A 72,089-nucleotide genomic window follows, 5' to 3' on the forward strand; every position below is an offset into this window, starting at 1 on the left:
TGCGCGGGCTCTTTGTTGTGGTGTGGGGGCTTCTCTCTAGTTGTGGCGTGCGGGTTTTTTCTCTTCTCTAGTTGTGGTGCATGGGCTCTTTAGTTGTGGCGCACGGTTCCAGAGTGCGTGGGCTCTGTAGTTTGCGGCACGCAGCCTCTATAGTTGAGGCACATGGGATCTTGGTTCCCTGATCGAACTGATGTACCCTGCATTGTAAAGCAGATTCTTTACCACTGGACCACCAGGGAAGTCCCGACACATTGATTTTGATGACTCCCACGTAGGAGACACAAGTTCATGGCTCTGGGGTACCCATGGCCCACTGCCAACCCTTGGGCTGCCACGTGTTGGGTTCATTTGTCAGCTCTCACCCCTCCATGTTCCGATATATGGCAGTCTCTGGTCTATGTCCCCCCGCCCCGGCCCCCCACCGTCCCCCCAGGGCAGCAATGGTGGAATCGTACTTCCTTTACTTTCTGCACCTCCGATCACTGGCACCAGGATGGCCAAACCCCCTCCCTGCCCAGTCCTCCAGAGGTCTTTGACATTCTCTGCAGAGAGCTTTCGAGCTGTTGGCCTGCAATTCCTGTAGACCCTTCTGACTGATGCCCTCACTAGGCTTCAAGTATTTGTCAACATTTGAACTCCATGGTTAAGCCATGTTGGTGAAAGATGGACATTCCTTGCACAAATAGGACCACTCATCTTTGTCTACTCCCAGCGTCTTCCCCTCTCTTCCCACTGATCGTGGTCTGTGGAAGGCAGAGGTGCTGTCAACATTGGAAGAAATCACATTCTAGGAATTCAGTGATTCCCCAAAGGAGTTCAAGAGAAGATATGGTCCAAAAATATGCTCTTCTACGTTTATTCTAGAAAATTTCAAACAGTGAATTTAACATGATCAGAAAGCAAATTAACATTCACATTTTCCTTTATATTCTGGGTAAGGCTTGCCTTTGTGGTCACCATCCACAAAGCAAGTAACAACCCTTGAGAGAGTCATTGGAAGCTGGGATACATGGGTGGCAGGATAGGTGACATAATCAGCATTAAATACGTAAATAGTATCAGGGAAATGCAGAGGCAAGCAGATCTATGTTGTTTGAGTCCAAACATGTTCTGAAGAGCCATGCTGTTGTGGGTAATAACAGCACTGTTAGCCTCTTCTCCCGGGGGAAAGGTGAAATTAGCACCTCTAACAATAAAGAACACAAAGAGATAGTTCTGGCACTTGCACAGGAAGCAATGGTGCCTAGACACCATGAATAATCTTCACTCACACTACTTGCACAGTAAGCAAATGTGAAAATACCTCTTCTCCACCCAATGTTCTGTATTTCCATAAATAAATCATTATGCCCATGCAGGATCATGAATTTTGTAAAACATTTAAAAAATCAAATCGCAGGGACCCTGCAAAAAATACTTGCTAGGGGACACACACTCTAGGGATAGTCTGCCTTGGGGTCACCTTATTTTCATTCCTATTAAGGCACTCTTGCTTTTATTTGTAATTTCTCCTATCTCTTTTTTTTTTTTAACATCTTTATTGGAGTATAATTGCTTTACAATGGTGTGTTAGTTTCTGCCGCATAACAAAGTGAATCAGCTATACATACACATACATCCCCATATCTCCACCCTCTTGCGTCTCCCTCCCACCCTCCCTATCCCACCCCTCTAGGTGAACACAAAGCACCGAGCTGATCTCCCTGTGCTATACGGCTGCTTCCCACTACTTATCTATTTTACATTTGGTAGTGTATATATGTCCATGCCACTCTCTCACTTCATCCCAGCTTACCCTTCCCCCTCCCCATGTCCTCGAACCATTCTCTATGTCCCATGTCCTCAAGTCCATTCTCTATGTCTGCGTCTTTATTCCTGTCCTGCCCCTAGGTTCTTCAGAACGTTTTTTTTTTTTAGGTTCCCTATATATGTTAGCATACGGTATTTGTTTTTCTCTTTCTGACTTACCTCACTCTGTATGATAGTCTCTAGGTCCATCCACCTCGCTACAAATAACTCAATTTCATTTCTTTTTATGGCTGAGTAATATTCCATTGTATATATGTGCCACATCTTCTTTATCCATTCATCTGTTAATGGACACCTAAGTTGCTTCCATGTCCTGGCTATTGTAAGTAGAGCTGCAATGAATATTGTGGTACGTGACTCTTTTATTTATTTATTTATGGCTGTGTTGGGTCTTCGTTTCTGTGCGAGGGCTTTCTCTAGTTGTGGCAAGCGGGGGCCACTCTTCATCGTGGTGTGTGGGCCTCTCACTATCGCGGCCTCTCTTGTTGTGGAGCACAGGCTCCAAACGCGCAGGCTCAGTAATTGTGGCTCACGGGCCCAGATGCTCTGCGGCATGTGGGATCTTCCCAGACCAGGGCTCTAACCTGTGCCCCCTGCATTGGCAGGCAGATTCTCAACCACTGCACCACCAGGGAAGCCCACATGACTCTTTTTGAATTATGGTTTTCTCAGGGTATATGCCCAGTAGTGGGATTGCTGGGTCATATGGTAGTTCTAGTTTTAGTTTTTTAAGGAACCTCCATACTGTTCTCCATAGTGGCTGTATCAATTTACATTCCCACCAACAGTGCAAGAGGGTTCCCTTTTCTCCACATCCTCTCCAGCATTTATTGTTTGTAGATTTTTTTTTTTTTTGAGTTGTAATTTTTTTTTAATATCTTTATTGGAGTATAATTGCTTTACAATGGTGTGTTAGTTTCTGCTTTATTATTGTTTGTAGATTTTTTGATGATGGCCATTCTGACCGGTGTGAGGTGATACCTCATTGTAGTTTGATTTGCATTTCTCTAATGATTAGTGATGTTGAGCATCCTTTCATGTGTTTGTTGGCAATCTGTACATCATCTTTGGAGAAATGTCTATTTAGGTCTTCTGACCATTTTTGGATTGGGTTGTTTGTTTTTTTGATATTGAGCTGCATGAGCTGCTTGTATATTTTGGAGATTAATCCTTTGTCAGTTGCTTCATTTGCACAAATTTTCTCCCATTCTGAGCGTTGTCTTTTCGTCTTGTTTATGGTTTCCTCTGCTGTGCAAAAGCTTTTAAGTTTCATTAGGTCCCATTTGTTTATTTTTGTTTTTATTTCCATTTCTCTAAGAGGTGGGTCATAAGGATCTTGCTGTGATTTATGTCATAAAGTGTTCTGCCTATGTTTTCCTCTTAAGAGTTTTATAGTGTCTGGTCTTACATTAAGGTCTCGAATCCATTTTGAGTTTATTTTTGTGTATGGTGTTAGGAAGTGTTCTAATTTCATTCTTTTACATGTGGCTGTCCAGTTTTCCCAGCACCACTTACTGAAGAGGCTGTCTTTTCTCCATTGTATATTCTTGCCTCCTTTATCAAAGATAAGGTGACCATATGTGCGTGGGTTTATCTCTGGGCTTTCTATCCTGTTCCATTGATCTATATTTCTGTTTTTGTGCCAGTACCATACTGTCTTGATTACTGTAGCTTTGTAGTATAATCTGAAGTCCGGGAGCCTGATTCCTCCAGCTCCGTTTCTCTTTCTCAAGATTGCTTTGGCAATTCAGGGTCTTTTGTGTTTCCATACAAATTGTGAAATTTTTTGTTCTAGTTCTGTAAAAAATGCCATTGCTAGTTTGAAAGGGATTGCATTGAATTTGTAGATTGCTTTGGGTAGTAGAGTCATTTTCACAATGCTGATTCTTCCAATCCAAGAACATGGTATATCTCTCCATCTGTTTGTATCCTCTTTAATTTCTTTCATCAGTGTCTTATAGTTTTCTGCATACAGGTCTTTTGTCTCCTTAGTTAGGTTTATTCCTAGGTATTTTATTCTTTTTGTTGCAGTGGTAAATGGGAGTGTTTCCTTAATTTCTCTTTCGGATTTTTCATCATTAGTGTATAAGAATGCAAGAGATTTCTGTGCATTAATTTTGTATCCTGCTACTTTACCAAATTCATTGATTAGCTCTAGTAGTTTTCTGGTAGTGTCTTTAGGATTATCTCTATATAGTATCATGTCATCTGCACACAGTGACAGCTTTACTTCTTCTTTTCCAATTTGGATTCCTTTTATTTCTTTTTCTTCTCTGATTGCTGTGGCTAAAACTTCCACAACTATGTTGAATAATAGTGGTGAGAGTGGGCAACCATGTCTTGTTCCTGATCTTAGTGGAAGTGGTTTCAGTTTTTCACCATTGAGGACGATGTTGGCCGTGAGTTTGTCATATATGGTCTTTATTATGTTGAGATAAGTTCCCTCTATGACTACTTTCTGGAGGGTTTTTATCATAAATGGGTGTTGAATTTTGTCAAAAGCTTTTTCTACATCATATTGAGATGATCATATGGTTTTTCTCCTTCTCTTTGTTAATACGGTTTATCACATTGATTGATTTGTGTATACTGAAGAATCCTTGCATTCCTGGGATAAACCCCACTTGGTCATGGTGTATGATCCTTTTGATGTGCTATTGAATTCTGTTTGCTAGTATTTTGTTGAGGATTTTTGCATTTATGTTCATCGGTGATACTGGCCTGTAGTTTTCTTTTTTTGTGGCATCTTTGTCTGGTTTTGGTATCAGGGTGATGTTGGCCTTGTAGAATGAGTTTGGGAGTGTTCCTCCCTCTGCTGTATTTTGGAAAAATTTGAGAAGGATATGTGTTCACTCTTCTCTAAATGTTTGATAGAATTCCCCTGTGAAGCCATCTGGTTGGTCCTGGGCTTTTGTTTGTTGGAAGATTTTTTTTTTTTTAATTTATTTTTGGCTATGTTGGGTCTTTGTTTCTGTGCGAGGGCTTTCTCTAGTCGCAGCGAGTGGGGGCCACTCTTCATCGCGGTGCGCAGACCTCTCACTGTCGAGGCCTCTCTTGTTGCGGAGCACAGTCTCCAGATGCACAGGCTCTGTAGTTGTGGCTCACGGGCCTAGTTGCTCCGCGGCATGTGGGATCTTCCCAGACCAGGGCTCGAACCCGTGTCCCATGCATTGGCAGGCAGATTCTCAACCACTGCACCACCAGGGAAGCCCTGTTGGAAGATTTTTAATCACAGTTTCAATTTCAGTGCTTGTGATTGGTCTGTTTATATGTTCTATTTCTTCCTGGTTCAGTCTCAGAAGGTTGTGCTTTTCTAACAATTTGTCCATTTCTTCCAGGTTGTCCATTTTATTGGCATATAGTTGCTTGTAGTAATCTCTCATGAGCCTTTGTATTTCTGCAGTGGCAGTTGTTACTTCTCCTTTTTCATTTCTAATCCTGTTGATTTGAGTCTTCTCCCTTTTTTTCTTGTTGAGTCTGGCTAATGGTTTATCAATTTTGTTTACCTTCTCAAAGAACCAGCTTTTAGTTTTATTGATCTTTGCTATTGTTTCCTTCATTTCTTTTTCATTTATTTCTGATCTGATCTTTATGATTTCTTTCCTTCTGCTAACTTTGGGGTTTTTTGTTCTTCTTTCTCTAATTGCTTTAGGTGTAAGGTTAGGTTGTTTATTTGAGATGTTTCTTGTTTCTTGAGGTAGGATTGTATTGCTATATACTTCCCTCTTAGAACTGCTTTTGCTGCATCCCATAGGTTTTGGGTCATCGTGTCTTCATTGTCATTTGTTTCTAGGTATTTTTTGATTTCCTCCTTGATTTCTTTAGTGATCTCTTGGTTATTTAGTAGTGTATTGTTTAGCCTCCATGTGTTTGTGTTTTTTACGTTTTTTTCCCTGTAATTGATTTCTAATCTCATAGCATTGTGGTCGGAAACGATGCTTGATATGATTTCAATTTTCTTAAATTTACCAAGGCTTGATTTGTGACCCAAGATATGATCTATCCTGGAGAATATTCCATGAGCCCTTGAGAAGAAAGTGTGTTCTGTTGTTTTTGGATGGAACGTCCTATAAATATCAGTTAAGTCCATCTTGTTTAATGTATCATTTAAAGCTTGTGTTTCCTTATTTATTTTCATTTTGGATGGTCTGTCCATTGGTGAAAGTGGGGTGCTAAAGTCCCTTACTATGATTGTGTTACTGTCGATTTCCCCTTTTATGGCTGTTAACATTTGCCTTATGTATTGAGGTGCTCCTATGTTGGGTGCATAAATATTTACAATTGTTATATCTTCTTCTTGGATTGATCTCTTGATCATTATGTAGTGTGCTTCTTTGTCTCTTGTAATGGTCTTTATTTTAAAGTCTATTTTGTCTGATATGAGAATTGCTACTCCAGCTTTCTTTTGATTTCCCTTTGCATGGAATATCTTTTTCCATCCCCTCACTTTCAGTCTGTATGTGTCCCTAGGTCTGAAGTGGGTCTCTTGTAGACAGCATAAGTATGGCTCTTGTTTCTGTATCCATTCAGCCAGTCTTTGTCTTTTGTTTGGAGCATTTAATCCATTTATGTTTAAGGTAGTTATCGATATGCATGTTCCTATTACCATTTTCTTAATTGTTTTGGGTTTGTTATTGTAGGTCTTTTCCTTCTCTTGTGTTTCCTGCCTAGAGAAGTTCCTTTAGCATTTGTTGTAGAGCTGGTTTGGTGGTGCTGAATTCTCTTAGCTTTTGTTTATCTGTAAAGGTTTTGATTTCTCTGTCTAATCTGAATGAGGTTCTTGCTGGGTAGAGTAATCTTGGTTGTAGGTTTTTCCCTTTCATCATCTTAAATATGTCCTGCCACCCCCTTGTGGCTTGCAGAGTTTCTGCTGAAAGATCAGCTGTTAACCTTATGGGGATTCCCTTGTATGTTATTTGTTGCTTTTCTGTTGCTGCTTTTAATATTTTTTCTTTGTATTTAATTTTTGATAGTTTGATTAATATGTGTCTTGGCGTGTTTTTCCTTGGATTTATCCTGTCTGGGACTCTCTGTGCTTCCTGGACTTGATTAACTATTTCCTTTCCCATGTTAGGGAAGTTTTCAACTATAATCTCTTCAAATATTTTCTCAGTCCCTTTCTTTTTCTCTTCTTCTTCTGGGACCCCTATAATTTGAATGTTGGTGCATTTAATGTTGTCCCCGAAGTCTCTAAGACTGTTCTCAATTCTTTTCATTCTTTTTTCTTTATTCTGCTCTGTGGTAGTTATTTCCACTATTTTATCTTCCAGGTCACTTATCTGTTCTTCTGCCTCAGTTATTCTGCTACTGATTCCTTCTAGAGAATTTTTAATTTCATTTATTGTGTTGTTCATCATTGCTTTTTGTTCTTTAATTCTTCTAGTTCCTCTTTAAGCGTTCCTTGTATTTCCTCCATTCTATTTCCAAGATTTTGGATCATCTTTATTATCATTACTCTGAATTCCTTTTCAGGTAGACTGCCTATTTCCTCTTCATTTGTTTGGTCTGGTGGGTTTTCACCTTGCTTCTTCATCTGCCGTGTATTTCTCTGTCTTCTCATTTTGGTTGACTTACTGTGTTTGGGGTCTCTGTTTCACAGGCTGCAAGTTCATAGTTCCCGTTCTTTTTGGTCTCTGCCCCCAGTGGCTACGATTGTTTCAGTGGGTTGTGTAGGCTTCTTGGTGGAGGGGACTGGTGCCTGTGTTCTGGTGGTTGAGGATGGATCTTGTCTTTCTGGTGGGCAGGACCACATCCGGTGGTGTGTTTTTGGGTGTCTGTGAACTTATTATGATTTTAGGCAGCCTCTCTGCTAATGGGTGGGTTTGTGTTCCTCTCTTGCTAGTTGTTTGGCGTCGGGTGTCCAGCACTGTAGCTTGCTGGTGGTTGAGTGGTGGAGCTGTGTCTTAGTGTTGAGGTGGAGATCTTTGGGAGAGCTTTCACTGTTTGATATTACATGGGGCCGGGAGGTCTCTGGTGGACCAATGTCCTGAACTCTGGTTTCCCACCTCAGAGGCTCAGGCCTGACACCTGGCCAGAGCACCAAGATCCTGTCAGCCACACGGCTCTGAAGAAAAGGGAGAGAAAGAAAGAAAGAGAGCGAAGGAGGGAGGGGGAGAGAGAGAGAGAGAGAGAGAGGAAGGAAGGAAGAAAGAATAAAATTAAGTTATTAAAATAGAAAAATATTATTAAAAATAAAAAAAATAAAAAAGTAATAAAAAAAAAGAGAGAATGAAAGAAGAGAGCAACCAAACCAAGAAACAAATTCTCCAGTGATAACAAGTGCTAAAAACTGTACTAAAAAAAACCCAAAAAACAAAAAACGGACAGTCAGAACCCTAGGACAAATGGCAAAAGCAAAGCTATACAGACAAACTCACACAAAGAAGCGTACACGTACACACTCACAAAAAGAGAAAAAGGGAAAAAAAAAAATATATATATAAATTAAAAAAGGAAGAGAGCAACCAAATCAATTAACAAATCTACCGATGATAATAAGCTCTAAATACTAAGCGAAGATAAACATAAAACCAAAAACAAATTAGATGCAGAAAGCAAACCCCAAGTCTACAGTTGCTACCAAAGTCCACTGCCTCAATTTTGGGATGATTCGTTGTCTGTTCAGGTCTTCCACCGATGCAGGGTGCATCAAGTTGATTGTGGCAATTTAATCCGCTGCTCCTGAGGCTGCACAGAGTTATTTCCCTTTCTCTTCTTTGTTCGCGCAGCTCCTGGGGTTCAGCTTTGGATTTGGCCCCACCTCTGCCTGTAGGTCACCTGAGGGCGTCTGTTCCCCACCCAGACAAGGCAGGGTGAAAGGAGTGGCTTGTTAGGGAGCTCTGGCTCACTCAGGCCAGGAGGAGGGATGGGTATGGAATGTGGGGCGAGCCTGTGGCGGCAGAGTCCAGCGTGACGTTGCAACAGCCTGAGGTGCTCCGTGTATTCTCCCGGGGAAGTTGTCCCTGGATCACGGGACCCTGGCAGTGGCGGGCTGCACAGGCTCCCAGGAGGGGAGGTGTGGATAGTGACCTGTGCTTGCACACAGGCTTCTTGGTGGCTGTAGCTGCAGCCTTAGTGTTTCATGCCCATGTCTGGGGTCCGTGTTGATAGCCACGGCTCACGCCTGTCTGTGGAGCTCGTTTAGGGGGTGCTCTGCATCCCCTCTCCTCGCACACCCTGAAACAATGGTCTTTTGCCTCTTAGGCAGGTCCAGAGTTTTTCCCGGACTCCCTCCCGGCTAGCTGTGGCACATTAGCCCCCGTCAGGCTGTGTTCACGCAGCCAAGCCCAGTCCTCTCCCTGGGATCTGACCTCCGAAGCCGGAGCCTCAGCTCCCAGCCCCCACCTACCCCAGCAGGTGAGCAGACAAACCTCTCGGGCTGGTGAGTGCTGGTCGGCACCAATCCTCTGTGCGGGAATCTCTCCGCTTTGCACTCTATGCCCCTATTGCTGTGCTCTCCTCTGTGGCTCCAAAGCTTCCCCCCTCCGCCACGCCCAGTCTCCGCCAGTGAAGGGGCTTCCTAGTGTGTGGAGACCTTTCCTCCTTCACAGCTCCCTCCCAGTGGTGCAGGTCCCATCCCTATTCTTTTGTCTCTGTTTTTCCTTTTTTCTTTTGCCCTACCCAGGTACGTGGGGAGTTTCTTGCCTTTTGGGAAGTCTGAGGTCTTCTGCCAGCATTCAGTAGGTGTTCTGTAGGAGTTGTTCCACATGTAGATGAAGTTTTGATGTATTTGTGGGGAGGAAGGTGATCTCCACGTCTTACTCCTCCACCATCTTGAAGGCACCCCTCTCCTATCTCTTTTAAGGGTTGTGCTTTCCTGTATGTTTTCTGCTTATTTAGGTTGCTCTTTCTTTCTTGTCTCCTTTTCAAAAATCAACTTATGCTTCATAGTATTGTGTACCCCTCAACTTCTTTTCAAGCAGATAAATATTACCACCCTTTCTCTTTGTCTCTTTGATCATCTGCCTGTCTTAGTCTGTCATTCTCTTTCTTTCTGTGTCACACACACACTCTCTCTTTCTCTCTTTTTCTCCACATATATACCACACGACAAATAACGCACACACAACTGATGAACATATTGTTTTAATGTATAGGCAGTATGTTTACATAGAATTTGTCCCTTGCTTTAGGAACTTTGAAACTCACGAAACAAAGAGCCCCATATTTGATACAGGAAAGAGAGTCCAGGATTACTTACCCTCATTCTCAGATCTGGCATCCGGACAATCAGGTCATCATATGCTGAGAATGCCAAGATGCCCAGGATGGCACAAGTGGGAATTCTTTTAGATGCCCTGTTGTGTATTCCTGTCTGTGGTTAGAACTTAGCTCTTTCAATCATAACTTGCCTGTGGATCAAGTGTCCTGTGACTTGTGACAGCTGTGGTGTTGGATGAGATAATGGGGTGTTATGTGTAATAATTCAATGGCTGTGGGTCTACATTTTCAGTATAGAAAGCTACTAAACTAAAATCACCTTTTCTATCATTTAAAAATATTTGGATAGCCTAAGATTCAGTTTTTGCTTTCTACCAGGAGACAGTACAGTCAATTTTTACATGTTGTTCTTCTTGGTTATTATGAATAATTTATGTCTTTATTCCTGACATTATTTGGCTGTTCTAGAAATAGCCAGTGCCACCAATTAGGACACAAAATCAGTTACTGCTGACTCCCAATTCTTCCTGTGTTCCTGTCCTGCATGTGTTCATGCAGCAGCAGGGTAGGGCATTTGAAATGCATTTGCTTGAGCACATTTAGATAATGTATGGTAAAGGTGACAGGATTTTTTTGGTGTGTGTGTGCCAACTTATACATTAGCGTCTCTTAAGTGTCAGCTTAAAAATTTCATAAAGCAGTAACACTGATTAAAAATGTTTGTTTAGGCTTGTTCAGGACTCTGATTGCTTACAGCCCCAAATCACATTCTTGTCCTTCTTTAAACCGACAACATTTAAAAGTTTGCTGTAATGGCTCTATTTTATTGTAGCAAACAATAATAAATTTCTTTAGGGCTATATTCTTCTATAAGGTAAATAATGAAAATGTGTAAATATGTAAAAGAAACCAGATCCATGGAAACATTTGCAAGTATACATATTTTTTAAATGTTTCAATCCTATTAGTTTCTACAGCCTTTGAATACGTTGGAGACATGCATTGTACCTTGTTTTCTTTTCCTCCAAAATGCTTTTTCAGAATTTATGGCATTTTTCTCATCCAGCTGAGGCTCCTGAGAAGTCTTAATTTCTTGTGGAATTTATATCTTACGGACTAATAAAAAGAATTCTTCTGGTGAGGTTTAATTTTACTGTCTACTTTTAATGCATTTATTCATTCTTTCATCTAATAGGATTGAAGCCTTTTAAAAAATCCACCACCAACAAAATGAAACAAAATACATTGGCAGTGGTCATACTGAAGACAGGGAAATCGTTAGGAATCTGTTTCTGTAATAGAAGTGAGGAATGACGAGGATCTGAAAGTTAGTGGCAGTAGGAATAGAGAAAAGAGGTTGGATATGAGGAATATTAAGGGGGTAGAAGCAAAGGGTTGTGGGGTCGGGGAGCAGAGTCAATTCCCAGGTTTTCATCTCAGGCAGCTGGCTGTGGTGTCATTCACTAGGAGAGGAGAAGGAGGATGGAAGCGTATTTATTGGTGATGGTGAGCTCTGTTTGGAATATGGCGAATTGGAGGTTCCTGCAGGACAAACAGGTAGAGAGGTGCAGTCCTTGGTTACACATTCAGGTATGAAGCCCAGGAGTTGAGTTTGGGCAGGAAACACAGATCTGGGAGTCATCAGTAAGTAGCTGGTAGTTAAAGCTATGCAACCAAACTGAGGGACAAAGAGAAGGACAGGGATGACCCCGGGTGCTCAGTAGTGACGGGGCACATAGAAGAAGAGAAACCAGGAATGATCCAGAGTGGGGTGGTCAGAGGGGGAGGAGGGTGTGAGAGAACAAGCAGTGTCCAGTGGAGTCAAAGCCTGCAGAGAAGGAAGGGAGGTGGGATAGGAGATGTCTGTGACTTTAGGAACAGAGTTCATTGGTGACTCTGTTGAGGGCAGCTTCGGTGGCATGGTGGTGGTGGAAGCCAGCGGCTCAGTGAAGGTGAGGTGGGGGTCTGGGGACCCGGCTGCCAACTAACCTCTGAAGCTCGTGAGATGGGTCAACAGGTTTGAGATGGGCTGTTTGGTTTCCCATGGGAGAGACTTGAGTACATTCTCTGCCCCATGTTCTCCAGGCGTCTATGATGCTGGTAGACCGTTTTGGCCACGGTTGTTCAGAAGCAGTCTCAGTTCTGCTCCTCTTGTCGCATGGAAGGCTTTGCTGTTTAGGTCCCTTTCCCAGCTCACCAGATGGCTCCCGGCCCTCCCAGCCTCCCTGTCCACCGTCACAGGCGAGGGGCTCACTGTGCCCCTGCTGCTGTTGCCCCTGCCACCTGGCGGTCAGGCCTCACCTGTGCCATGTTCAGTATCCCCTCTAGAACCATATGTTTTCCTCACCCACTTGTGCCCACGTGGGTCTCAGGACTCTGAGTCCCAGGAAGAGCCCAGCATGGCCCCATAAGTAGCCAGGTGGCCAGTATGACGACAGGTACTCTGGGGTGGGACTTCCCACAACCCAACTGCTGGGCATCAGGTGCATTACAAGGGCGCTGAGGCATTGACTGTGTAGCAGCTGGGGCAGGTGTGGGAAGGCGCTGCCTCAGCCTAGCAGCCCTCTCATTTCCCCAGGGTGTCCTTCTAACCTCTCCATTTCCTTTGTGAGCTGGGTTGTGGGAAGCACTGCCCTGCAGGGCTCCACCTCCAGCACACTGGCTGTCTTTTTGCCAGTCGGCTCCCTGAAGGGTATCTACAACACCTGTCACATCGCTCCTGGGTCTCAGTGATGCCTCTGGCTTCTTTGATTTGCCCTCGTATACTGGGAAGGCCTATTTAACCTTGCCTGGCTTTTGTGTGGGAAGGAACCCTTCTGAGGCAAAGAGCTACTGAAGAATATCTTCCTAGCAATAACTCAGAGCCCCTCTGCTGTCTTCTCTGCTTCCCTTTCGTTGTTATCTGGATGACAGGGATAATCTGGCCCCTGCCCACATCAAATGCTATCTGGGGCTGGGAACAAGCCTCAAAACATGTTTTAAATCCTTTCTTTCCCTCCATCTCCCCCAAGTCTGCCCACCGTGCACACACTTGACTTGTGTTACACCAGCAGCAATCAATTGTGAGTGACAGTGACCCTCCTGAAGGCAGCTGACTCCGCCCCCATGGGCCAAGACATCACACCTGTGTCTGATTAGACTTCGCATTACCCCGTGTAAACATGTGGTGCGTGAAAGCAGCTTTCCCTCGTGCACTTGTAGGGGAAGCTTTCCAGAACTCTTAATGCGGGCCTCGACTTTGCTCCTGCTGGTCTCCTGCCTGGAATGTTTCCCCCTTCCTTGCCACCACTGACTCAGTATAAATCTTGTCTTACAGGGGAGACTGACATCCAGGGAGGTGGGGTCATCCTGGCTTTATTTCCTTGAAGAACCTAACTCTTAAAGGGAGTCTTCTTTGTTAACTGCTTGAGCTGCCATAACAAAGGACCACACACTGTATGGCTTAAACCACAGAGATTTGTTTTCTCACAGTTCTGAGGGTGCCAGTGAGGCTGGGTTTTCCTGAGGCCTCTCTCCTTGGCTTGCAGATGCCACCTTCTTGCTGTGTCCCCACATGGCCTTTTCTGTGCATGGAGTGAGAGAGGTAGGGGGAGGGAGGGAGAGAGTTTTCTTTCCCCTCTTCTTATTAGTCCACAAATCCTACTGGATTAGGGTCTACTTTACGACCTCATTTAACCTTAATTACCTCTTTAAATGTTGCCATCTCCAAATACAGTCACATTGGGGATTAGGGCTTCAGCATATGAATCTTAGGGGAACACAATTCAGTTCATAACATTCTATCTTTAACACACTCTATTTTTCTGCATTCTCTCCAGTGCTTGGGTATTGCATTAATTTCCTATGACTGCTTTAACAAATTACTACAAACTTGGTGGCTTAAAACAACAGTAATTTATTCTCTCACAGATCAAGAGGCCAGAAGTCCAAAATCAGTATCACTGGGTTGAAATCAAGCTGTCAGCGGGACCTCACACCCTCTGAAAGCTCTCAGCTCTAAGGCAGAATCTGTTCCTTGTCTCTTCCAGCTTTTGGTGTCTAATAGCATTCCTTGACTTGTGCCCGCATCACACCAGTCTCTGCCCCTGTAGTTGCTTTGTTTCCTCCTCTTCTGTGTATCAAATTTTCCTTTACCTCTCTCTTATGAGGACAATTGAGATGGCATTTAGGGACAACCTGGATAATCAAGGATAACACCCCATCTCAAGATCATTAATTTACTCATATCTGTAAAGATCCTTATTCCAAATAAGGTAACATTTTCAGGTTCCAGGGACTAGGACCTGATATCTTTGGGGGCCATTATTCAGCCTACCACAGGTATATTGTTCATATACTATCATTTCATATTTTGGTAGTGGAGTCAACCTATGTAGGGAAACCTTGTTGGAAGGGCAGGAGACTTAAGGATGTCTTTCTTGGGCATGTCCAAGCAGTCTCACACCTGCAAACCATCCTCCAGGCAGCTGGCTCTGTGCTTTCCCATGGCCTTCTCCTAGGACCTGAAGGGTGGTCTGGAGGCTGGGAAGCTGAGGAGTCTCCCTGGAGAGAAAATGCTTGGATGATCAGGGGTGGGAAGAAAGAAGAGCATCTTCTATGCATTCCTATTTCACGGCTGGTTAGGGGGGTGGGCATCTCACTCCTGGAAGCCATTTCACTTGCAATACTTTTACTTCTAGTTAGAGCAGTCTCCAGGCTGGGGTCTTGGGTAGTAAGACCCTGCTTCCCCTCCTCTTACACAACAGGGTCTGCCCCTCTTCTGTGTTCTCCTGTCATGACACATTTTTTCCCTCTGGATTACTTAAAGCACCTGATCAATTTTCAATGTGCTTATGAAGTCCAGAGAGGCAACTGTATTGAAAATTAGCAATTTTAATCAACGGTGAAAGCACAACTTTGCTTTTTTTTTTTTTTTTTTTTTTTTTTTTAAAAAGAGGAGGGTTACTGCAGAGTGAATCTTCACAAACAGTGCTTTATTTGGTCACAGGACCCATGGTCCACTACGAGGATGGGAGAACTTTATTGGATGCTAATCTAACATCTAAGATTGTATTCATCTGCTCTTCTTTCTTGCCATTTATGGTGAAAAATCTGAAGCCAGAGCACCGCAAGTGTTTTGTTTCTTGTTTCTAGTCCCATCCCAATTTCATTTTCTTGCAATGAGAGGAGGGATTAGAAGATAATTAGCAATGTTCTTCCCTGATATGTCCGAACGTTACCGCTTACTCTGAAAAATTCAATATGTAATTTGAATGTTGTTTCAGGCTTTCAAAGTTTCATGTGTTTCTGGGGGCATTGCTAATGATTTACCTTAGAATGCAGGAAAACTGTTATAAAGGAGACTTCAGAATAAAAGCATAATCCCCTCTAGGAAACCACGTCACTAAAATGCCATTGCTAAGGGGTGGCGAGGGAGAGGCAGAGGGAAGGTTACACAGTGATTTAGAAATATCAACATTTGGCGTTAAGGCATTAATGCCTCTATGCCTGGTGGCCTGTAGGGTGAATGGAACCATGTCAATCACTGAGAGCTTTATGTTAATGTTCTCTTGCACTATCTAATTTGCATTGATTCAAAATTAGATTTAATTACAATGTTTGCATTTACTCCTCCGGCACCAGGGACATCAGCCTACGATAACCTTTATTATCACCTCCGGTGGAGGCCGCATTGGTGACAGGTAAATCTTTTAGAAAAACCTGTTTCCCCACCCCCTCTTTTTTGGGGTCCTGGGCAAAATAATGCATTACATGAACTCACTCTTCATGCTTTTCCTGGTCTTGCTTAACTCTCCTTGTCTCCCTTGCCCCAGTCCAGTTGCTAGAGGCTTGTGCTCCTAGAATAAACATCTGATAAGTGAGTTCACATCCTGTTGTTGATGGCTTTAAGATGCCAATAGTCCTGGGAGTGTTTTAAGGGGACTCCATGCCTAGCATAATGCTTTATCCAAAGGAACCAATCTCCAATGGTAGATATTCTGCCTCTGGGGCAGCTACGTAGAGGAGAAATTTTTTTGAGCAGTTTTGTCTTTGCGGGGTCACTCAGGTTCTGCCCATTTCGCTTACAAACAAAGCTGCTCATGGGTATGGGGACAACATCCTTTGGGGATTTTAATACACATTTCTGGTGACTCCTATTAAAGATGGAATTTTCCATGGAAGCAGTACCTCAAGGGTCTCTTTGTTCAAGACCCAAATGTAATGGAAGGATCTTTCCACTTCTCACTGTGGGTATTTGTGGTGTAAATGCTGGGGACTTCCCGCTGTGCTGAGATGACCATTTTCCTGATGCGTCTCGTAGGGTAAGGGCTCGTGCTAGGAGAGAATTTGGTCTTTCCTGAGGGGTACATGGCCCAGAAGTCACCCTTGGGAAGATGCACGTTCTGAGACAGGAAACCAGGGTTTGGAAGTCCGGACTTCCGTCTCTCTGGGCTTCAGTTTCGTGAGTTTGGACTTCAGTTTCGTGAGTTTGGACTTCAAGGAGCTGGAGAGCACTTCAGGGGCTGTTTGCTTCTACTCCATTTAGTTGGTTTTTCTACTCAGCCCAGACTCTTCAGTGACATTTGGACTTCCCTTGCTGTTTTCCAAGGCACTTTCTCCCTTAATCTTGGGGCTGCTCAATCAGAAATTACAACCCAGCCTGCAAAAAGATGAGTTGAGAGGGAGTGTGAGGAAACTCCCCCGAGGAACTGCTGGTGGGATAGCTGCCCAAGTGTGTTCAGTCCAGGGGCCGGAATATGAACTTGTTTCACCTGGTGCTGTTTCAGAAGAAACTGAGCCCCTCTCACTTTTTTTTTTTTTTTTCGGCCACGGCATGCGGGATCCTAGTTCCCCGACCAGGGATCAAACCTGTGCCGCCTGCAGTGAAAGCGTGGAGTCTTAACCACTGGACCGCCAGGGAACTCCTACCCCTCTCACTTCTTTCATCATAAATGACTCTCCCTGACATCCGACAGCCTCTGTCTGCCTTCAGGTTACAGTGCAGGCACTGACGGGCATGAGCTTTCACAAGGTGGTGGCTTACTGGATACACATTTCTAACCCTGGGAACCACCTGTTCAGCAGTCTTAGATTCCAGTCTTTTCTTAGTCCATGGGGAGAGACTTCTCAGGCATGGACCCAATCCTTTCAAGCCCGGAACTGAGCATTTTCTGTTTCAATCCCTGTTTCTGAACCATTTTGAGTAGAAACTCTGCTAGGATGTAGTGTATTCTTTTGTTTGCTCAAAACCTTCTTCATCTTGAGTGTGCCCCTCCCCCTAAAAAAAAAAAAAAAAATCTCACCAGTCCCTCGAGACCCCATTTGGGTCCTGCTCTTCCATGGAGCCATCCCAGGTCCTTCCTCCCCAGAACTCAAAGTTCTGTTTTCCCAGTGATTTGGCAACAAATCACACACATGCCTGATGACTTACTCCAATAATCATTTAATGGTGAGCATGATACCCACTTCACGTATTCAGCCTCATTAATTTTGATGCCTGGCAGACATCTCTGTCTTCACGATGAGTCTCTGAAAATATTAACTCTATTCTGCCTAGTGGCTTTGATTTGGGCAGATTTTTAAAATCTATCACCTGTGGCAGTCTGTTTCCCATGAAGGAAATCTGGCTGACCTTCAAAGGATGAAGATTATTGACCTCCCTTAGAAGCCAATGGAAGTGAATTCACTGTCAGAGTTTTTAAAGTAAAAATGGAAGATAATTAAATGCAGCACAGCAGTTGTAAAACAGATCTCATTGTGTTGTATATCACTTCATGAAATAAGCATATTTCCCATTCTTCAACATGACTTTCTTTGCACCATTTACCACAGAATAATGACTCCCTGACAACTCAAGTAAGAAATTTTTAGGCCTACTTTTTAATAAGCACTTGCTCTAAGAATAGGGTGAAAATTAAACATTCTCAGACAGAAGCCTGGCTGGATGAAATGGTGTGCCATCAGAATAAAGCCTGCGACGTTCCAGGTATCGTCAGGTGAAACAAATGTGTCTTAAAAATCTACAAGGGAGACCATCTTCTTTAGAAAATAAATGTATTGCTTAGCCAGAACCAACACGTTGAATATGTGTGAGTATAGTTTTGAGTATTTGTGACATTCTTGAGTCCCATACAGTCAAACCAACCAGAAGGCTACCCGTCTGGGTCAATGGTAGCTTATCACTTGGCATCTGGAAACTTCTTTTATTTTGCTGGATCTGACCCAAAAGTATGGGTGGAGACACAGGGCAGCACCCAGTAACCCTATTTATATGACTTACTGACTTGTGTAAGAAAAAAATGAGTTCATTCATTCATATTGTCTGGTGGACTCACTCTAAAGTCCAAGAATTTATTAGACCTGCTAAATTTGGGAGTAGGTTGGGAACATAATTTCCAAAGGAGAAACTCTTATTGGAGAGAAACCATCATGTTGACTTGTTCAATTGTGTTGACATATTTCACAGTAAAATTGAGTCTCATCAGGCTCCACATTAAGAGGATCAGAGCCATCGCCTAATGTATAATTTTCTTTCCTCTGTTTTACAATATTTATCAAGTTAATTCATGGACTCATGAACTTCCTCCGTGCCGTGACTTCAACTGTTTTTGTGGGGACACTTGAGAAAAAGTGGTAACTTTCAGTGACATAAAAAAGGAGTAGACCATGACTCTGGAAGCCTGAGTTCTCTTTTATGTTCAACCAGTTTAGTCATTTGTTTGTGACTCTGAGTCCCTGAAATGTGATAACTAATGACATTACACTTACGAAGAGCTGAGTGCCTTGATATTTTGATCTTTTTCAGCAGGTAATTTTAGGTAGAAATTATCTATCTTATCCTATGTTAGGCCTCACTGCAAAGGGAAAAGACTACCCACAAGAACCTTGACTGCTACAACACCAAGGGTCTCTACTTATATAAATTGCATGGTCTCTTTTCTGGTTGTTGGGTCACAGGTGGCTCGCATTCTGAATTTGCAAGTAAAGTGCATCTTGGTAAATTAGGTTAAAAGTGGCAGAACGGTCACAGGCTGAGAACATCAATTCAGCTCTCAGCAGGTGCAAGCCGGAAGAGCCTTTTTGCAGGAGAAAGCTTCCACCAGCTCTGCACCTGCTCCCTAGAGAAGGAACCGAGTATTAGAAGGGCTGCCACAGGAGAAATGACTCGACAATATCGTTCATAAGCCAGATGTGGCTGTTTCCTTTCTAACAGGGGCATGTTTGTTGCCATCTCAATGATACCTAACCTAATGGGGGGAGGGACTGTATGTGAAAGGGCTCAGAGGAAGTCTAATGGGTAATACCTACAAGGATGCATTATTGCTTAGATTCTATCAAACAAGCCTGATACTGGCAGAGCTGTTCTCCCTACTCGTCACAGAGGGAGCAGAGGAAATGCACAGATGTTCCTCATCATTTCACCTAACAGTTTAATCTTTTCCTTGAGGTCATGCTGCAGATGAAGAGTAAAATGATAATATGATCAACAAAAGTTAAGATGGGGAATGTGTTGAAAGAGTCTGATTAAAAATGATGAGATACATCAGACTCTTCTTCATTCTCAAGATTTAGAAGAGGCTATTTGGAACTGTTAACTGTAAGTGGGTGTCTCGCAGAAGAACAACACTGTAAAATTGTGGGACAGAAATACAACTGGGGAATTAAGGCAGGAACTCAGTGCTCTAAGGGAGCTTGTTGCCTCTTTCTACTTCAAGTCATCCTAACTGCGTTTCACCCGCAGCTCAGGTTATTTCAGCTAACCAGATGATGGAATTGCAGCAGCTCCAGACGTGGTGAGAATATCATTGAAACGTTTGGAGGAGGCAGTCATTTCAGGGATATTCTTTTTTTTAATGTAAATTAATACATTTATTTTTGGCTGCGTTGGGTCTTTGCCGTGCACGGGCTTTCTCTAGTTGCGGCGAGTGGGGGCTACTCTTCGTTGTGGTGCATGGGCTTCTCATTGCGGTGGCTTCTCTTGTTGCGGAGCACGGGCTCTAGGCACATGGGCTTCAGTAGTCGTGGCTCACGGGCTCTAGAGCGCAGGCTGAGTAGTTGTGGCGCACGGGCTTCGTTGCTCCACAGCATGTGGGATGTTCCTGGACCAGGACTCGAACCTGTGTCCCCTGCATTGGCAGGTGGATTCTTAACCACTGCGCCACCAGGGAAGTCCCAGGGATATATTTCAAGGAGAAATGAAAGTTTTTGCGTGCAAGTGTTTGTCTTTGAGGGGGAAGGGGTGTTGACAACAGGACAGGAATCGGTGTGTACATTTCCTGTTCCCGTTTCCTTAACCAACATCCTCAAGGCATCTCTGTCTTCTTGGGGGCAAGGTGCTCTGCTGCCCTCTTTTTTGGCCTCCTTAATCTTGTCTATATGGCACCTGCCACATGGAAGCATCTGTCCTGTAGGGACGGGGCTGGGGTTGCATGAGTCTGCCGTGTTAAAGTAAGGGAGGAGATTCACAGAAATGAGTTTTTGAGAAGTTGGCATCAGTGCTGACGTTAAAAAAAAAATCTCATCTCCCATGTTCATTTTTCCTAAAATTGAGGGGCCTTATTTTTAGAATCTCAAACCTTTGGGCAATAATCAAAATTACTGAGTGGGTGGAAGTCACCTCTTACCTTATTTTAAAGGCTCATGTACACTTTACAGAAGCAATTTTTCTAGCCCTGGACTTAAAGAAAATATAATTACTGTCTTATGTTTTTGTTTATTACTATAACCAAGCAAGTTGATTTTAACATTTACTCTTTATTGTGTTGTATGAAGTACCTATGTAATGCAAGTATGTACTGTACTAAAATACCCATATTTCCAAATAACATTATGTGGTGTAGCCCACAGTCTCTGCAGAAGCATTGTGAGTAACCTGTGCCTTTACACTTTACAATCCATTGTTGGCTGCTGTGAAAAGTATGATAACAGATGAAGAAAAAGAAAGTAAAGCTAAGTATGAATACATTTTTCCAAACATAGACATACACAGCTTAGAATGGAATCCCAATGGAAAGTCAAATGACCATATTTGATGTAGTACCTATAAAATGTAGACTCTGCAATAAAGAGCCAAAGGCACATAAAAATATATTTTAACTTTAAAAATAACTTAGTTACAGTAATACTTTGCTTGTGTCTTACCAACATGTAGCTGACAGTCAAAATTTCGCAATATAGATATAATATATAGGGATATATAAGAGCTACAAGCAAATCCCCGAAACCCATAAAGTTGTTCAAATGTGAAAACAGAGAAAAGTTTTAACACTGAAGAATTTGCTATGGTGAGCCCAAACGATATAATATAGAAAAGAGTCTAGAAAAAAGGTGTGGGTGTTAAATAAATTTTGACTTCCTCTTGCTCAGAAAATGCCAGAGTACTGTAAAGGTCCTTAATGTGACTGGCACAGCCCTTCATAAGTAGTGCCAGTCCTGGCCAAGCCAGATTTCTTATGTGTCTGAAAACAAAAAATGTGAGCTGTACATCAGCAATGCCCGCCGAAAATGGGTTCTGACTCACTTCCTCTCTTTGCCAGGATAGGTTTTTTTGTTTTTCACTGTTTTTGCAAACAGGGCATACCAGGTAAAAAAATATTTTGTAGGAAAGTTATTTTAGGAAACCCATCACATGACAGCAAGTATAGCCAGCGAAGCTCTTCTCTTTGTGGTTAGTTTTGTTTTGTTCTGTTTTTTGATACCTTTTACCCCAAAGGAAAAGAGCCGGCGGTGTCCTGTTACTTATTTTTATCCATGACATTCAGCACCTCATCCAGAAATGAGGGCCCAAGATCGAGCTGCAGGGAGAGGAGGGAACCCGTGAGATCAGAGAGGGACTCCTCTGATTTAGTCTTTTCCTTGACGAGCTCGCACGGGGCGGAATGGTCAAACATGTCCTCGGCCGCCCAGTCGGGATACTGTTCGGAGAGGCTGGAGGAGTGGCTGCCCCTGCCCTGGCTGGACTGGGATGCGGACCCGCTGGACCCCCACGAGACGTCCCCCTGGTGGACCGTCCCGTTCTCCAACAGGCCGCTTTCCTCCGGAGCCTTCTCCTCCATGACCGGCTCACAGCTAAGCCGGGGCAGCTTTCCCGGCCCTAAGGACTCCTGTTTGGAACTGAATGTCACCGGTGACAACAAGGGCAACATGAGTGCTTGGGACCCTCCGATGGTTGGGAGGGAGATGGCGTTTTTGAGCACCGGGGAGGGCGTTTCTGTGAACATGGAGTCGGAGGTACTGTTGGCCCGGAAGAACTCGTTATGCCCAGGGAACTGGCCCATGCGTGCTTTCTCCTGGTTTCCAGGTAGAAGCTCATAGTTGCCTTGAAGAAAGGAAATGTCTCCAAAGACGTCGTGCTGGCCCTCTTTGCCGATGTGAATGGTGTGGCGGAAGTCTCCAAGGGGAGGGCTGATCATATCCGGAGACAAGATGTCCCTCAGTTTAAATTTCTTTCCTTTCTTGTTATTGGCAGCTTTCAGGTAAATTGGGGTCTTGGCTGGCATTTTGGAGTTTGAGGATGTCGATTTTGCAAAAGGGAAAAAGGGCGACTTTCTTCACAGATGTTATAGGTTTCCCAGTATCCTTTTTGGTAGGAACTGTCACATCATTTTTCTCAAGTAGCTTCACAAGTGGCTCTGAAACGAGATGGAGGTCTAAGAGGCCTTCCTGGACTTACAGCCAAGCAGGGCTTTCTGGAGAGCCGGTTACATCCGCCAGTCCCTTCCACAGCATGGAGAAACCTGGAAGAGAAACCAAAGCAGGTTATAATTAGCTGACCCTTCAGGGATCACTTGGGCCTGACTTTTACACTTTCTCACTTTTTCAAGAGCCTGTAAATAATGGCAGGACCAGTTCCCATCTGAAGCCAAACTTTGTTTTGTTTCTCTCCATTAAGCAGGATAAAAACTTTGATCTTAACAAGGGTCCACTAATCTTACTTCAGGGGAAAAAAGAAAAAAGGGAGAGAAAGAGAGATTAAAAAACCCAAATGTATGACATCAGCACTTTTTAAACATGGTCATGGACACAATTTTCTGGATACGTCTGAGATTTTAGTCCTTTTCCTCTGTTATAAGAACTGCTCTCAGCACATGAGCAGAGTGATTTCAGCTCCTTAGACACAACTGAATTTGTTTTAAAATATATTTTCTCTCTTGCTTTGGCGTTCACACTAGCAAGACGAAGAAGATTTTGTTGTTGATTGACTTCTTTATATAAATAAAATTAATGCAAAACAATGAAGTCCTATACGGAAAGGAGCTGGAAATATCATTTACTAAGTGACAGTGAAGCTAGTGTCCAACAAAATCTCAGTGAAAATGCGTTCTTACAGTGAGAAAACTGAGATTCGGAAGTCAAAAAAAAGGAACACCCTTTCTCAGGAACATAAAGCCATTATGGAAGTTGGAGCTGGAATCAAGCTGTGGCAGAGAGAATGGGGCTGTCAAAAATTTCAGGATTTTAACCTAAATGGGAAAAGAATTTGAAAAAGAATAGATACATATATATGTATAACTGAATCACTTTGCTGTACACCTGAACCTAACACAACACTGTTAATCAATTATACTCCAATAAAAAAAAAAAAAAAAAAAAGATTGTGAAAAGCAAAAAAAAAAAATTCAGGATTTGGCAACATTCTGAAATGGAAGGAAAAGAACAAAACTGCTTCTTTTTCCAAGAAAAAAGTGTGATCATACATAATAGGTTGGGTCTTCACTTGAGAATACTTTTGAAACATTTGCTGATAAGCTTGTATCCTTTCCCTGTGGTAGGCAGGGTTCTGAGTAAGTGGCCGCCTGGTGTTAATGCCTTTGTGGGCGGAAACTGCGAGTTGCTTCTAAGCAAGGTGATGGGATGTCACAGCCCTGATTAGGTTACATTATAAAAGATTCCGTCTTAGCAGACTGGAGGGAGGCTCCCTTTACTGGTTTTGAAAAAGTAAGCCACTGAGAGAGGGCATATGGAAATGAATTCTGCCAGCAACCTGGGGGAACCTGGAAGTGGATCTTTTCCCAGTTGAGCCTCCGATGAGACCATAACTCTGACCCCTGGTTTACAGCCTGATGCGACTATGCATCTAAGCCCTGCCTGGACCTCTGACCTGCAGACACTGTGAGACAGAACACAGGTAGGGCTGTAAGCCACTACGTTTGTAATTTGTTACTCGCGTAGAAAGCTAACACACTCTCCCTGCACATGCTATAGGACACAATTAGAAGTGATGGGCTACAAGAAGGTTTGGGGCTCTCATCTTACAGATGAGAACCTCTTCATCTCTTGAAAATAATCCTCCAACTCTTCAGTCACATCAGCTGACGTGGAGAAGCTAAAACCTTCGCCACTGTGGGAATTCCTAAAATGGCTCTGCTGTGACCTCTCCCATTTTGGGCTCTCCTCCCCCTGGCCTCAGAGCAAATAAATAAGTAAATATTCCGAGGGCTGGGTTAGATGGTGGCTTGAGAGCCACGTTTGCTTTGTAGCAGCTGGAGGCCGTCTACATCTGCCCCATATTTCTTTCCTTTCAGCAAGAGTTTTAAATTCATTTGCCTGTGGCAGATGGCGAGGACTGTGCTCCAGCCGGGTAACAAGTGGCTCTGCTTGGGAAGTGTGCGGGCGCCCAGGCCTGAGAAGGCAGAGAAGGATGAGCTGGAGAGACCACCCTACCCTGGCTCTGGGAGTGGGGAGGAGGCCGAGGTGGCCTCAGGGTTTGCACCCAGAGCAGGCTACCCTGGAAGCTGCCAGATAAGACCACACACTCCCCGAAGGTGCCCGGTGGGTCGGCCTCCCCATTTCAGATTAGGAAGGCACAGAGATACCATGTTACTAAAAGAGACGCTTGATACCAAGTGAGTAGATGGGGAACCCTAGCCTGGGAAGACATGCTTATGAGTCTGACATTCTCATCGTTTTAACTCTAATTTGGGTCTTGTAATAGTAACAGAAGTGGAAGCCCTGGGTCTTCCTGCTGAAACATCAATGTCCTTCCCCTCTAAGTGCACAACAGCCCAGGGCCCCTGCCACCCAGGGTGCCTTGTGTCGCCTCCCTGCCCCTCTAGGCACAGTATGATGACCGCCTGCAGAAGCAGCTAGGGCGCTGGGCCTGCAGAAGGTGGGGGGCAGCCCCGAAGAACAGCTGCCCACTGGAGCCGTGTCCTCAGCACACAAGGCCAGGAGGGCAGCTGCCATGGAAAGATACAGTGTGTCCACTGCAACTCCAAGGCATGCGAGGGCTGCATGTGGTCAGCTGGTGGAGCCAGGGTTATGCAAGGCCAGAACCAAGGCATGGCATTCATTTCAGATTCTTTAGAAAAACAAAAATAGCACGAAGATGCAGCCAGAGTGCTTCTCTGCTCCTCTGACTGGGTCACTCACATTCACCCTTTACCTGTACAGCGACTGGGGATATTGGGGAGCAAAAGTGAGGAGAAAAGGTAGAGGGTATGCCTGCTTCACTTGGAAGGCCCAGTCCTCAGTCCCCGCCTGGCCACAGCCATGGCCACGGGCCCTGCAGGCCCCTCGGCAGAGGCTTGCTCGACCTGGTAGAAGCTGGGTTTTATGTCAGTGGAGTGGGTGCAAAGGTGGGAGACAAGCAACAAAAAAACAAAGAAAAAAGTAAGAAAAGGGTTGGTGAGCAGAGGCTAGATAAGCTGTAGGCAGTAGATTCTCAAGAGTGGGAAAAGAAGGGAGATACCTTAAAAGGCATTTTTCTTTCTTTCTACAAATATTTACATAGTATTTACTGCATGACAGGGATGGAGGCTTCTAGGACTTTGGAAACAGTAATTTGTATTGAATTTCTATTGTGTGCCAGGGCTAAGAGCCCTCCAATTCATTGGAAGTTTAAGGAAAAAAACCCACAAAACAGGAATTTGGTGCAAAAATGTCAGTTTTACAACTTTAGACAAGTTGATGTTTGTGACATGGTGCTGGTGAAATATCTGAGAGCTCTGACCCATCCATCTATCTTATCTGTTATCCTTCCTCCTCCAGCTCAGGGGCAACCATGCTTGATCCTGGGAGAGACAATCCAATACCCTGACTTTACCCTGACTGCTTCCTCCCTTCCTTTCTGCTTTCTGAATGTTCTGGGCTCCTTGGCTTATCAGTCAGTGGACAGCCATGCCCCAGGCTGACTGCTCAACAACTTTTCTGCTGTTGCTAAAGCAGGAAACTGCAGGGCGGTTTCTTCACTGGGAACAAAGTGCCTGGTCCTGGAGAGGGTATGTGTGCATCTCCTGGGAACCACCAACACGTCATATGACAAGAAATGTTTATTGAGAACGTCTCTATGTGCTAGGCACTGTTCCAGCCTTCGGTGTGTTCTAGCTCACTCACAAGAACCCACGTTAACACCCCCATTTTACTGACGAAGCATCGAGGCACAGGCTTTGCCAAGGCCGCACGGCTACTAGGCACGAAGCCAAGTGGCTGGGCGTGGGCTTCAGACATTGGGGTCTTGCCATTTAAGGAGCACACTCCTTGGGAAGTCAGTCAGTTCCCAAATGATGAAGGGGGTTCCTTCCAAAGCCTCTTTAAGATACAAATATGTGACAACACGATGGGCTGATAAGGGTGGGGAAGCATGCACAGGTCCAACCTCCATGGAAGGCAGTATCTATGAAAACTACAAATCACATCCCTTAGGCCCCGGAATTCCACTTAACAGAGATTTATCCAATTTACGTATACGGGAAATAAGGAAATAATACATATACAGTGTTGTCAGTCCAGCATAGTTTATAACAGCCAAGAGTTGGAAACAACTGAGAATTCCCTGGTGGTCCAGTGGTTAGGACATGGAGCTTTCACTGCTGGGGGCCTGGGTTCAATCCCTGGTCGGGGAACTAAGATTCCACAAGCTACGCGGTACGGCCAAAAAAAAAAAATTTGGAAACAACCTAACTGTCCACCTTTAGAGGACTGGTTATACAAATTAAGGTGCATCTGTACAAATGAATATTACACAGGCCTAGAAAAGGATGAAGCAGCTCTTTATATGCTGATATAGAAAGAGCTTCAAAGACGTATATCTTCAAAGGAAAAAAAAGAGAGGTGCAAAAGTGTGTAGATAACATCTGTACTGGCTTGTATGTAGATTAGCTTTCTCTGGAAGCATACACAGGAAATAATGGTGAGGTGCCCACGGGGAGAGGAAGTAGATGGAAGGGGATAAGGGTGGAAGAGAAACTTTTCACTGTACATCCTTTCATGATTTTGGATTTCTGAACCACATGAATGAATTAGCTATTTTAAAAAAATAAGTACGAGGGTTGTTTCGGGCTCAGATTGCACTTTCCTGCGGAGACAATTTTATACGTAGGTCCTAAAAAGTATACCAAACCCATGAGTCACTGATCATAATGCAAACATTACGACGGGAAAGTGGGTTCAAAAGCCAAAATCTAAGGTGGAAGGCCTCACGAGAGGGCTGAGCCTCATCTCACCTGAGCTTGTCAAAGGGACAGATCGTTCCTTTCTGTGGTGATCAGGCCTTCACCGAAGAGGCTCCACCAGTCTGTATTTGTAGGATGGAAAAGGTCTCAGAAGAGAAGGTTTTTCGTCAGAAGGAAATGAGAAGAGGGAAGAGACCCAGGATGCTGGGGAAAGTGTGGGTGGCAGGGTACCCATGTGGAGGGAAGCACAGGCAGGTGGAGGTGCTGGGGCTCAGGGGTATAGCTCCTTCTCTGAGAGGTGGTGGTGACGCAGATGAGCATTTTATGGTGGAATGGTCCTAAAGGCCACAACACGAAATCCCGTTCCTCCTCACCATTTTCTGAAAAGGAGACTTGGGCTCCTGGAGGCTGCTGGTGGCTGACCCACGTGGTAGCAGACAGAGCAAGGGATGAATCAGAGGGAGAGCCTGAGTCAGGTGGACACCCAGGAGGAGGAAGCGGGAGAAGAAGACAGGAAGAGCTAAACCAGAAGGGCTTACAGGCCTGACTAGAACTGGAGAGCCAGCCCTCCTGGGTGTCCCATGATCCAAATGCAGAGCATTTCCAGCCTTTGCGTATCGGTCAGGACTCTACCACCAATCAATAACTCTCCACACTTGGGACTCTCCTGCTCTCCAGCTTTCCTACATTGCCATCATTCCTCCACTCCCACCGTCTTTGAAAGAGAGGAAGGAAGAAAGGGAGGAAGGGATGAAGGACTGGAGGGAGAAAGGAAGGAAAGAAAGAAAGAGAGAAAAAGAAACCATCCTATGTGTAGACCTTTCTCAAAACCCTGCCCTTGACCCTGAAATCTGAACTCTCCAAGATTGCTAATCCCTTTCTCCGGAAGTTCTTAGATCACTGTTTGCTCCTCTTCCCCCACTTAGATGACATTTGAGGTAATATTCATCTTGGAAATTATAGATTCCTCTGAAAACAAAGGTTCCAGCTCCTGGGCACCAGAGAGGAGAGATTGGTCAACAGAAGGGTTCAACTCCCCAGTAAGTCGCCTGTCACCGTCTATCAAGGTTAGAGAGGATGTCCGGCAGATGTGTGGGCGAGAAGTCCAGCTGCAAAGGCACAGACCCCCACTCACAGGAACTTGTGAGAAGCTCAAGGGTTCCAAGACACAAAAGGACTCAGGAGGAAGTTGAAGGCATGGTTTTGATAAGAAAGGCAGCGTCAGGTGGTCATTCCTGTACCAGGCTGGACAATTCCAGTTTCTTACATGTGACTGATTTAAGCATACGTGACAGTGTTAACAAGAGAAATCAACACAGCAATAATAATTCAATGAAGAAAAAAACTGAAGTGGCCACCCTTCCCTTCATTTCCTTATCATCCTTTTGGTAAAGAGAATGATGCTGAAAAGACCAAAACAGGGCAGCAGCCAGGAGGTGGGGGAGAAAAGCAAAGGGTTATGAAAAAGTCACACACTGAAAAATCAGTCCCTGGATGACCAGAGTTGACAGTACTGGCAACTCACAGGGCTCTGAAAAGAACAAAGGGGTTGAGATTTTTTAAAATTCCATTTATTTTAAGAAAGGAATGTTTGGTTTGTCTACTAATTGTTTTTAGATTAATTCTTAGGGGACAGAGAGGATAAAAAATTTCTTGCATCCTGCACAATAGGTTGCAATGTTAATCTAAAACACGCATGCATAAAAACAGGGCAGGTGGGGGGAGGCATGTGTGCGTGTGGCTGTCCTGGGGGACCTGTGGGCCTTTTCCTTTCTTCAACTTGCAGGAAGTGAGTCTGCACTGGACTTCCCCTTTCTTGCTTAGTTGTCACATCCTTCCAAGACCCCCTAACTTCCGATCACTTTTCGCTTTGTCTCAGTGTTGAATCAGCATGCCCTTCTTCCTAGCACCCAGATGCAGCACCGCTGCACCATCTGGGCCCCAAGCAAAAATACTTGGTTATTCCTCCTGTGTGCCTGAGGCAACAGTCCCAGGGAAGGACGGTAGCGTGGCCAAGAACCCGCCACCCCTTACACCCACAACCATCTTTGGGGTATTGCTCTCCGTTGCCAGCATAGGGGAGACAATTCCACCGCGATGAGCCCTGGAAAAGTGTATTTCACCCTGGGCTTCACACTTTAAAGGGATAAAGGTGACCTGGAACATGTTCCTACAGGTTCCCAGGAGTCCAACAGGGAGACGAAGGGACTCCGTCAGGACATGTGAGAAGGTGAGGTGGAGCAGCTTAAAGAAAACTCAAATACTGAGGGAAAATGAATCTTTAGGGATCCGAAGGATTCACTGAACTGCGATGGAAAAGGGATTAACTCGTTCAGTACGAGAGGCCCTAGGGCTACAAAAGCAGAAGCTACAGGGAAACAGCTTTTGGATCCTCTAAGGGAGAACCCAGGGTTCTGGCAAGATGGAATGGGTTGCTGTGGGAAGGGGGCAGTGTACCGGGCATGCACGGAGGATGTCACCGGGCAGCGGCCTTGCCTCTGAGCGTCTGAGATGTGCACAGTGGGTGGGGTCTCGTCCCTATTCATTTTGAGTCTCCCACAGGGGAAAACTATCACTGCTCATTTCCTTATGGCTCCACATCACACTCACCCATAAAAAACACTCACAGACTTTTCCTAGCAGACTTTCCATTTGAAGACAGCAGTTATTACTAATATAGGGATGACCAGACAACCTTCTGTATCAGAAATACTAAAATATTATGACGATGAGGGCACTCATGCCAATCCTTTTGCAAACCTCTGTAGGAGTGCGTCTCTGGATCAAAGAATTTTAAAATTCAAGGAGAAAAAAAAAATCATACTACTAGAGATTCAACATTGAACTTACATGAAAATCTAAGACAGAAATAAATGTAACCAGAGAATACCATGGTAAACGGCATCCTGAAGGGATGCTTTTCATATTTTTAGTCTGTTTTACTCCACCCACGAGAAGATAAAAAGATGCCTTTTCTATTTTTAGATTCTTATCCTCTCACCATATTATCTGAACTGAGGACATAGCTATATGCTGCAAGGCTATAAAACGCCATTAGTTTAGTTCCCAGCCGCCTGGCTGTCATTGCAAATGAACTTATAGCCAGACTGAGCAGACTATTTTATAGACCCACTCAGAAAGTCTATGCTACATCTCAACCCTCAATTATTTATAAATGGACTTCTCGTTTATGATTCAGCTACAGCTTGTATTTATTTTTCTTTTACAACCCTGATTATATAGAGACCCACAAATGCCATATGGGAGACTCACTGCTAATGTGCATACACTCCTCACATTTATAGGATCTAATTGTACTGTTTGAAAGGGTTTTTAGAAGCAAAATTGGAAGACAGAACATCCACCTCAAAGTACCAACCGTGCACTTTTGAAGAGAGGCCATTTCGACCTTTCTCCCTATTAAAATGAGTTATTGAGGAGGACTCCAGACGGATGTGGAGCCCTGGCAGTTATAACGAGGCAGGAGAAGGGCCTGGCTCATTTACCATGACAAGTTTTACAAGGGACTCAGCCTCAGGGCTGGGCAGAAGGACCAAGGCAGATGCTCTAGCTGGTGGATATGAATCAAATAAGACCATTCCTGTGAACTGCTCCCATGCTTCTAGAACTAATGGATCTGACTTGGTTTGTGAAGCTGCAAGGACAATATCAATACAGGATGAGAATCTCACCCTGAAGCTGTCAGCAACATTCAGCCGGGAATTGGCTCAAATCTGAAAACTCAGCTCAAATCAAATAACTTGTAAAGTTGCTTAGTTGCTCACCAAAAAAATAAAAAGAAAAAAACCCCTAATATTTAAGTCAGTAACTATTCTATGAAAACTCCAACTATGGCAATAGGAATATCAAGTGATCCAAACAGGTTTGACAGGTGTCCAGAAATTCAGACTATGGTCACTTGACTCATACTACATATGGTATGGTGTTCTTCATCCTTTGTCTTCAGAGCACATCTAATTTAGGTCTCTTGACTACTCTTACTTCCCTAACAGGATGAAGGGACAGATAGGGATTTCCATGCCATCCTCCCATCCTGCTAGGGCCCTTGACAATCATCCACACTCGTTGCATGGGCTGAAACTTGGCTCCTCTGCATCACACCAACACTGGGTATGTTTGGAACCTGGCAGTGGCCAGTGCATTCTCTACCTACTTCCACGGCAAACCCCCCTGTGTTATTTGTACATAAATATCTGTACACAAATATTTGTTGAATGCATGAATGAATATCCCTTCTGACTAGGCTGAGAGCTTTTCTGTGAGTATGAGCTGGGTCTTATTTATCTTTTTTGTCAACCACAACACGTGGCACACAGTGAACAAATTAAGAAGTGTTATTTAAATCCCTAACCCCTGCTAGACCTTCCATCATGAGAGAGGAGTTGCTTTGCTCTCAGCAACCATCCCCCAGTCCAAGTCTACAAGGGATGCCTCTAGAAAGTAGCAAATTTGAAATGCCGAGTTCTCTAAAGAATTTACATATGTGAATAGCGGTGGCTAGAGTGCATGCTGTGGGCCAGACAGGTGAGTATTAGAACACACCTCTTGGGAACGAGTCTTAGATTAAGCCCATGTCTTAGACCCATCAGCCAAAACATGGAGGAGCCAGGATTTCAGCTATGGCTGGACTCCAGAGTCTGTGCTTTTAACCACTGATTTGATAACTAACGTGACGACTGCCGTGGAAGTGGGTTGAGAATGGGAATGTCTATTCCAGGCTATCTGTCCTGAAATCTGACAGCACCAAGAGGAAATGATACACTATGTTCTCAACATCAATGAGAGGCAGAGATGATAACTTGACCTTGTCATTAACTAAGAATGAATAAAATGGTCCCAGATACCAGCCTCTCCAACTCACTAGGAATTTTCAGTATTTTTGCCCTTGTCAAAGAATCTCAAAAGGGATTTGACTTCATGTGAAATAAAAGCTAAGAGATTAAAAATTTGAGGAAATAAAAGCCCCTGAGTCTCAAGGAGAAAAAAAAAAAAATCCTGTTCTTAGAAAAAAGCGTTAAGTGCTGTTAATTATTTTCCCAGAGGAAACACATGCATCGTGGCCATGCATCGGGGCGCCTTGTACACCCACAAGGCTTTCGCTGGGACAATGGCTCCCTTCCCTTGCTATTGACATGTGACTTCCCTCCTGACTTTCTGAAACTAAGAAACCTGTGTTCCTTACGTGAATTGTCCTCCCACCTCTTTACCATCAACCACTATTCATAACATCCTCCAAGACCTGCTTCAGTCACTTCCTTCCTGGAGAAATTCTCAAACTCACCTCACGCAATCCAGGCTCATTACTGCCTTGCTTGGAGGTTTTCTTAGGGCTCCTAAAGAGCTTATATTTGTTTTCTTTCCTGTTCTCTGATTTTGTGATTTTGTGTCTGATATCTTCTGGTAGGTAATAAGCTCAGTAAGAATAAGGTAGGCAAAGTTGCTATAAAAAAGGAGCCGCTGTTGTTAACAGTCTCTTCTTGACGCTGGATCACTTACAGAGCCTCCTCTTGGGCTGCAAACACAAGAGGCCCTTAAATTTTATTGAATAAGCCCTTTTAGTTTTCCCTATGCCCTATCCCTTAGATCAAGGGTCTGCAAATTATGGTAGGTGGGTCAAATCCAATCCCGTGTCTGTTTTTGTAAATAAAGTTTTATTGGAACACACCAGTGCTCATTTTTTTATGTACTACCTTCAGCTCAGTAGTTCTCAACTGAGGGTGATTCTGTCCCATTCCCCCCCCCCCAACCCCCGCCGGTGACATTTGGCAATGTCTAGACATAATTTTGATTCTCATGACTGGGGGTGGTGGCATCTACTGGCATCTAGTAGACAGAGGTCAGAGGCACGGCTAAATGAACATTCTACGACGCACAGGACACTGCCCCCACAGCAAAGAATTTTCCGGCCCCCGTTCCCTGTAGTGCTGAGGACTGGAAACCCTGGTAGAGCTGCTTTCAAATGACAAGGTCAGAGTTGAGTCGCTGTGACAGGCTGTATGTGGCCATCGAAACCTAAAACACTAAACTGATGCTTTACGGGAAAAGTTTGAACCCCTGCCTTAGACATTGGCATTTTCACGGGGGGTTGGATGGTGGTTGTCCATGGCCCAGCCCTCAACAATCTCCCAGCAATCACACCCCTGTCCTTGGCCTCAACTACCTCTAATGCTAACTTCCAAATCCGTGTCTTCAGCCCGTATATACCTTAGTCTAGACCAGTGCTGCTCAAAGTGGATCTGTGGACTAGGCCAGTCCATGATGAGATAAGGAAAGAAATTGAAAGTAAGCTTCTAGAAACTTTATGACATAACCAAGCATGCGGATCTGTGGATTTTTCTCATTGGTCAGACTCTTGGCAAGTTTGGGAGCTGTGTATGTTCAGGTCTGCATGGAAACTGGGTGTGGTCCAAGCAGCTACTCATTGTGCCAGGTATCCTATACAATCCATTGGAAATTGAAACAAAGAAACAAAACACTAAAAAACACTGGTCCTTCACAGAAAGAAGCGCTGGACTTTTCTTCCCTAGTCTTTCAGACCTTTCTTTCTCTGTTGCTTCCTTCAGGTACTTCCCATTCAACTTATCCCTGATGGAATCTGCCATCTTTCCTCCTCTTGCCAGCTCCTCAGCATAGGCCTCCTGTACTTTTCCCTCTCGGTAAATGGCAGGAAGTCACCCAAATCCAAAACCCAGTTGTCGCCCCCGACTCCTCGCCCTGCCTCATTCTCCACATCAAGTCCTGTTATTTGTCTCCTCTTGTCCATCCTACTGCCTCATGCCCCAGCCTCACTTGTAGCTTTCACGATCCCTTGCACAAGGGCATTTGCCTTCCCACCTGTCTCCTTGCCTTCAGCCTCATCTCCTTCCACTTTATGTTCCAATCTCTATCAGAATGCACCATCTAGAATGCTCCCTTAACCCTGAGTGGCAGGCCCACCCTTACAGCCTGGAGATATGATAGCCTGTGAGGCCCACTTTAGCGATCAGGGTCTCGCCCAACCCTGCAGCTACACGTCTAGCCGGTCCTCAAGGCCTGTACTACCGTTTTATACCTCAAACCCACCAGCTCTCACACAATACTGCAATTACTAATGTCTCCTCCACTAGGCTGCCTTCTCTTGGGGACAGACTATATTTAATTCACGGCTGGTACTGAACAAACGTTTGTTAAATGAACAAATGAGAAAGTTTGAGATTGCCTTGCCATCTTTCCTCTTCAACCCTGCCCGCCCTGCTGAAAATGCAATCTGAGTCTTTCTGTGACTCCTACAGGAAAATAAAATAAATCTAAAAAAATCATGTAGCAAGGAGCTGTCATCTATTTTCTTGTGGCAAAGGGTTTCTTTCTTTTCCTTTCTCTATCCGTGCAGGGTAAGAATTTAACAGCTTATCAATGTGAGCCACAGTAATTCTACAGGCTCATACAGATTGTTGAGATTAAGGCAAAAAATATTTGTTGACATGCTATTTCAAAGGGAAAAGACTTCCATCCATGACTGCCATGTGCAAATAGAGTCTTAGAGAGACAGGCAAGACTCTAGAAAGATCTGACAATACACTTCCCGGAATGCAGACTTACTAGTTACATTTAAGCCAATCTTAAAGAATGAGGCCCAGGAGAAACAATGAGCTTGCTCGCCTGACCTCTCCTTTCAAAAGGAAATGGATTAAGGGGAAACTTGGATTATTTAGCCCAAGATATACAAGGGAACTTGCAAGAAACTGTATAATGGACATTCTACAGAAAAAGATTGTTTTAATATCAGTGTATAACTAGCACAGATCAAGTACTTAAAAAAAAAAAAAAACACCTATTAAATGAATGAACCCATGGGCAAGCAAAACAGTAGATAGAGCTCTCACTGCTATTCTAGGCCTTAGGGGAGGAAAGAACTGGGTGAAACTTTGAGCCAGCCCTATAGGATTCTTTTACAACTCCACACCATATGGGGGCCAGTTACCTCCTGTGTAAATGGGATAATCACCCCAAACCCGTCTATCTCTCAGGTGATTACAAGAGCTGAGTGTGAAAATCTTCATAGAGTGCTATGCAAGCACAAAGCATCTTTATCCCAAATGAAAAAGCAGAACATCTACTGAAATACAGTGCTAAGGAGGGGAACCATTCTAATTGCCAAAATAACCATATCCATTTTCTTCTTAAAATGTCTCTGGCAGTCACCAATATATGATTGCAGATGGGGCTAAAATGGTTTGTGTCTGCCCTGTGAACAACTGGGATTCTTACCTCCAGCTTAATTAGAGAATAATTCTGTCAACAGGACATGGAGCTAACTTCTTTACATGTACATGTATCCTTTATCTCCAAGGGCAATTCCTCCAGCCTTGAGAACTCCTTTGAGTTAGGAAAATTACAGCCAATGATTGGGCAGATGAAGAAAAATTTAAGGGCATACAGTTATTTTCTTTAAATATTTGGTGAGCTGTCAGGTGAGAGGGAATCAGTACCATCCCAAGAAAAGAATTAGGTGTGTGATTAAGGTTCAAGGAGAGGCCAGGTGGGGCTGGACGGGAAGAAGTCTGACCAACTTGAGTTAATCAGCTTAAAGAATGGGAAAGGCCCATCAAAGGAAGTTTTCCAGCTGAGCCTGAGACTGTAATAGGAATTCCAGAGGGGAGGGAGAGCATTCCTGCACTGGGAGAGGAGTTTGGGGAGATACCCGCTAGTCTGTGTTCCTCATTTCAAGTATGCAGCCCCCAGTATGTGCATGTAAGCTTCATGTACACACAGACAGGTAACAGAATCATAGATTTGTGTTTGAGATTTATTTATACTTAATAAAGAAAACGGATGTTAGGGTTCTAGCTTCTAGGGAATTTTAAGAAAAAAACATAATGCTTTGTAATGAAGTTAAGACTATCCTTAGAATCCAAATACTTTTTACTAGCTTATAAAATTTTCATTATCTTTTCTCGTCTTTCCTGATATTAAATTAAGGGTACAAAGCAATGCCAATGACTTTCTCTGCAAGCCTCAGCTTGCTCATCTGTAGAGTGGAGATAGTAACGGTGTCTTCTTAGCAGGAGACAACACATACAAAGTAGAAATAGTTGCTAGTGTACAGCAAATTCAGGTTTGCTTTTGGAACTTTTATTTCCCCCCAATGTTTCTGATCCGCTGTTGGCTGAGTCTGCAGATGCAGAACCCACGGATACAGACAGCCAACTGTATAATTCCTCATTCTGCGAAAAAACTGGAATTGGGAAGAAGTCACTGTTTTACTCCCCATGCTGCCCCTGAGATATGTCGGCAGTGGCACTACCTGCCCTGTCAGGTGAGCCCACAGCTTAAGGACTTAAGAGGAATACAGAACAAAATCCACCCACGAGCATAAACTTCTAAAACTTATGTGAGGCCAAAAATCAACATTAGTTTGGAAAACATTTCACTCTGAAGTCATCTGAGAGCAGGAAAAGAGTTTCCAGTTTGGTGCTATGCCGTGCACAGTGGGACATGTGGCTTGAGCTGATTCAGTCAGCGAGCAGCAGGCTTTGGAGAGAGCCTTCCATGTGACTTCATCCAGTCCCTGGCTAGTCATTCACCTTCCACAATGTCCATTCAACAACAAACATCTAATAAGGACCTACTGAGTGCCAGGCACTATTCTGGGAACCGAGGCTACAGCAATGATGTGCTCACAGAACCTACGTCCCAGCATAGAGACAAATGATCAGTAAGCACACCAATGATGAATGGCTCATGCAGGCGTGGCTGAGAGGTCTAGGTGAGCATTAGGAAACAACAACCCTCATCCTTCCAGCACCGGGACTGCCCAGTCTGTGCTGTAAGTGGACACATGGTACCGAGCCACCACAGTCACACCTGGGCAGGAGAAAGCCTCAGTGGAGGTTGCAACAGCCCGGCCGAGAAGACTTTGAGGAAGTTCTGGTGGTGGCCTGATTTTCAGAGTACCTTGGATGATCATTATCACCAAAACCAAAGGACTGGAGGTACCTCCTTTTGAATTTGAACATTTGGTAGCCTGGGAAGGAATAATTTTACTATGGTCAGACTTAAGCTTGGGTAACTGAAAAGGATTTCTGGCTTAGCAATGCTAAGAGAAGATAACACAGGTAGGACTAGATTGCCCATTTTTTCATTAAGTCCTATTGTAAAAAAGATGAATGCCAAGCTAACCTAGGTTCAGTCCCTACTCTCAAAAGAGCCAGTAGTCTAGGCAGCCACAAGGGTCAACAAATGATCATTTAAACACAATCAGTGTTAAAATAGGAGAAGGTACAAGACACTATGGAAAATGCCTCAGATGCAAGAAAAAAACAAACACAGAAAAACAGAATCACAGCTGTTTAGAGCCAGGAGAGAGCTTGGAGAACTTCCACCGGCTTCCTCTGCACCCCCATCCTTCCCCATCGACATCTTCACAGACAGAACCTACCCAGAGATGGGCAAGGATTCGCCTTGTGACATAGCTGGCCAGTCAAGGGCTTAGAACCCTATCTCCTGCTGTGTTAAAAATCAATGTTACGTGTCTGAACTGCTCCTTGGCCAAAAAAAAAAAAAAAGTTTAAAAAATAAAAGGGAAAGAATTCACATATATTCTGAAATGGCAAAGCCACATTTCACCTAAAAATGCCTTTGCTTGTTTAAAAAGTTGTGTGTAGCCTAAATGATTATAATGGATTTGAACAGAACGGGTCTTTTTCAACTAAACACACAGTCATCTATCATTGGCATGATGCGTCTACAAATATGAACTTCAAGTTGTCACCAGAACATGACGGATTCCCAAATGTGTAAGCTGTCTAAATAGAGGCCTGACTTTGAAGTTCTCTGCCCTCCACGCTGGCTTGGGCTGCCCTGCCCGGATTTGCACTAGGTCTGTTTTTCAGCACAGGGTTTTTTTACATATTAGTATAGTAGTAAGACTGCTGTGCTAATAGGTGTCACTGATCCTGGCTCACTGGATTCTAGAGCTAGAGATGATCTGAAATCATCTAGAACCAAAAGCCTCATCTTAGAGATGAGAATAAGACCCCGAGAGGTCACAGTTCCACAACCTGGGTCAGAGCTAAGACCAGAACCTATGTTTTCTGATCTCCAATCCCTCTGTGATTGTCTCCACTTAATTCTGCATGAGTTTTATCAAATAGTAGAATGGCGGGGTGTTTGCTAGCATCTTCTAGTGTGTTCCTGTGTCTCTGGCCCTGTACACCCTGTGGTTCTCTGAAAGGTTCTTGAGTTCCTTCAGCTCTGTAGGGCAGGCTACAGCGGGTGGTGTCTGCCTCTGGCTCGATGGTTCCCAAAGTGTTTCTTGCTAGACTAGTCCTGGCAGCTGCTCTGTGGGCAAAGTGATTTGATAGACACTATCTCCGTGTGGAGATTCACTGTACCAGTGACATTCAATGCTCTGAAAAGTCCTGCAGGGAGGGACCTTCATCAGACTGGTTTCCCAAAGAATCCTCTTCTGATGCTATTCCTGTCTCAGAGTTCACATGAGGTGGTGCTGTATTAGCTAACTGCAGGTGTGTGATCTCTGTAACACTCTTAACAAAGAATCAAAGGCTAGAAGGTTAATGGTGACTTTCTCAAATATGCAAATAAAACCCAAACCACTGAAAATCCAGGTTTTAAAAAATTTTAAATTTGAGGTTCAAGGATTCTACTATTAATTCATGACTTGATCAAGAAAATACTAATTTGAACCCATCAGCCCTTAAACTCATCAGTTTTCTTGGCTATTCAGAAATAGCAAACTTTCTAATATCAATATGATTTGTATTATAAAACTGTATGCTTTAATTTAAAAAAACTGCTCTTCCACCAGAGGTACTGTCGAACTCAGTCATCACTATGAGACTGGGTGAATCCGGGCACTCAAGAAGTACATTAAGGCCAAGGAAGGCATCTTTTTCTAAAGGAAAGAACATACCTGACTGTTGCTGTAGAACTATCTGGCTACTGATATTATTTATTCTGGTTTGTGGGATGCTGTTTTGGTTTGTAACCTTGAAAGGATGGGGGCAGGAAAAGGGGAGATTCCAAATAGAGGTGAACAGCCCTAACGCTATTGCCCTTGGTTTTGAGACAACTTGGGTTATTTCAAGCCAAGACATCCTTTCCAGAACCCCTACTTCAGTCTGAGCAGCCTCCCACAGCTCATCACAAAACCACAGTATCAAAGGCGTGGAGGCCAGGCAGGCCCCTTGGGTTATCCGGGGCACCCCTCTAGGTTTCAAAGGCCTCCTTGCTCTATCTTTCACACCAGAAGGTTATCTGGCAGGGTCTGGGGCATGTGCAGAACTTAGAACTGTAATGAGGCCCGACTTCTGCCAAGGACAGAACCTTCCAGCACGCCTTGCTCGTGGTTCCTGCATCTTGCTTTAGCTCCTCTTGGGGCAACATCACGAGTGCCAGGGACTGTAGGGCCAGGCACCATGGATGTGGTCACCAGTCTCAAGGAGGTGACCATCCAGATCGGTTACTGGACCCTGCAACACCCTGACCTCTAGAACTTCAAAGTAAGGATGTGTTCCACACGCTACACTCCACTTCATGTTTGGGTCCTGATATTCCTAGTAAATCTCTTTGTTTATGGTATAAATTCAACTGTTCAGGTTACCGCTAGCAGTTTGATGCTGGATCCACTGCAGATGACTACTGGCCATACTTGTGAGTTGAACTATCTTCAATAAATAAAATAATTCACATGGTATTCCCAAAGGCTGGCAATTACTGTCACCTTCCTTTGGGCAGTGGTACTGTGAGATACAGTGTACTGCGAAATGCGTTCTCTGTCAGAGGCCAAAAACCCTTAAAAGAGTCAGATTTAATAGCTTCCCTGGCCTTCCTCTCTGTTGGTGAGGGTGGGGTATTTATTTAGCATAAGGTCAAACAGACCTGAGTTCAAACCTGATTCTGCTACTTACTTAGCTGTGTGACCATGGCCAAGTTACTAAACCTTTCTGAGCCTGTGTTCTCATCTGGAAAATAAGAACAATACTATCGACCTCAAAGAGCAGTTGTGAATATTAAATGAGACAACTAGTATTAAGCACCTAGGGAAACAACAAAAGCAATAATGAAAGCATCAACTTTTTATTGGGTCTACTCTGGACCTGGCCTGTTCTGAGTGTGTTCTTTTTTAACTCATTTAATCCTCAGAGTAATATTATCCTCATTTTGTAACTGATAAACTGAGGTACACAGGCTACGTAATTTGCCCCAAGTCACACAAGTATTAAGTGCCAGGGCCAAGATATGAACCTAGACAGCCTGCCTCAGAGGCTCTTAACCTCAGGGTTTTTTCCCCATCTCCTTAAGCAGAAGATGCTGATCTTTGTGGAAAATTAGCCATTCATTCATGCACATACTGGGTTGCTAAATTGCATATGCATGTTTAGGTATGTTCCTTACTGTGTAATTTGGGACAAATTATGTAAGAGGTCTTTCCACACCTGTAAAATGGGGATATTAACAGTGCCTTCTTCATAGAGTGATTATTAGAAATAAATGAGTGACTCAAGGTAAAGGGCTAAGAACAGGGCTTGGCACTTAGGGCAGGCTCCATGTAGGAAGTACCTTTGACATACAAATTCACGGAACAGTGGGATATATTAGGAGAATTATTTGGCTTCGGTGCTTGGTAAAGATTTTGTGGCTGGCTTAATCTAGTAGTTTCAAATGACTATACTGTCCTTGCTCTCTAGCAAACATACTGCATTTAAAAAATAGATTTAAGTTTTTATTCCATCAGTGAATAAACAGGTACACAGGATTCTGGTTAGAAAGAAATTAGGCCCGGCCTAAATAAAATCAGACTGAAAGCAAGAATTTTCATAATTAAAAAAAAAAAAAAAATCAGAGCAGTCTTCCTAGAGGTTTTTCAGGTTATGAATTGGAAGCCTACTCTCTGGATAAATGTTATGGCTGCTGGGCAAAGAGCTTGTGAAAAATTTATGGCCTGGTAAAAGTCTTTCGGTGATGTAGGTTAAAACAACTTTATCCCCAATGCTGTTGAACACCACGAATTTTAGCAGGGAAAAAGGGCAGCTTTTGTGAACATGTTGGACATAAAACACCACTTTAAAGGAAAAGCTGGATAGCAGGTAGGACAAACCAGCTCATGTAAACAGTTCTGCAATGATTTTTATGGCATTGTATTTATTCATATTGCACCACGTTTAAATTTACAATAAAAAGCAAAAAAATGTGCAACACTCATTACTCTGGCTGTCTTTACATGTTCCATTGAGATACAAACCAATTTCACTGCTCAGATCTTAAGGGAAGGGGGAGCTCATCTTATTTCATGTCTGTAGCTGCTGCCACAGTCATAGCACCATGTTCCAATCATGGAATTCATAATGTAAATCTCTTGCAGATGATAACCAGTGGAAAACAGGAACTGCCATGGATCCAGAAAGGCTTCCAAATTTCTCCTCTAATGTTCTTATCTGTCAGCCCAGAGGCTGGTACTGAGTGTTTTATTCAATGAGTGATGCCTTTTGGGAAACCTACATTCTTTAGGAGACTTAATGAAGAACTCTCAACCATTCCTTGGTTCTTTGACTATTAGTCTTTATCATTAATTTCACGTGTGACAATGCCAAACATTTCACAACTGCCCTAACTTATCTCTGAGTGTTTCAATCTAATCTGAAAACATACCTGTGTAGCTCATTCTTAACTGTCACAGGAGCTCATAACAGATCTTAGCTGGTATCAAAGAGAGAATCTCTGGAACTGTCCAGAAAAGAAGCTGCATTTCCTGGTCGTTAGATGAAAGACCTTTTCGAAGTTACAAGGTTATAGGAGTCTTTTAAATTGCCTTAGGGATACCCCTGGGGCATCATCAGGGCTTCTAGGTGAGCCTTTTGTCTCCGCGTGCTTCCCTGGGAAGTCCCCAAGAAAGGCTTTCCTATTCAAATCTGCTGCTCTCCTGATTTGTGTTCTTTTTTAAAGGCAGCACCCCCAAGAAACTCCAGGATACTACTGTGAAGCCTAAGAGCTGGGGATGGGGAGGAAACCTTTGTCTCCCTAACACACTCATAAATTCCCTCCCCTTACCCAGCACCTCCCACCCCACCACCTAGCACGCATCAGCGGCGACTCCCCCAAATACACCAGGTCTGGAAAGATTCATGTTGCAATACCCTTCTGACATTCCTATTCCCGCCCTCATTTTAATTCACTCACTTCTTTTTTTTTTTAAACAAAATGTAATTACTTGACTGTCAGCTTGGGCTGCACTCTGGGGCTTTTACTCCTTTCAGCACAGCTGCGCTCCCGGCTTTGATGCTGCTGTCCACGCAGCTTGTCCCAGCCACAGCCTGGCTCTCGGTAATGTAACATTCAAGTGCATATTTATTTTTAAACTGACCTCTCAGACTGTACAGTATAAAGGAGGTCCTGCCAAAAAATATGCTACTTTCTATTTATAAGATGAAACACATGCCTCCCGAAGTCGAGAGGGGGATGGAGTATAATAATCCATAACGAAAAAATGGCCAGATCCATTCGTCCTCACATGTCCGATACTTGTCAAGACACTTAGTTTCAAGGAGAAAGGGGAAAAAAATATTGAAAACACTTCGGTTGTTCAGAAACCACCGTCCAAAAAAAAAAAAAAAAAAAATCGACTGCCAGATCTGCAGGTTGGAGCCCCAGGCACAATGCCCCTCGTCAAGTGTGGAGAGGGCACCCAGCGGGTATTGCCACCTCAGATCTGCACCGTGCACCCTGTGCAGCCCTGATGCCAATCCACGGAGGGAGGGGAGCGGTAGCCATGTGCGGCTTGTTCTCAGATGGAAAAACGCAGTACGCGCCCAGAATGGCTGTCAATAGCTCGGAGGGTGCAGTGTAGCCGCGCAGCCTCACCCTGAAAAGTGGTGGGCACAAGCGGTGGAGCTCTGCGATCTGGTCGTGCCGCTCGCACCCCTCCCAGTTTGCTTTGTGTCCCCTTTGGTCCGTTGGACACCAGCTGGAAGGGGATGCCCTAGGTATCCCCGCTCCCTGTGCATTTCCAAGCCTAGCCCCCCGCGCACGCCGGAAGCGGCCACGGCCGCCGGTTTGGACATACTCACACACGCGCAGAGAAGGAGCCGTGGGCAGGCAGCAACTCACCAGCGGCGCCAAGGATCCCAGCCGCTGACCCCGGGGCCGGGCGCCGCAGTTCCCGAAGGCGCACGCAGTCCCTGCTCGCCACGCGCAGATCCAGCCAGGTCGGCCGGCGCGGCGCCTGCTCACAGCATTATGCGCTCCGAGACGGCGTGAAGGCGCCCAAGGCCGGGGTCTCCGGACTCGCCCCCAGCTCGGGCCCCACCGCTGCGCTCCCCGCCCTCTCGGGCTGCAGCCGGGAGAGAAGGTGCAAGCTAGACTGAGCGCTCCGTAGCCGCCCTCCGGGACTGAACCTGCGAAGGGCGGGGCGGCGCGAGGCGGGGCGGCGCGGGGCGGGGCCGGCGGCGCGCGGGGCGGGTCAGGGCGGGGCGGAGGGCGGGGGCCGCAGGCAGACCCTTCTAGCCGCTGTACCTGAGCCCCGGCCCGGAGCGGGCGGACCGGGTTCACCCGCGGCTCGTCCTGCGGGCCCCCAAAGGACAATGGATTTTCATCGTTACCGCCCCAGCGCCACCCCCAGGGATGCGGCTTCCCTGCGAGAAGCTGCGTTCCGCTCCCTCGGCACAAAGAAAGGTCTCGGGACGCTCGGTTCGAAGAGGGAGCCGGGGTGCTAGCTCCAGGGTGCCCGAGGACAAAGGGACTCCGCCCGCACCCCGGACACCTGTACTAAACCTTGTGTGCCCACCTCTCCGTCCCAACGATCCGATCTAGCCCGCAAGGCTCCGGCGCGGCGGCCGGGGGGCCCTCGGGGAAGAGAAGCCACCTGACCGCGCCGCTCCGGCCCGGCCTCGGGCCCCCGGGCCACTCGAAGCCCTGGTTGGGAGGGGGGAGGGTCGTGTTCTGACAGTTTCCAGCCTGATCCCCTTGGAGCTGCCGCCAAAACCCGGAGAGTGGATTTCGCGCACCGGAGACGCTAGGGGCTGCTGGCTGAGCAGGGGCAAGCGAACAGCCGACGCCGCAGGTTTTTCCAGTCCAGGGGGGAGGCGTTTCCTCTCCCGCGGGGTCCCTAAAAGAGATCTGCCTAAAGCTGGGGCAAGCGGGTGGCGGCCGCCGCCGGACGAGCGACGGGGCGCAAGTGGCGCTGCGGCTGGCCCGGGAGCGTAAAATTCAGCCCTGGGCGGCACCTGCGCCCGCTGCGCGCCCAGCCCCTTCGCCCGGAGGCCGAACGTGGACCCGGTTAATTAATTTTCTTAATCCGTCTCCGTCTCTTCCTCCTCGAGTCTTCGGCCTGGGGAATGAGTAGGCGACAGGAAAGGGCGGTGTTTTCCGGTCGTAAGGTCCCAGCCCGCACGTTCGGCCTGGGGAGGGGACTGGAACCCTGGAGAGTCGGGCTCTCTGGGCCCGACCCCAGCCCCGGGACTCTCAGGTTGAATGGAAATCCTGGCCCAAAGAGCGATCCTCCAGGGGGCCTTGACTTTCCAGAGCGGTATCAGCTTCAGGTCATCACTGCGACGCCCCTGGGTCTGTCTGAAACCTTAAAGGATGCACATTAAGCCTATGTTGTAAACCTCGTCTGATGTTAAGGTGAAGTGAAAAGGAAACGGACACAACTGTTCTGGAAAGCAAAATACTTGGGTGGAGTGTTAAAAGCCTCAAAGAAAATAATAGTTGGCAGGTCAAATGGCCATGAAGTTGGAAGTCAAATACAAAATTCAGCTGAAGTGATGTTAGAAATCTGACAAGCAAAACAGTCCATGAAGATAAGAGACCCAGCATCGTTTCTTTTCTTCAAATGACAACTACTCCGAAGTTTCCTTTGGCAGATACCTGAATTTTACTCCAGATTCCTAAGTTTTACTAGGGGTTCATATTTCAAAATATATGTTCCATTTGGCACTAATGTATATATTTTATGTATGAGTTTATTGAAAAATATTAAATGTTACTGGCCTACTTAGATAAAATTATTTTATAAATATTTATGCATAGCTTTCATTGCACATAGTATTTTTATAAGTACAAATAATAGGTATATATATTTATTAAATACCACATGAAAAATTCCTTTCGCGCACACACTTTCTTTACACGTGTGTCTTGCGTGTAAAAATTTTTTCATTTGCTGTGTCATTAGATGCTGTTAAAAACACTTTATTTCCACATGACTAAGTAACTTGTTTTACAGCTTATGCAAATATAGAGTGGCAAGTTTTTTGAGGTAGCAATTTTATTCCCAAACCCCATTTTCACTTTTCTACACCATTCCATAACTTCTAGAGATTTTCCCTCTCTGCCCTTTCTTTATGAGACTTCACTTCTGGGCTCTAAACAGTTTATCCAGAACCTACCCCTTCAAGGGCCTAGTGGTGCTGATTTGATTTATCATGGCTTCTTTGATGTTCCACATTATTTGTTTGCACTGAACATCTTGGTACTGAACATCTCCAGTGAGGGAGAATGCCCTTATATAGTGGATTATCCTTCCAAACGAGGCATTTCCTGTACCATGATGTCTTTTGGGTTTGGTGGATTTTTATTTCAATATGGAAGAGAGAGAAAAACTTTGCTTTAGGAAGATTTTAGGAGTTCTGAGATTCTGATCTGGGTTACAGAAAAGTTCAGCACCTTGGAAAACAGGTGGTTACCTTAGAAAACTAAGTGAGACTAAGAAAGTGAACATAGAGAAGATATTTTAATTAGTTTCAATTAATGTACTTATATCTGTAGAGCAAGCATCTGTCAGGTCCAACGATGGGCTATTTTTCTAGTCCCTGTTGTGGGAGAAGAGCCAAGAAGTATTAGCAGAAACCTGCAATCTACTTAGGAGGCAGAGAGCAACAAGCCAGTGTATGCAGACAAATGCAGAATAAAATATTCTAGCTCCTTGCCATTAAGTATGGTCCCGGGACCAGCAGCACCAAGCCTCACTCCAGAGCTACTGAACTGGAATCTTCATTTTAATGAAATGTAGATGGTTCATGTGCACATTTGATGTGTGAGAAGCACTGGTCAAAAGGAGTGGATCTCAATCTTTTAAGTCACAGACTCATTTTAAAGTCTCATGGGACTTATGAACACTCTTGTGAAAACACGCACGGAGAATTACACAAACTCTTTCGCATTCAATTTCAGGGTTCCCCTGAACACCAATCTATTGATGACGAGGAAGTCCTAAGTAAAACCTCCGGTCACAGTGTCAGAAGAGCTGCTGAGTGTCATCCAGAAGAGTTAGGGACGGATTCTTACAGGAGGCAGAGCTTAAATTAAGTTTTGAAATATGGGAGAGACTGAACAGGGAGAGGAGTCAAGAAGGGTGTTTCAGGTGGGAGAAATGCATGGGTAAATGGGTCCAGAAGAGACAACAACAGATACCAATTTTTATACGGAGTAAGGTTAAGCTTAATGAGGAGACTGTAGATTGATAGCACCATCTCCTTGCAATTCATTATCACTGTTTGGACCTCCAAAAAATGAAACTGGACTGTGGGTTCAGTGGTTCTTCCACTTTGGGGGGAACCAGGAACCCTCTGACATATGGTTCTATGAAAGACCTCATTTCCAATGACCAGCTCTCTCTCTCTCTCTCTCACTCTGCCCTGGCCACATGGCCTCCAGGCTTTTCCAGGAACTCCAGGAGTGCCTGGGGCACTCCGTATGCCTGGGTACTTCTTCCCGCCCCCACAACCAAAAGGATCCTTTAAGGTCTTTATTCAAATGAGACTTCAGAGGAGAGGCTATTCCTCTAGAATAGCAGCACCACTCACATTCCCTTTCCCTACTTAAAGCAGGAAGAATTTCTTCATTAACTGACATTATGTTATATTTACTTATAGATTCATTTATGGCCTGTTTCCTCTAATTTGTGGACTTCCTTTGCTGTTGTATCTTGCATACCCAAAGTGGGGGCTGGCACATAGTAGGTACTCAATAAATACATATTGAATAAGTGACCCCGTGACTACAACCAGTGATGAATGTAAAAGCCATGTTCACAAACTCCATAGCTCCAGAAATAGTAACATATTAAACATTCCTGAAATATACTATACATATGCTGAGACTGAATTTTCAACCACTTTTCTTTAGTCTAGCTGAACAAGAAATACTAAACACATGGAACATTTTAAGTCCTGAAATTCAAACATCTAAAAGTAAGGTTTACAAAAAATGTCTTTATAGTCCATGTACAATGCATAACTATTTCTCTTGTAGCAAAGCTGAAACACACTGGTGTGTACTCAGCTGGGGTTTTCCTCCAAAATGCCACATTCAGACTGAATTCTTGTGTGTATGTTCTCGATTATCCGCCCCCCCCCCCCCCCGCCCCAAGTTAGATTTAAGGAAAAATGTAAGAGAAACTGGAAGTTGAGAACATTTTGAACAAGAATGTCCTTATAGCTGGAGGATTCCCCTCCTTGCAACCCAAATAGAATTGCACCAGTCCTGGAAATAAAGTTAACCTGTGCTAATGAATTTGGCTGAACAGTTGCCAAAAGCTGAGGAATTTTCTAACCAGTGATTTCCCTGTAAATAAAGAACGTCAGGTCACATCTCTGTTAGGAGATTTCACTTTCGCCTAATCAAATGCAGCAGGAAATAGTATATATGAGATGGTGTGAGCATGCAGACTACAGGCCTAGCATACAGTTCTGAGCAGGTTAGACAGTGAACCACCAAATCCTAGGAGGACTCTTGGCTTTTGAATTGGCTTTTGAACTCAGGCAGCACCAATTTTACTTGTGGATAAGGCCTTCAAATATAGTTGTATACTTGGTCTTGAATTTTGACTGGAAACCAGTGACTAATAAATAACATTACCTAATATCAATATTTAAATAGTCTTCCAGCTTAAAAAACCCTTTGACATTCGTCTCATTCTTCCTCATCTTAGGTTGTTTGTCCATGTTGGGTAGGTGAGGCCCTTAGGATTGATTTACAGTTTGTCTCTTTCCAGAAGGGATTTAAGGCAACTTAAAAGGCTTTTGTGTATAGTGAGGAGTCATTCCTATTATATTCTTTGTGATGTTCTCTTTCTCCAGAGAGCTGTATGTCTCCCTCCGTAGATTCTTTCAAGTCTTTGCTTAAATGTTAGCTCACCAGAGACCTTGAACACGTCCTATACGTCAGCCTTGCACCTCCACACATTCTGCATCCGCAGATTCAACTAACTATGGATTGAAAATATTCCCCCCCAAAAAATTCCAGAAAGTTCCAAAAAGCAAAACTTGAATTTGCCACACACTGGCAACTATTTACATAGCATTTATATTGTATTAGGTATAACAAGTAATCCAGAGATGATTTAAAATATACAGGAGGATGTATGTAGGTTATATGCAAATACTATGCTATTTTATATAAGGAACTTGAGCGTCCTGGGATTTTGTTATCTATAGGTCATCCTGGAACCAATACCTAGGACTGACTGTATAAAATTTCACTCATCGTCCTTTTTATCTCTTTACCCCCCTTTATTCATAGCACTTACCATTCCACATATTGTATATTTATTTGTTTATTTTCTCCTCTACCCCACATCACTAGAATGTAAGCTCCATAAGGGCAAAAACTTTGCTTGTTTTATTCACAGCTGCATCCCAACAACTTGATCAGTGCTTGGCACATAGTAGGGACTTAATGAATATTTGTCGAGTGAGTAAATGAACATGTTCTCAGAGCTTAGTACAGATACCTGGCACATGATAAATATTTTTGAATCAAAGAATGCTTTATTGAATGAACTAGAGCAAGGTGTGTGATTCATTCAAGGTCATGCAGACAGTGAAAACTTGGTTTGTATAGATTTCAATCCCTGCTAATTCTTTCTCTGATGCGTCTTCATTTGTATACCTGGTAGCAAATCCAGACTGTTGCATTGTCAAAGTTTCTTTACTCATCCAATTTGGTACCTGCCAAAAAGAATATTATAGAACTACGACAGTGATTATAAGATGAGCAGGAAGTAAAATTTTGTCTGTTAATGTTCTGGGCTAGTGAGAAACAAAATGAAAAAAGAGAGGGGAAGAGAGAGGTCTGCAATGATACCCCCATTTCTCCTGCTCTCCTACATTCATTTATGCACTTACATGGAAGGACGGGTACCCATATACCTCCCCCCAACACAGGCACCAAACATACTCCTACCCTGCAGGTACATAATGTCTTCACCATCTCTGCCTTTCTTGTGTCACCTTTCTTGTTTTACCCAGTGTCAGAAGTTCCTGTGCACAAAGGACAGACCATCTTCTGAGGGGCTTATTGCAGGTCACTTAATTTGGACTTGCACATAGAAAACCAGGAAATGTGCAGTGGGGGACATCCAGGACAGTCCTTACATTTACTTCACAGAGAACATTTTATAGGGATGTTTGAAAACCACATCTGACAATAATCTCCTGTTAGGGTCCCAAGGCCACTTAGGCTCAGGCTCAGGCCCCTTTGCTGTAGCTCACTCTGCTGATGGACCAGACTCATCAGCACGCCTCCCCCACCTGCCATTGTGGATGCTCTGAAGCCCACTTGTTAGCCTTTGTCCTCAACGCTGTGGAAACAATGGTTGTGGTATTTTCCTCAAGGAGGATAATAGGTAGACGTGTGCCCTTGAGAGTGCTTTGAGCCGCCTGACTGCTGACTGAACTGGAGCAGGAGGGGAGGGGAGCCATTTCACACATTCAACATGAATTTATTGGGGGCCCACACTGTGCCAAGGAATTGGGCCAGTAATGTTGGCACTGCTCTCGGGCTGACCTATGTTTCTCTCATCTTTCCAAACCTACTTGACTCAATATGAAAACTGTGTTCCAGAGGCCTTCATCTTAACCTTCCAGGGACATCTAGATGCTCCTGACTGTGGTCCAGTCACTTGTCTGAGCAGAAGGACATGTTATGCAAATTAGGCACCCACACAAGAATCAGTACATGGTAACCCTATGCTTTGTACCTAAGCCCAGAAATGCTGTGAGATTTATCAAGTGAACACTGAATGCTGAGCTTTTTCAAAGGTAGCTGTCTCCTTTGTGGCCCTATATTAAAATCTCTGTTCCTAGAGTGGTCTAAGACTCCTTTTTGGTTTGTAAAGTCCTATCTTTAAATTGTTTCTAATTGTGGATCTTTCTAGAAAGCAAAGATAAGAATTGTGTGCATTCATTCCATTATGCTGTAACTCTCAGGACCTGCTGCATAAATCTGCTTGATAGTGAATGCGACCTAACATTCTTATTGTTATGCAACATATACATGTTGAACACCAGAGTATAAGGCAGTGTGACAGGTACTCTAAAGGATGCGAAGAAGAATATACTGCCTACACTTGGGCAGTTTATAATTTGTTGAGGTGATAAAGCAAGCATACAAGTAACTATAATCCACGACACTATGTGATAAATGTCATCAGCTCCATGATAGTTTACAAATGCCAAATAGGGACACATGTTCTGATATGTTATCTGACAATGGGACAACATGTATCTCAATTGAGACCATCTGTATTATCTAGGATGGATGGTCCAGTAATACTGCTATTTCACTGTACATTAGTGGTTTTAAAGTTTTTTCCTTTTTAAATGGAATTGTAAGAAGGACCTTGGTATATGTTATAGGCAAAAGTGCAGCTGTTCTGGTTGAGCTGTAGCGGGGAGCCCTTCCCCTCTTAGCCCTCTACCCTTTCACTAAGGAGCTTCTTGAAACTTCCTTCTGACTCTCATGGGCTCCAAGAAACACAATTGAAACTATGGCAAGATGATGAGCAAGTGGAGAGATTGCTTCTAGTTGGAGTGATCAGGGTGGCCTGATGGAGGAGGTGGCATTTGAAGTTAGTCTTAGTATAGGGTGATCATTGGACTTTGCATTGTATAGGGCTGAAGCATGTGGTCTAAGTGTACCTACACTAGGCACAGATCTTCACAACCTGGTAAATGGCCTCCATAGAGGGTGTCAGGGAGGATCCAGCACTTGGTCCCCTCCCAGTCACGTGGACTTCTCCCCTGACATTGCTGAATTTCATGGTGGTGAAGGATCTGAGGTTCATCTCTGGCCTCCTCTGACCTTCTCTCCCTTGCTCCTCTTCCTCCTCCTCCTCCTCCTCTCTATCCCACTATAAGGAACTTTCTGCTGTCCCTGTGTCTGCTCAAAGGCCCAGCTTCTCTGGATATTTGTCCTTTGCCAGCAGCTACACTTACAGTGGATTCTAACATTTATTTCTTTAGCATTGGACCCCAGAAGCAGACACCCAAGTCACGGCAACAATGAGTGAACATTACTATCCTCAGAGAATGCTGTGCTTTCTTCCAAGGAGGCCAGGCTTGGGTGGGAGGACCCACTCAGGAGCCATAGAACCGGTGAACTAGAACCCTGGTCCTTCAGCATAGCTAATTCTGGCTAATCAAGGTTTTACAGCACCTTGGAGTATAGTTAACATTGATTGGGAAGTGGGCTTCCTACTCTGAGGTTCATGCTGTCTTGCAATACCCAAATATTAGGATTTTAGATGGAGGAATGAGCAAATCTCAGACACTTATTCTCTACCTTAATTGCTTTATTATCCCTTGTCAGGCTAAAGACCTAGTTAGCTATAAAAGAAAACAGGGTTTCCACAGAAAGATGAAAGTCATACCCAGACTTACAGACGTGTGAGGGTTGTGCAGAAAATTCAATTTGATTAAAAAATATATTTGTTGAGGTTTTTTCTTTACTTTTTAAAGCAGTCTTAGGTTCACAGCAAAATCACGCAGAAAGTGCATAGAGTTTCCATATACCTTCTGCCCCTACACTCATACAGCCTCCCCCAGTATCAACATCCTGCAGCAGAGTGGTACATTTATTACAATCAATGAACCTGAGTTGACACATCTTTATCAGCAGTCCACAGTTTGTGTTAGAGTTCACTCTTGGTGTTGTACATTCTGTGGGTATGGACAAATACATAATGACCTGAATCCACCATTATAGTATCATACAGAATAGTTTTACTGCCTTAAAAATCAGCTGTACTTCACCTATTCATCCATCCCTTCCCCCTTATTCCTGGCAACAACTGATCTTTTTACTCTCTCCATAGTTTTGCCTTTTCCAGAATGTTATATAGTTGGAATTGTATAGTAGGTAGCATTTTCAGATTGGCTTCTTTCACTTAGTAATACACATTTAAGTTTTCTCCATGTCTTTTCATGGCTTGATAGCTCATGTCCTTTTAGCACTAAATAATATTCCATTGTCTGGATGTACCACAGTTTATCAATTCTCCTACTGAATTTTTGTTGAGTTTTTACTCTGAATAAAGCATTAAACTATATGCAATTAGGGGATATAATAACATAAGACATAGTTTATAAAACAAGACATTGTTCTGTTGTTCAAGGAGCTTACACTCCACTAGGGCCTTTTGTTAAGGGGCGGACTGGAGCAAAGTTGTTACAAGGAAGGAGAGGTTCCAACTGGTTAAATTCCAGGCCTCTTGAAGAGAAAACACATGAGGAGGGATGAGAAGAATGGGTAGGATTCCAGCGTAGTTATGGGCTGAATTGTGTCACCTCAAAATCCATATCTTGAAGTCCTAGCCCCCAATACCTCAGAATGTGTCAATACTTGGAGCTGGGGCCTTTAAAGAGGTAATTAAGACTAAATGAGGTCTTACGGGTGGACCCTAAGCCAATATGACTGGTGTACTTATCAGAAAAGGAAAAGACATCAGGGATCATGCACAGAGAAAAGGCCCTCTGATGACACAGCAGGAAAGCAGCCATCTGCAAAACAAGGAGAGAGGCCTTAGGAGAAAGCAATCCTGCCTGCATCTTGATCTTGGACTTCCAGCCTCTAAAATGTGAGATAACAGTTGCATGTTGTTTAAGTCACCCAGATTTTTGTATAGCAGCCCTAACAAACTAATACAAACGTGAAGATGGGAAGGTGGGTAATTCGACAGTGAGAATGGCATGAGGAATGTGCAGAGGCTGGGAAACATGGCTGAGCTCAAGAACACGACAGAGCCGAGGTTGGCTGGTTGTTGGGGCCATGTTACCAGGCTGTGGTTGGCCTTGGGGTAGCCAGCAGAGGGGAGTTCATGAAGGTGCCGCGGTGGGATGGGCCCCGGGATTTCCCTTGTGAGTTCAGCCACCATGGCAGCAGTGCCTTGGTCTTAGTAGGTGTTTGTATTCTACATATGTCTTTAAAATGCATTGGCTTGCTTCTATTTTACCCTTGGTGCCGGCACACAATGGTTTTAATAGGCTGAATCTGCAACACTAAAAAACATGTTTTGACAGAGAAACACTAGCTAAGAAGATTCTGTGGTGTTTCTTGTCACCGGGCAAGCACCAGGCCTTTCCTGGCTTTCCTTCTCAATCTCAAAGCAAACAGTTCTCCAAAATGGTGCTGCAGACATGTCTGACTGATTAAAAGAACATCAGAGCTTAGAAGTCACTAATTCTGCCCCCCCCCATTTTATAGCAGAGGAAATGGAAGCCTAGAAAAAGTTAGTGACTTTCTCAAGATCATCCAGTTAGTTAGTGGCAAAGGCTTCTAAGTCTAGAAAGTTGTTGTTATTATTATTATTACTTTTTGCTAAATAATTTTGATTTTATTTGGAAAAAGAGGCTCATCCCTGCAAGGATTAGGATGGGAAAGTGCTATGAATAATGTCTCTGGAGGGACCCATGGCATCAAGGTGAAAATTGTATACTCTGGAGTCAGACACCAGGGTTCAAACCCCAGCTCTCCATTGGCTAGTTGTGTGACCTTGGGGTTCCTGCTTAAGCTCTCTAAGACTTAGTGCTTTATCTGTAAGAATGCTGTTGTTGAGGGGAGGTTATCATGGAACTCATCTTGAGAGAGGGTATCAAGATTAAGTGAAATAGGGACTTCCCTGGCAGTCCGGTGGTTAAGACTCTGAGCTCCCAATGCAGGGGGCATGGGTTTGATCCCTGGTCAGGGAACTAAGATCCCACATGCCACATGGCGTGGCCCCCCATAAAGAAAAACAAGCACAAAAAACACAATAGGAAGATTAAGTGAAACAGTTCTTATGAATGTGACTGGCACATTATCAAACCTCAAAAAAAGTATAAACCTCAAAAAGAAAAAAACCTCAAAGTGTTTTTCCTACCCCACAAGGATAGTCTTGTTTGTCTCTGTGTCCCTAGGACCTGGAACAAGCCCTGTCACAGAGTCCATGTGCAACAAATGTGTGTTGAATGAATAAAGCATCAGAAGTGGCCCAGGAGGAACAATAGTACATACAGCTGGGAAAAGAAAAAGGAAAACAGATGATAAAAAATGGATAAGGGAGATCTGCAAATACTGAGATTCTTAGGCAAGTGGAAAGATTTGAGAAATGTTCAATGGGAGTAAATGGGAAAGAAGAATCTCTCACCTCCAGGGGGTTGCATGGGACCATACAACAGGTGCGCTTGACATGCCTTGCAAAGCATGAAGTACAAAACAGGTGTGCAGGAGCCATCAATACCAGAAGCAGCCTCATCTTACTAGGATTTGAAGGAGAGGTTACCCCAAGCATCCTGAGAGGCATACACTGTTTAGACCTCAGGAAGCAGGGAGGTCAAGGGGGAAGAGACTGAGGACAGTCTCAGGCAGCACCAGTAAAAATAGACCCAACAATAAAGACTTTGCAAGGTGGAGTGTATTAAGCATATCTTTTTATTCTGATGCTTTGACATCTTGGGGCCATGCGGATACTGGAAGGGACTGCCCCTCTCAGGGTTAGCTAATTCCCAGAGACAGCAAACAGCTTGTATGGGAACATATCTTATTTTCTTTTTTTTTTTGGATCTTAGTTCCCCAGGGATCGAACTTGTGCCCCCTGCAGTGGAAGCGCAGAGTCCTAACCACTGGACCGCCAGGGAAGTCCTGGGAACATGTCTTTTATATGCGCACCAACCAATCCAAAGGCCATACCCCAGCCACCCCATTTAGATCAGGCTCACAAAGGGCTCTCAGTGGGAACCCACCATCCCCCTGCCCCAATAAGCTGAAGACCTGATACCAGACAACAAGAGACCTCCCACCCCCAACCCAGAGCCCACTGAAATTACTCAAACTAGCCGATCCTAAACCTGCTTACCCTGTCTTGCCTTGCCTTTCCCATGGAAGTCATGATACAGTTTTTCACTCATGTTTTTCCCCCTTGTTCCTCTTCCTTCTGTTAGGCCCTGGTGCTTCCCCATGTGGTCTGCATGGTGTGCCATGGCTCCTGTGTCTAGGGATCTATGACTATAAAAACCTTCAGGACAGTTTTTTCCATGTCTGCGTGTCTTACCACACCTGACTAAAACACACCCCAGGTACCCTTACAAAAAGGAGCCATCCGTGTTTCTAGGATTGTCCTCTCTACCCAGATGACAGCCCTCTCTTCCCTTATTGAGCATGTTTTTCACTTTGGTTTGGAGTTGATATTCTCCTGTGTTCTGAGAAGTTACTTTCTGCATCTCTCTCTCTCTCACTGTCTCTGTCAGTCTTTCTGTCTCTCTCATTTATCTTATTAGCCCACACATCTTTTTTGCTCTCTTGTTTGAGGTTGGAGGACAGAGGAGCTAAAGCTGAATGGAGGAAACAAGTTGATGGTTTCTACACCCATTTCTTTTTTTTTTTTTTAATTATTTCTACTGGATTTATTTTTTTTCTTTTAAATATTTATGTATTTATTTGGTTGCACCGGGTCTTAGTTGCAGCTCGTGGGCTCCTTAGTTGTGGCATGCGAACTCTTAGTTGCAGCCTGCAGGTGGGCTCTAGTTCCCTGACCAGGGGTTGAACCCGGGCACCCTGCATTGGGAGCACGGAGTCTTATCCACTGCGCCACCAAGGAAGTCCCTTCTACAGCCATTTCTAACATGACCCCAAAGAAGTACACCTCTTCTCCTGTAGCCTGAGCTATTTCAAAACTGCTGTCAATGCCAGTGACTCAGATTTCTTGTTTAGTTTTTAACCTTTATTCCCCACTCCTGACAAGCTTTTAATATTTTTAAAAAGTAGCCAAACAGCAATGTGATATTATCATTCACCTATTAGAATGGCTAAAGTTTAGAAAACTGACAATACCATTTGCTGGCAAGGATGTGAAGCAACAGGAACTCTCATTCATTGCTGGTGTGAATTCAAAATGGTAACAGCCACTTTGGAAAACAGTTTGGCAGTTTCTCACAAAGTTAAACATAGTCTTTCCATAGGACCTAGCAATCACACTCCTACATATTTACCCAACTGAGTGGAAAACTTATGTCCACATGAAAACCAGCATGGGAATATTTATAGCAGCTTTATTCATAAATGCCTAAAACTAGGAGCAACCTTCAGTAGATGAATGGCTAAATGAATGATGGTATAGTCATACAACTGAAAGAGCAATCAAACCACACAAAGATACAGATGAATCTTAAATGCATGTTTCTAAGTGAAAGAGGCTAGTCTTCAAAGGCTACATACTATATAATTCCACTTATATGACATCTTGGAAAAGGTAAAACTCTTATAGAGATGGTGGATAGATTAGTGGTTGCCAGGGACTTGGAGTGAGAGAAGAGTTGAATAGGTAAACCACTGGGGGTTTTTTTAGCATGGTGAAACTATTTTTATGATGCTGTAAAAATGGTAGGTACATGAAACTATGCATTTGTCAAAACCCATAGAACTTTACAGCACAAAGGGTGAACCTTAATTGTGCAAATTAAAAAAACCATTTAGGAGGTTGTAGGATCCCAGAATGGAATACAAAATATGAGAAAAGAATCTAACTGTATTATAAATGCATGAACAATTTCACTGAAGGGGGTGGGGGAAAAGTGCTGACCTAAGTACATTTTGAAATAAGTGGAGTCTGTAAAGTTAAAGGCAAAAGGAATTATACAGAAGCACTCTAGTTTATAAAGTCATTTTCTACAAGGTTACGGGCTAGCAATTATGTAAGTACTCTACAGTGCACTGGAATTGAGCAATTAAGTAATGGATGGCTGAGGGTGGGAGCCAGGTTTCTCACTATAGGGAAGAGGATCTAGACAAGCAAGGGGACAAGGCTAGGATGATCTATGTGGTACTGGGTTACAGTTGGAGACATCAATATGAACCTATATTTAGCTTAATATAGATATAGATAGTTAGATAAAAATTTATAGATATATGTGTATATACATGTTAACATGCATACATATACATTCTTTCTCTGTTAGCTGAGAGGGCCTACAAGTGACAACACCCCAGTAGCTCCCAGCACACCCAGATTATGGTCTCTAATACCATTCTCCCATAAAAGAACTAGGGCTCCATGGAGAAATCTCTGACTCTAGAACTAGGGCAGGAAATATACAAGACGAGCCTGGAGCATCTTGTAGTCCCAGAAAGTAAGGAAGTGCTCAAGAGAACCCCACAATGACTGGAGTATTTTAAGGGACACAGGAGCCAACTGAAAGAGCTCTGGATGGCCAAAGTGGGAACGATTTGAGCAACAAAATAAAGTAATGTTGGGTTATAACTCGAAGCATAAATATCCATGAATCCATGATGATATAAATAAGTGATTGAATAAATAAATAAATAGGAGACAATAGATACATCTCCCCTGCAGATGAACTCCAAATAATTTATGTAAATATTTCTCTGTGAAAGAGTAGAGTATAACTCCCCACTCAATTGTGGGCTGCATATAGTGACTTCCTTCCAAAGAATACAGTATGAAAAGATAGGGGAAAAGTAACTTGACAGTGGAGAAACCTGACACACACAACCTCAGCCAGGTGATCAAGGTCAACGTCAACTGTCATACATCATACTGATAATATCAATATGTAGCCTTCACATGATTTGATGAGAATGGCACTTTATCTCTGTGGTCTTCCTCTCAAAAACTCATAGCCACAGTCTAATCATGAGAAAACATCAGACAATTCCTAACTGAGGGACATTCTACAAAATACTTGACCAATTCTCCTCTAAACTGTCAAAGTTATCAAAAACAAGGAAAGCCTTTGAAACTGTCACAGCAAAGAAGAGCCTAAGGAGACATGACAATTACATGTAATGTGTTGTGCTGAATGGGATCCTGGAACAGAAAAAGAATATTAGGTAAAAACTGCAGAAATCTGAATAAAGTATTTTATTCAGACTTTAGTTAAAAATAATGTATCAATATTAGTTCACAAACAGTTACAAATGTACCATATTAATGTAAGATGTTAATAACAGGGAAACGGTATATGGTAACTCTATTATCGTTGCAATTTTTCTGTAAGTCTAAAACTATTTTAAAATAAAAAAAGTTTATTTTTAAAAAAGTGCTGGGAAGAGGATCTGGGCTTAATTATTTTGTTTACAGCGGGCTTCTGTCTTTAACTCTTTCCTCTATAATTTAGAGCTTAGAAATTTAACTTTTTAAATAATAAAATGAATAATTTTTTTTTTTTTTTTGGCTGCATTGGGTCTTCATTGCGGTGCACAGGCTTCACATTGCGGTAGCTTCTCTTGTTGCAGAGCACGGGCTCTGGGTATGCGGGCTTCAGTAGTTGCAGCACACAGGCTCAGTAGTTGCAGCACGTAGGCCCTAGAGCGCACAGGCTTCAGTAGTTGAGGTGCATGGGCTCAGTAGTTGTGGCTCATGGGCTCTAGAGCACAGGCTCAGTAGTTGTGGTGCACGGGCTTTGTTGCTCTGCAGCATGTGGGATCTTCCCAGACCAGGGATCGAACCTGTGTCCCCTGCACTGGCAGGTGGATTCTTAACCACTGCACCACCAGGGAAGTCCATAAAATGAATAAAGTTTAACTCATCATAAATAAAGAGCTTTCTCTCAGAAAATTGGAAGTAAACAATTAAACCAGCCAAAAACGGGGTTGATATATGTACAAAATATAGGACTCTATGTTTTTTTCCATACTAATCATAAGGGTTGATGATTGCACTATTGATGTGCATTACTGAAAGGCAACTATGAAAGTTCCATGACAAACATAAATTTTAAATTTAGTTATAGTCTATATTGATACATACCTTCAGTATACAAAATACTGCTGGCACTGGATGTGGTTTGAAAATGGATGACTTGAGAGAATCCTGGTGAACTTGAACCCTTAAGTATCAATAAATATGTAAGTGGATATTTTGAAATTTTGACAAGAAACTCCTGCTCACATTTGCCCTGCACTGGCAAGTATATGTCTGGCAGTCTTTGGAATCCTCTAGAAATTGTGTAGACTCTAGTGGCCATCATCCCTAAGAAGATGGGCAGCTCTGAAATCTTCTCTGAAGGTCTCTGGTGGCCACAATTCTCTTGAGAAAGTGCAGGAAGACAGAGAAAGTAACCTCTCTGCAAAGCAAGTAGTTAAAGGACTTTCTCTTGGTTTTAATACTGACCCTGGCACCACCTCTACTCTCCCCCCAGATCCAATTTGTCACCGAGTCAGATAGATTGGACTACCTCATGTGGCTTCTCATAGCCATCAGGGTAAAATACAAAGTACATAGCTGGCTAAAAATAACTTCTGTTGTGCCCTGGCTCTTGCCTACTTCTCCAAACTCATCTTCCAAACCCTCCTCAGTTTCTAAGCACACTGAGTTACTTGTGGGATTCAAAACTGCCACGTTCTTTCACTGCTCTGTGTGTGTAGTGCTGCCTCTTCTTCCTAGAATACCCCTCCCCCGCCCTCCATCTGACTACCACTTCCCTGTCCTTCAAGGCTCCCTGCCTCTGTCAAGTGCTCTGGGGTCCTGTCGGCTGGGCTACTGTCCCTCCTCTGTGTTATTATAGCTCCTTGCCCATGGCTCTGTCCCATTTCTTATCTCCTGGAATGTACCTCACCCCTCCTTCATATTCTCTTACTCATCCTTCAAGACTCCCCTTTGGTAGCCCTCCTCCCATTAGTCAGAGTTAATCTTCCCCTGCTCCGGTGAGTCATTAAGATTTTTTCCCTCTCTCATAGTCCTGAGCTGCATCTGACTTGTGTTAGTTGTTGGCATACATATTTTTCTGGACTTTTCACCTCATTGCTAACCGTTTCAGAACAGGCAGCTTATCTGCACCTTTTATTTTAGCACAATGTCTGGCCCAACACCTGCTGATTAAGGTAATTGCCCTCTCTGTGGTTACAGTGGCCTCTAGGCAACTAAACATCTCAAGGCAGATGCTTGAGGCTGCCCCAGTTGGCCCCATTTCTGGACAGGCTATGCCAGTCTTTATATGACTCAATGAGCTTCAAACAACAAGGAAATGGAACTTACAGCATGTTTATTTCTCCTCTCTAGGTACCTGTTCTGCAATCATGACCAGACAGAAGGATTAAACCCAGACCAGAATCTGAAACATAAAAGGCCTTGTCAATTACACCATTGTTTCCTGCTAGAGCAAGCAGAGAGGCCTCTGCTGCACATTCCTGGGACATGAATAATATCAGTTGTGATTACACTTCAGTATCTCATCCATCACCAGCCTGTGAACATTGACTATAACCTAATTAGGAAATGTGAAGGTCTCTTTGCTGGGGATGAGTGCCCGGGAAACACAGGTCCACTTGCCTCTCCCCATGGTAGGAACCCTTGAGGCTCACACACAGGTTTGCAGGGTTCTAGGACAGACCTCACCCGTCTAGTCAGCATTCCTCACATAACCACCAGTAAGCCGAGATCACAACACCTTGGATTCCATCCTATATTACACTCCTCAAATGCATTGCAAAGGAGATATATCAGGACTGACACAACAGTCACTTTCAAATGGATGTTAAAGTATTAACTAAGTGATTAACTCGCTTTGCCTAATGCATTTTTTGTTTACTGCTTTTGACTGGCTTCAATCAGGAATGCTGAATTTGTTGACAATTGGCTTCTCATCTTTTACTGAATTCTTCTAAACCTGTTTGTCTTTTCCTACACAGCTCTTAAAACGCATTCAGAGGGCTGCATTCTATCTTCCAAAGTGCAGAGACCAGAGGACTAAGGATGTCTGCAGGCTTAATTACAGGCGATGAGACACCTTCCTTAAAATTCCTTTGCGGGAGTAAAAATGTACAGGCTCTTCTCTGTACAAAACGCTCACTGAATCCTCACTTCTCATTCATGGACTTTAACTTGTGGCATTCATTATTCAGTCCTCTGTCCATGCACTTTTCCGACACTCGTTGAGCATCAGCTGTGGTGCCAATCCGCTTCACCCCCACCGTGCCCCGGCATTTACAGAGTAATTGGCAGGGGCAAAGAAGAGGCCTATGGCCACAGGCAGTGAGAGGAACTCACCTGTTCCAGTGTCCAGCCAAGCACGCAAAGCCCCAAGCTACTGAGCAAACTGATGAGTCAACTTTAATTCTACTGGAAGATGTTTTTTGTCAAACCACCCTCTGCCTACTTAGTGTACATTCCTATAAACCATACCTTGCCCTGATAATGTGTGAGCTTCAGTGTCATGATCCAAGGTTCTTTTGCTGTTGGGCATGGCATCTCAGGGATGATCCCTAGAATCCTTTGTCTTGAATCCTGGTTAAGCCACTCTACAGTGTCATGATAGTTTGCCACCTGTTTCCAAGAGTCATCTGTCCCTCTTGTTTTATAGAATGGGGCTTCCCTTGGATTCACATTCTGGGTATCTAGTCTATCTCCCTATAATTTTAAATGCTGGGTTCTCTTCCCAAGGGATGGAACCAAGCTTTGGTAAAGACCTCCATGAAATACTGGGATGGTGAATACCACCCACTCAATCTTGGTCACCAGATTTTGACTTCAAGTGAGGACATCCTGCAACTTCTGCCTTCTAACTTGGTGTTTGCCTGTGTTATGTCTGGACACTGCTTCATTCCCTTCATTGCTATGCCCTATCTGTTTGTTTGAATTTCTGTGGTCACCCTAGCCCCTACCTGTCCCAGCAGCTCCACCCCTGTTCACAACTTGTCCTGATGCCATGCCTTACTGAAAAATCATGATATTTGTTTAAAATTTTTATCTATTTATTTTTTGGCTGCGTTGGGTCTTTGTTGCTGCGCGTGGGCTTTCTCTAGTTGTGGTGAGAGGGGGCTACTCTTCATTGCAGTGCATGGGCTTCTCATTGTGGTGGCTTCTCTTGTTGCGGAGCATGGGCTCTAGGTGCGGGGGCTTCACTAGTTGTGGCTCACGGGCTCAGTAGTTGTGGCACACGGGCTCAGAAGTTGTGGCTTGAGGGCTCTAGAGCTCAGGCTCAGTAGTTGTGGCACACAGGCTTAGTTGTTCCACAGCATGTGGGATCTTCCCAGACCAGGGCTTGAACCCGTGTCCCCTGCATTGTCAGGCGGATTCTTAACCACTGCACCACCAGGGAAGTCCCAGAATCAGGGTATTTGATAGGGAGAATATTGTTGTTACTACTGTTGCTTTACTGTTAAGGGAACTGAGGCTCAGAAGGATTAAGTGACTTGGCCAACTAGATGTCTAGTACACAGTAGAGTCAGGCCTTAACCTAGGTCCCCATCTCCAAACAGTTTGCTCTTTGCTCAAATCTGTGATTTTTGCTCTAAAAATCTTAAGGATGGTTTTAAAAATTAGATGTGATTAAAAGGTAAAAATATACAGAAATAAATGTTTTATTGTTATCGTCATCAGCAGGTGGGATTCCTCCAATCTGCAGCAATGCATTTCTTCTGGGTCTATCCAGGTCTTTGAAACAGAAAATCTGCTGCTTCCTGCATCAGATGAAGCTTGCACATGGATGGCAAATTGCAACAATGTCCACAGATGCCAGGTGTGAACCAGTCGTGTTTCAAAAATTCATTTGTGGTTATTTAAAATGGAGGCCTCGGGACTTCCCTGGTGGCACAGTGGTTAAGAATCCGTCTGCCAATGCAGGGAACATGGGTTCAACCCCTGGTCCGGGAAGATCCCACATGCCTCAGAGCAACTAAGCCCGTGCACCACAACTACTGAGCCTGTGCTCTAGAGCCCGTGCTCACAACAAGAGAAGCCACTGCAATGAGAAGCCCGCATACTGCAACGAAGAGTAGCCCCCGCTCACCACAACTAGAGAAAGCCCGTGTGCAGCAACGAAGATCCAACACAGCCAAAAATAAATTAAGTAAATAATTTTAAAAAAATAAAAAATAAAATAAAATGGAGGCCTCATTTTCCCAAACAGATAACGTTATAAATGGTGGTTAGATTCTTGGGTTATCCCACAAGGCTGTTTAATTAATAATGTTGCTGGAGTACATTTCTAGTTCTTAAGGTGGCTAAAGTAATGCATATATTATGCCATTGCAACATAATCATCAAGGCCCTGATCAATTAAGGAATGCTTATTTTGAGCCCTGTAGAACTGTCTTCTGACAGCAGTAGTGAGTCTGTCACTATAGGTTCTAGAGTACATAGGGGCTGTTGGGAAATTTCCCATATTTTAATAGCTGAGAGAACTGGTTTGTCAGATGAGAAGTGAGGAGGTTTTCTCGTGAGGGGTCAGATGGCTTGAAAAATATGTGCAGATATGGAGTAGAAAAAGGGCAAGAAAAGAGAAATCCCAAGAACAAAAAAAAGATGTGAGTAGAGGGGTTGGAAGAAATCAGATTTCTCTGAAGATGAGAAGTAAAATCTGACAAGGAAATGGAAACTAATAAAGAGATTTAGAGAATGTGGATTTAGAAGGTTAGGGATTTATAATGTGAGACACAGAAGATGACTTTGGCAGAAGATGATTTTGAATGGCTTTTGATAGAGCAACTTCAGTTTTAGAGAAATGTACTAAAGAAGAAGCTATACTAATAAAGCTTATGTAACTTAACTCTAACTAGGAGTAACCAGTGGGCTGACAGATTAGCCACGGATTCTCACGGATGAGGGACAGGGTACAACCCAGGAAGGACACGAGGTCTGAGGACTAATGGGAAAGAGCCTTGCAGAGAAGCTAAATGTTATCCCATCCCAGTAAAATAAGGAAAAAGCAGCCCTGCAGAGTAAAAGTAGATGGCTTGGGTGGAAAATGCATCTCCATGTTAGTCTTTGCCCTATTTTAATACAGCTGACCCTCCATATCTGTGAGTTCTGCCTCCATGGATTCAACCAATCACAGATCAAAAATATTAGAAAAAAAATTTCACAAAGTTCCAAAAAGCAAAATTTGAATTTGCTGCCCTGGCAACTATTTACATAACATTTTTTTTAGGGAGGGTTTGCTGTGTGGCAAGTGGGATCTTAGTTCCCCGACCAGGGATCGAACCTGCACCCCCTGCATTGGAAGCTTGGAGTCTTAACCACTGGACCACCAGGAAAGTCCCTATGTAACATTTACATTGTATTAGGTATTACAAGTAATCTAGTGATGACTTAAAGTATACGGGAGGATGTGTGTAGCTTATATGCAAATACTACACCATTTTATATGTGGGGCTTGAGCATGTGTGGATTTTGGTCTCTGCAGCGAGGGGGCCTGGAACCAATCCCCTGAGGATACCAAGGAACATGGTACTAGAATGGGAGGAAATCTTGACTAGAATAGGATTTGGTCCAAGGTAAAGAAAGCTACAGAGTCACGATTAAGTGGATGGCACTATTCTCAAAGGTGCTGTCATGGACTCCTTGGTTGGTTGATTGGTTTACAAAGGGAAAAAGCCTGGACAAGGTCTGGAAACAGGAGACTGAGAAAGGAGGATTGATATCTCTTTGTCAAGAGCGTGAAAATGCTATCTCCTTCGTGACCTGGAGCAAGCTCTGCAGATCTTGTTGCCTTGAGGGAAGTGTTTCTCTTCTTTATAAGGGATTTTGATTATACTCGGTTCTGGGACGGATGAGCACGTGTGTTGTTTGGCTGAAAGTCCAAAGTGTTGCTCCAGATTGAACAACTCAGTCTTTGGGGAGAGATCTTACTTTGAGCTATTATGTCTCATGGGTTGCCCTAATTGGAAGTGGAGGATCATATTTTAGGATGAGATTAGCCTCCTTAGGTAGAGGGATAAAGTTTCCCAGAGGAAGGGAGAAATTTGCAACATGATGGATTTAACAACGTTCTTTCTCTGTTGCTGAGGAGGGACAGGGGAGCAAGGCTAGGAACCAGGTGACCCAACGAGAGGATCTATGTGACGAATTTAACTTGCTCTTTAATTTTTTTCATACACTCTGGGAATGGTGATGTTTAGGGTCATTTAAAAAATTTTTTTCATTGGAGTATAGTTGATTTATAACGTTGTGTTAGTTTCTGTTGTACAGCAAAATGAATCAGTTATAGGGTCATTTTTAATATTAAAAATTATCATCTTGTCTATCTCCCAACCCTCAGTCAAGTCCAACAGCTTTGTGTTGTTGATGGAATGGGGTGAATTCAGGATGTGATAGTAGAGGGAAATGTTACCTTCTGCTGAGGTCAGTGTGCCAGCATCCCCTCTAGGAGGGGACAGTGCCCCTGGAGATCAAAGTGGTGAACTAGCAGTGAGTAGCCAGAGGTGGAGCTGGGAGAGGCAAGCCACAGTGCTGGACCACTTCGAAAGCAGATGAGGGAATTCCCTGGCGGTCCAGTGGTTAAGACTTCACCTTCCAATGCAGGGGGTATGGGTTCGATCCCTGGTCGGGGAGCTAAGATCCCACATGCCTTGGGGCCAAAAAACCAAAACATAAAGCAATATTGTAACAAATTCAATAAAGACTTTAAAAATGGTCTGCATCAAAAAAATCTTTAAAAAAAAAAAAGAAAAAGCAGATGAGAATTGGAATGAATTTTAATGAAGTGTCCACTGGGATTACATAAATCAAAGAATGGAGGCTTTCCATCTGCCCTTCCTAAGATGTTGGAAGAGCAGATTTCTCAGGATCCTAAGTAGCTGAGTACATGTGTGGCTGAGGCTTTCTCGGAAATGCTATATCTGTATTCTAGAAAGGTTGAAGATGAGAGGAGAAGGTGGGAGCCAGGAGGGGTCCATCAGAGGAAACCTACAGAAGCCAATGGAGAAGCCAAGTCAGGAAATCTTTCCACCTCATCAGTCACTATGATGAAGTGGAAAAAAAAATGCATCTATAAAGATGTAAGATTTTGGCAGGATTGGGAATTGCCATTTCCATTTGCCATTTATAGATACTAGTTATTGTGTTTTGCTTTCTATTAATTAAGTTATGTTAAAATGATCTTGTGGTGAGAGTGTTGGCAAGAGAAACACCTGTTCTTTATTTCATTACTAGGCAACTTGGGGTTGTTGGCAGAATATTCCAGCAAAAGCAGAATTCTATGAAACTCATTATCTAGAGAACCTGTGGAAGGATTTGCTGTAGTAGGTGTTACATTTAGATGAGAAATTTTTCAGTAGCTATGGAGGTCTCAAAGGATCTATTTTTGAGATGGGATAGCTGAAGAAGTAAGAGTTAATAGTTTTGGGTGTAGGGAGAGGAAGCAGAGCCTGAGATAGTGTTGTCATTGCAAAATTAGAACAAGGCTTTGGCAGTGCTTCCAACTGTATCGTGTAATTAGGCAGGAGACTTGGTGAGGGGAAGGATGGGGAATTTGGCCTCAATTGCATTGCCTTTGAAACCCTGATTTAAGTTTCTGTTGGATTTTGCTCCGTTTATTCCTCTAGCCTTTGAAAATGAAGTAACTTATCCTCACATGTGAGTTCAGCTCCATCAAAATCTTCTCTTCTCGTTGGGTAGGGGAACTGAACCCCAATCCAGTCTCACAGACCCCATATCTGGGACGATGGATGATTCATTGCTTTGGGAGCTTTTCCTCACCTCTAGCACCCACTAATACCACTGTTTAAGTGGCTTTTATCTCATGCCCCCTCTCTAACCCTGCGTCTCTATTTGTCTGCAGGACAATATTATTTGAATGTCTTTACACATTATATTTAATTTAATAAATAAATTCAGATAGTTCTAACAGTCACCTTTCAGAGATTTTTTTCATTACTGTCAAGAGAACCACTTAGCTTTTCCTGGTACCCTAAATAAAAACTTAGAGACTTTTTTTTTTTTTTAAACTAGGGTTTTTTTTGTTTTTTGTTTTTTGTTTATTTATTTATTTATCCATGGCTGTGTTGGGTCCCCGTAACTTAGAGACTTTTTGACATCGAATCCCTTATTAATTTTGCTAGTACTTTTTAACGTAAAGTCCTACATATTTACCCCCATTCAGACCTTCGTTACCCCTAATTAGACTTTAATAAAAACCTTGATCATTTTTATGTTTTCTGTCTCAGCTTTATGTATTACATATTACAGTCAGCCACTAGAGGAATCTTCTTCAAACATGATTTTCCAATTTCATCCACATACCTCTGGCTTCAGTTCATTCATTCGTTCAGATTTTTCCCCCAAATACTGTTTCCTTACTTTATGCCAGCATAGTCACTTGGAAATAAAGAAATACAGTCCCTTGTAACAACACATTTCTGTAATGAAAGTTAGCTTATATATGAATGGTAAATAGAAGAATGATATCAGAATTAATGCAGAATTCACGTTGGTTTATGTGTTTTCCATATATTAGTATTTTGTGCCACTAAATAATAGTACTGAACACTTGGAACACAAAGGACATCATCACAGCTGAATGTGACAAGCCAGTATAGTGCACAATGCCCAGTCGCTGAGTGTTTGCTTTTCCCATATTTGGCTACATGCTCTGACTTGGAAGGGCTTATCTTGGAAGGTAAATATTGGAAGGGTCCTTGATCTTTGTGTATTTACTTTTTTTTTTTTAACATGCAGTTGTAGAGATAATACAGAAAGATTCCTTGTGCCATTTACCTAGTTTCCCCCAGTGGTAATATCTTGCAAAAACTATAGTACAATATCTCAGCTGGGATTTTAATGTTAACAGAGTGAAGATACATAGCATTTCCATCAGCACAAGGATCCCTCATGTGGCCCTTTTATAGTCACACCCACTTCCTTCCCCACTCCCCCCTTAATCCTTATAAACACTAATCTGTTCTCTATTTCTATAATTTTGTCATTATAAGAACCTTACACAGGGATTTCCCTGGTGGTGCAGTGGTTAAGAATCCGCCTGCCAATGCAGGGGACACAGGTTCGAGCCCTGGTCCAGGAAGATCCGCCTGCCAATGCAGGGGACACAGGTTCGAGCCCTGGTGCAGGAAGATCCCAAATGCCGGGGAGCAACTGAGCCCATGTGCCTAGAGCCCATGCTCCACAACAAGAGAAGCCACCGCAATGAGAAGCCTGCGCACCGCAACGAAGAATAACGAAGACCCAATGCAGCCAAAAATAAATAAATAAATTAATTTTAAAAAAACAGTGACTATTTAAAAAAAAAAAAGAACGTTACACAGATGGACACATACAGTATGCAACCTTTTGGGACTGACTTTTTTCATACAACATAATTTTCTGGATATTCATCCAAGTTGTATGTATGATACTAGTTCACTCCTTTAATTGCTGAATCCATGGTATGGATGTACCACAGTCTGTTTAACCAGTCAGCTGTTGAAAGACACCTGGGTTGTTTCCAGTTTTTGACTATTTTGACTGAAGCTGCTATAAACATTTGTGTACAGGCTTTTGTGTGAACATAAGTCTTCATTTCTCTGGGATAAATGTCCAGGACTGCAATTGCTGGCTTGTATGAGGGTGGTATGTTTGGCTAAAAAAACAAAAACCAAAAAACTGCCAAATAGTTTCAGAGTGGTTTTACCATTTCACATTCCCATCAGCAATCCAGTTTTGCTGCATCCTTGCTGATATTTGGTGTTGTCACTATTTTTTATTTCAGTCATTCTGATAGGTGTCCACTGGTATCTCATTAAGGTTTTAATTTGAATTTCCCTAATGTCTAATGATATTGAACATCTTTTCATCTGCTTATTTGCCATATGTATGTCTTCAGTGAAATTACTCTTCACGTCTTTTGCCCATTTCCTAATTGGATTGGTTTTTATGTTTATCCCGATCTGTAGTTTGTAGTTTTTTCCATCTCTCAACAATCTTTTGTAGAGAGAACATTTTTAATTTTGACGAATTTCAATTAGTCAGTTTTTTCTTTTCTGGATTGTGTTTTGGAGTCCTAGAACTCTTTTCCTAGCCCTAGATCCCAGAAATTTTCTAAGTTTTTTGAAATACAAGTTTTATGGTTTTACATTTGACATTTAGGTCTGTGATCCATTTTGAGTTAATTTTTGTATAAGGTGTGAGGTTTATGTCAAGTTTCATTTTTTTGCCAATGGAAGACCAAGTGCTCTAGCACCATTTGTTGAAAAGTCTGTCCTTCCTCCATTGAATTGTTTTTACACTTTCATCAAAAATCAGCTGGGCATATTTGTGTGGGTCTGTTTCTGGGTTCTCTACTGTGTTCCATTTACCTGTGTGTCTGTCCCTTTACCAATACCACACAGTCTTGGTTACTGTGGCTATGATTACATAGCTTGAAATTAGGTAGACTGATTCCTCCCATTATTTTCTGTTTCAAGACTGTCTTAGCTATTCTAGTTGCTTTATCTTTCTACATAAATTTTAGAATAATCTTATATATATCTACAAAGAAAACTTCCTGGGATAGTGATAGAAATTGTGTTAAACCTGTATATCAACCTGGGAACAACTGACATCTGCGCTGCATGGAAACTTCCAATCCATGAACAGGGTATGTCTTTTCATTTATTTAGATCTTGTTTGATTCATTTCATTTTGTAGTTTTCAGCATACAAGTGCTATACATGTTTTGCTATATTTATACCAAAGTGTTTCACTTTTTTGAACAATCGTAAGTAGTATTGTATTTTAAACTTCTGTCTTCTGAGGCTTTTCCTTTCCTGATCCTTTGGCTGAAAAGAGCAGGTTTTTGTTTGATGTTTTTTTCTTTTTTTGTCCTCACTCATTGGCAATTCTGGGACTGCTGGCTTCTTCAGCTCCACATCTGGGATATATGAAGTAAAAAGAAAACCCAGGGAACTCACTTCTGTGCCATTCCTTGGGTCCCAAGTTCCCTAGCTGGTCCCATAATCCCTGTTATGTTTTTTGTTCATAATTTTGGTAGACCTCAGATTTTTCAGCTATATATTTGTTGCATTATAGCAGAAATACCTGCATATTAAACCTGAATGCTGCCCGTTAAGAACTTACAGTTTAGAGGATTCTAAATTTCTCCCATATCTTACCTAATACTACATGGCAAAGGCAAATTTTTTGGTTGCTAAATATCTCCACCATCTGCCTGTAGTTGAAACTTAAAGCTTCACTATTTGCATTGCATTCCAGTGGACTCTGTCCTTTCTTCCAATAAAATGTAATTACTACCATGTCCCAGGAGAGTTCAAACACAAAACTGGGATTGAGAATTAATAAGATAGTGTGAATGAATTATTAGACCCTTTCCTGACACTTTGCTGCCAGCAGGGTATTTCTGATAGGAAGGAAGCTGGAAAGATAGACACAGAGTGCAAGGAGGTGGGAATGGTCCACCCCTCTGCCTATTACCATGTGACTTTTGGCAAATTATTTAATCTTCTCATTAACTTAATCTCCTCCTCTATAATATGGGGATAAAAATAGAACCCATCTGTTTTAGTTTTCTAGAACTGCTGTAACAAATTACCACAAACTTGGCTTAAAACAACAGAAATGTATTCTCTCACAGTTCTGGAGACCAGAGGTCTGAAATCAAGGTGTCAGCAAGGCTGTGCTTCCTCCAGAGCCTCGAGAAGAGATTCCACTTTTGCCTCTTCCAGCTTCTGGTGGCTGGCAGCATTCTTTGACTTGTGACTGCTCACTCCGACCTCTGCCTTTGTTCTTCTGATCTAGCTGGTATAGCTGAGGTCACTTAGCCACTTCATTCATCTGGAGGCTGGACCATCCTTCCAAGATGGTGTTTTGTCTTCCAGGTCTCTCTCCACAGGGCCTCTCTTCATTCAATGATGAAGCCTGAGGTTTTTTTTTTTGTGACATAGTTGTTGGCTTCCAAGAAAAAAAGCAGAAGCTTCCAGGCCTCTGCTGGAAGTAGTCCAGTATCACTTCCACCAGATTCTATTCATCAAAGCAAGTGACAAAGCTATACTGGATTTCAAGGGATAGGGGAATAGTCTCTGCTTCATAACAAGAGGAAGAGCAGTCTCCCACCCCCACCCCAGGGAAAGAAGGGAAGAAGGAATTGATCTGGAGATTCTCTACGACAGTTGGCCCTAAAGACTAATTTTGGCTTCATAGATTTATTTTGTGCAGGTCTTGCACGCTAAGCACCTATTCCCATAACCTAGTTCAGATCCTGTAGTTCCATCAGGGAAATGGGATTGCTGTTTTCTCAATAGACCTTTTATCTTCTTTCTTTTGCTCATGTCATTTCTTTAACCTGAAATAGTATTTCTTTTCTTTTCTATTTTTTTTTTAAGTCATTCATGTTCACTGAGTCTTTACATTAAAGACAAACCTTACCTTCTGCAGCTGGTTCTCATTAAATTCACACAGTTCTTGTCTTTTTTCTCTCCAAGTTCTCTAGACATTTAGGTATTCAGTTTGCATTTTATTAATTTACATTTGCTGAAAGGTTTTTTTTTTAAAATTATGTATTGCCAAATATTGCAGATGCGTATAGTCAGATCAGATTGTAAATTCATGGGGACCTGGGCTGTCCTACTTTTGCCTCTTCCCAGATCACCTCTACCAGTTATTTTGCACGAGCTAGATACTGTAGTTCACAAGAGAGCATGCTTCTGAGTGAAACTGAATTTGAGGCATTTCAAGAAGTTACAGCATATCTAAATTTCAGAGAGGTTGAGAAGGCTAGATAAATAGGATATAAATATTTAGTGGGTGTTCTA

General features: G+C 43.4%; 1 protein-coding gene across 3 annotated transcripts; it reads right to left on the bottom strand.

Moving 5' to 3' along the window:
* Positions 1–20,683: 20,683 nt before the first annotated feature.
* Positions 20,684–44,668, bottom strand: CDC42EP3 (CDC42 effector protein 3). 3 transcript variants are annotated; one of them, XM_068564288.1, is made up of 2 exons: positions 44,143–44,668; positions 20,684–22,685 (listed from the first exon to the last, which is right to left on the bottom strand). In XM_068564288.1, the coding sequence occupies exon 2, from the start codon at positions 22,446–22,448 to the stop codon at positions 21,684–21,686; it is 765 nt and encodes a 254-aa protein (XP_068420389.1). In that variant the 5' UTR covers positions 22,449–22,685; positions 44,143–44,668; the 3' UTR covers positions 20,684–21,683. The 3 variants fall into 3 exon arrangements, with proteins under 3 accessions (XP_068420389.1, XP_068420388.1, XP_068420387.1); XM_068564287.1 differs by lacking the exon at positions 44,143–44,668 and adding an exon at positions 43,467–43,764; XM_068564286.1 differs by lacking the exon at positions 44,143–44,668 and adding an exon at positions 43,427–43,764.
* Between the last annotated feature and the right edge of the window lie 27,421 nt (positions 44,669–72,089).

This window comes from Eschrichtius robustus, chromosome 15 (genome assembly GCF_028021215.1).
Source record: "Eschrichtius robustus isolate mEscRob2 chromosome 15, mEscRob2.pri, whole genome shotgun sequence".
Lineage (NCBI taxonomy): Eukaryota > Metazoa > Chordata > Mammalia > Artiodactyla > Eschrichtiidae > Eschrichtius > Eschrichtius robustus.

What these genes read in the sequence shown, in the direction of transcription:
- CDC42EP3 (XM_068564288.1), bottom strand. Translation starts at nt 22,448, where the DNA reads ATGCCAGCCAAGACCCCAATTTACCTGAAAGCTGCCAATAACAAGAAA.